This window comes from Spea bombifrons, chromosome 3, assembly GCF_027358695.1.
Source record: "Spea bombifrons isolate aSpeBom1 chromosome 3, aSpeBom1.2.pri, whole genome shotgun sequence".
NCBI classification, from domain to species: Eukaryota; Metazoa; Chordata; class Amphibia; order Anura; family Pelobatidae; genus Spea; species Spea bombifrons.
In genome coordinates, this window is record NC_071089.1 from 76,976,604 (window position 1) to 77,033,534 (window position 56,931).

Here is a 56,931-nt window from a genome sequence, read left to right on the forward strand (position 1 = left end):
TAGACATCCCAGGGTATTTTAACTAATGGTATTTAAACCCTTTTAATGCACTTATTCTACCACCAGCCCTTGTCAAAGTTTATGGTAGTCATTTTTGTGTGCTTTTTAACACACATTGTACTTCAGGTATGAATTTATACGTCCTGGTAGGTGGAACTGCCAAACAAACACCAAAATATGTGTTCAGCAATATCTCCTGAATACTATGATACCATAGGTTTGTTGGATGGTTTGTGGGGGGCTAAAAGTCCACATTTGGGAGGTATGCATTTTTTTTTCCTTTTCATTTTGACATCTGGTCCGTCTGTGCTACCCTAACCACCAGATGTAGTATATGTGCTGCACAGCCCTAACCCACAAAGTCCCCATCTCTGACTGCTTTCACTATGTCTGCTGCCCCATCAGTCAAGACCAGTCCCATTTCTACTGCTGTGCCTGCCTGCAATATACTGCACAAGCATCTTCCTTAGAGCTGACAAAATCAAAGCTGATGTGTGTTGCTCATCCGTAACATCAACATGGATTATAAAAATCTATAACCTTGCTGTCCTTCTGCTGCAGTTCCGCCCCTTCTGTCACCCTGTCTGTACTCCATCTACAGCTGTACCATTGTCCAAATATTTGGCGTCAGCGAAATATACACTAGTGGTGCTCCATATGTCGGAGGCGAAGTGGATGGTTTCTCCAGCTGCCTTTTCACAATGAGGTGATGAAGGTGTTGTGACAGAGGATGGGGTAGTGGAGGGTGAGAGACTCTAGCAGCTGCTTAAAGGGCTCCCCCTCAATCATGAAGATTGAGGAACAAGCAGTCATGTCAGTTTATTTGACAGCTGCTTTGACATATCCACAGGATGGAACCAGTCCCATTCTTAAAGAAGTCTGAGGCCTCACCATTTGCTCTGGCTGCTGCGGGTGGCTGCTGTGAGTTTATTGTTGGTACCATTGGTGCCAGTTCCACCTGAAGAAAAGCTGCATTGTGGTGTGTACATAGGTGTTTGTTCATACCAGAATTACCCCAGCTCACTGCCTTACAACACAACTTGTACCTTGCATTGTCTCCTACTCCCACACTGTTTAAATCATCCAACACTTTAATATGGCGTTGTCCACCAGGCAACATAGCAATGGTGTTATTGTTGTTTTTACATGACAATATCAGTGATGGTGGTGATAATGGTGGTGGTAGTGGTGCCAATGCATGTAGGGGAACCAGTGGAAAAGCTAAGCTGCTGCTTCTTCTGCAGGGTGGGAGGAACTACACACCTAACAAAGAAATTACTGGAAGATGTGTTGCTTGACTCCTCCTCCTCCTCTAGCTCATAAGGTCATTGTCCAGGTCATTGTCATTATCAATTTTGTTGATGACCATATACTTTTCCACTTGGGCACGAGGCCAACTCCTGTTGCAAAAGTAGACTTTCCCTCTTCTTCCTCACTTTCTTCAGGACCAAAAATAGATCTGCTGTTATAAGCCCATCTTTGCTCTGGGGAGTGCTGGCAGTGCTCAGGGTAGTAGTGATACCAGTGGCAGTTGTGGTTTACTCAGTGCTGCACTGCAGTGGTGTCATAACACCTATATAGCTAATGCTTGTCTCTTTGCCTTGTAAATACTGATTGGCAAGAGTGAAAAAAACTAAGAAAAACCCACTGGTTGTTGGACTGTTAGCCATAACCAGCTATGAGACAATTTTTTGGCAACTTCTACAGTCATTTAGATGTACCCTTCTACATGTTTATGTGTGGGGGTTTTATGGGGAACCCTCCTCATTATCGGAGATTTGTATGAATGCACAAATTTGGCAAAGTTTGTTAAAAATAAAGTTCGTACGAATCCGAATGCAGTATATACAGTATATGTACTATTTTTTTCGAAACCAAATCTGTCAACCGTGAGTACTGGGGACTTGACTTAAAAACTCTAACATACAAATATCTGATAACCAGCATATTGCTGTCTTACTCTCTCTCTCATACTCTCTTGTAGAATGTCATGTATGTAGATTACACTTGTTGCCTTTTATAGTAAAAATCAGAGTTATTCTAATTTTGTCAAACTCTAGAAGATGTGTACTAATTTTCTTTTATGATCAATGTATATATATATTGTGTTATATTGTAAAGCTGGCAGACTTGCCTGCTTTTGGGCAGATCTCCCTGCAGCTGCTTGTATCTGGAACAAACTTTTATACATTCAAAGAAGTCTGATGGTCATCACAATTTTTGATTTCCACAACACTCTCATGCTTTCTCACGCTCTCTCTCAATGTCTTCCTACCCTCTCCACCAACTGCTTCCATTTTGCCTCTTCTGTCTTATGTATTATTTGTTCTCACTTCCACAAAGGGGTGAAGCCATGATGCACTCCACACAGCAGATAGTGGGGAGAAGCAGACCAACAGAGAAAGAAAAGAAAATACAGAACACAGAAGAACAAGAAGAAGGAAGAGAAGAAGTGGAGCTGGGAAAAGGGAGATGGGGGCATGGAAACTGTTGGCGGAGAAGGTAGGAACACATTAAGAGCGAGTGTGAGAGAGGAAATGAGGGTGAGTGGCAACAAATTTCGTTTCTGAAAGGAAAAATCCCGCCACATTTACATGACACCACTGCCTAGCAGCAAAATATAATACATAATACAGTAAGTTTAGAAAAAATACTAATTACAGTTGAAGAATATTTTAATATGTTTGCATTGTAATATTATAAATTATAGTTAATATATGGCTTGAGAGTGTGCACAAGGCTTTTGTGTTGTGACTTCACTGTATGCCATATTCCTCATTCAAAGTTGCAGTTACTTAACTCTGAAAGAGCAAAGGATCATGAATAATCTGGCAAAGAAAGTCACTCATAATAATTCCTAGTACAACTCTTGATAGCTTTCTAGGCTCTGACATACAGTTGAAACAGAAATGGGAATTGATGGTAGCTCAAAATGATACTCCTGAGTCCATATCAGTGCCTTTTAGATACCGTTCTTAGGCATTACAAAATAACCTATATTTTTATATACATTATGTCAATCATTTAGCTCAACAACAATATTCTCAAGAAAATCAATAGACAATATAATCTGTTGAAGAAAATCAATAAAACATACCTTACCTCGAAGGAAATAAAAACTGTATAAAGTTTGACATGTATATGATTTGACCAATTTAAAGTAAAAATAACATAATTATGAAATTGTCTATCGCCTGGGATGGTGATGCTTTCCGGCACCCATAAATTAACACATTCATATATGAGTATGATTATCCAATATTTAATGTGTTTTTACCCTTAGTGGGAATTTACCCTGTAAATGTCCACATGACCATAACACCTTTATTAAAGACATGAAAATTTGCTATTGTTTTTCTGCTTTCCTATTGCTATTGTTGCTCGCTGTGTCAGTGTTTTCTATGGCTTCTTGTCATACAACATAATTGCTACCTCCTCCATTGTTTGGACCCTTGGGAGTAGGGCGCAGCTGGGCAGACAAGGGCCATGTGTGAGTGTGGGGGAAGTAGAGAATTGGGAGGAGGTGGCTAGTGGTGTGATAGTGAGGAGGGGAGGAGTCCAGTCTAGTAGCACATATAGAGGTGTCACCTCCCCTCACCCTTCCCTCAGCCACTTTGAAATGAATGGCTTGGTAACAGCTTCCCACCCCCCACCCCTCTTATTACTTGGTTTATTTTGTATGCTAATGATATTTGATTGTCACAGCTGGCGGGGGTGTCCCTGCCAATCGGGGTGGTTCAGGAGTTGATGGGGCTATCCCAACCCTAGCCTCTGGTAATGGTACTGGATAATGGCCGTGCCCACTGAGCTACAAGCCGGCTAGTGGTTGGCACTGATTGGTGTTAAGGCCAGGATTGGAGGCCGATTGGTTGGTGGGTGAGGGGGGAGGGGATGCACCTGAATACTTCTTTTATGTTATTGTTAATGATGGTTGGCAAGGACGAGTTATTCAGGGTTATTATATATTAATATGGTTTATGTCACAGTGAACAAAATGTTATTATTGGTGAATTAATAAACGCTGTGGCCTGTTTTCACCATAGAATTTGTGTGTCTCTGTTATTTAAGGATTGGTTGGCATTTTTGGTGTTATCAGAGTCTCTATACACTGTACCCACTACCTTCACACATGACAAATTTAAAGCAGGCCTTTATAGATCGGTTATAGAACAGATGACACACATGACTGGTGAGACCCTTGTGGTGATGCAATAAATGAGCTCCCACATGCAGAATAAGTCTAATAACAATGTTTCTATATGTATCATTTGTACAAGCATTATCTAACACAGTCACAGTAAAATGTCAAGGTTAGTGTGTACTCAAATCTCCAATTGCAAGTACAAGAGAAGCCTGGAGGTTAACCTTCAAGGGAGCATCATGTAATTATCTTCAATAAGCATTCTTGATAATCCAGTTTTACGGTGACGTGTGTGTGTGTGTGTGTGTGTGTGTGAAAGAGTCTTGAGATTTTTTTGGAGTTTTTAAATTTATCATTTAGTGAACTTACTTTTATGCAAAAAAAAAAAAACAGTTCCTGTAGTGGTACAGTTCAAAAAGTAAATGTATTTCATGTGTGTCATTTTGATAACATAAGCATTGTTAATTGCGTATTTACAGAATTCCCTATCAACATATTGGATTGATGGATCATTTACATTTGTCGTATAGTGTAAAGTGGATATTATATCATCATAAACCTAAAATTACTTTTATAATAATTCTTGATCCAAAATTCTGTAGTAAGTCTTTACAATAAAAGGAGCAATGAATGAATGTTGCTTGGCCAAGTTGGTTGGCCAACCCTTTCAATATTATGAAGTGTTAAAAAGGTACTATATCAGTGACATTGATGAGTAGCAGTGGATGGGAAGGGAGTGAATCGTACTCCAATTTCCTGTGCAGACATGCAATGACATGTGGACATAAGCAGACCCTTAGTAGTGTGAACACACATTGAGAAAGTGATCAAAACTTGTAGTTCACTAAAATAACAAGAAATGAAACAGAGCAATATAGAGTATATTTCATTTTAAGATTTTTGGTATAATAGAGACTTGTCAGATAAAAAGAAAATATTAAGACATACTGCCCAAACAATACTATAGTGGGGAAAAAACCATAACAAAAAGCAAAAATAAATAAACACACCCAATTCCTTTCCTTATCTAGCAAATTTCATATCAAGTTGTCTTAAATTTGAATTAATTAAAAATGCAAGCCTGTAATATTATGTATGTATGTATGTATATATACCAGTATATATGTAACAGTATATATAGTTCATTTCTAATTTCGTTCATTTATTTTAGTAATTTTATTTACTTTAATTTTAGCAGTTTTTAAGTACTTTTATTGATATAATGTCAAGACATTTTTCCGATATATATAACAAGTGATGCAGACAATAACAAAATTTAAAAAACACATTAGTAGCACTGGTCATTAGAATACCAGTGTAAGCAACCTAATGTTTTTATATTTGTGGGGGGGTTTTTTAGACTTATGAATGAAACGTAATTATATTTCTAATATAATATAACTAATAAACTCCACTTAAAACTTTGCATCAAAGCAATTTTTCATACATAAGCATTTATCTCTAACAAAAAAAATTAAATCGTAAAAGTGGTTAAAAAAAGGGTTAAAATATTTTTTCTCATTATCAGATCATATCCACTACCAATAACAATTGGAGTCCATTTAGCATATGGATTTTCCTGCAAGAAAATCATTCTTGCATTCTTGAGTTATATGAGTTCATCTAAAGGCAACTAGCCTTTACTGAAACGGTGCTTCTTGTACATGTGCAGCGGAATGCTTGTTCTAGTCAATAAAATCAATAGAGATTGCTCGAGCCAATCATATGTGTGCTGTATGAACATAGATGTATGCTAGCATTTATGCAGAGCTGGACTGTCTTACATAGATACAGGAAATTTCCCTGTGGACTGCCTGCCTTCGGGCAGGTCTCAAAGCTTCCTTTACATAGCTGACTGCCACATAGATCTATAGATGGTCGTTAGGTCATATAACATAACGTTACCCTACATGTCTGGAGCAGCAGCGTCCTGAGAGGAGTGATTATTTTGCTATAATCAATTATTAATAGGCATTGTCTTTTAAACCTTTACTACATATAAAGTGCAGGACAATACAACAGCTGCTGCAGAATGTCTCTATATCAAATATATATTTAAATAGTTACATATGCTGAAAAAAGACATGCGTCCATCAAGTTCAGCCTTTCCCACATCTGTTAATTGCTGTTGCTGTTGATCCAAAATAAGGCAAAAAAAATCCAGTTTGTAACAAACTAGGAAACAAAAATTGACCCCAGAATGGCAGTCAGATCTCTCCTTGGAGCAAGAAGCCATTTCCCCACGGACCATGCATGATGTCTAGTGGTAGTTTTACCTCAAAAATCATAATATTTACCTTCCTGGCTCAACTGTGGAAAAACCTGAAACCACTTTGTACGTGATTTGGGGGTTCTTGTGGCACCATAAATATATGGTACCTATGTGCTAAAGAGAAGTGGGAGATTGGTTTTTGTGTGTTTTATTTTTGTTCTGGAATGCAATATCTATCTCAAACTTTTTATGGGAATTAGTTTTGCTTTTCCCACGGGCCACATAGAAAGCAAAGTGAGGGTTGTTAAGGTCCTCAGGTCATGCGTTTTCAGGGAATGTGTAGTTTATTGTGATTACTTTGATGTTTAGGGGTAGGTTTACCCCCAAAATCGTGATGTGTGCCATCCTCGTTCAAGTGTAAAAACAAGGCGAAACATCTTTGCTCTCTCATTACTTTGGGGTCTCTTGTGACCGTTTAATGCTAAAATGCCTCATATATGTGGTTCCTATGTGTTTTGAAGAAGTGAGAAATGTATTTTTTGTGTTTTCTTTCTTGTTCTAAGTAGCACAGTGTGAAGCATGCATCCCAAAACGTGCCTGATGTGAAAAGATAGAAAAAAATGTCAAATTCCTCTGTTCCCATGGGTGAGAATATATAGTATTATGGGGTTATGTTGAAATATGAGGCCTACTGTACCTCAAAAAGACATATACCCAGTAAAATGATCGGTCAAAATTCTGTTTTAAAACAAAAATTAACATTAACATTAACAAGTTTGACCCATTGATGTATGAAAAACATGAAATCCCCATGCATGTGGGATACTGCTGTATTCAGGGGTTGTTGTTGAATACAAATCAAGAATTGTTTCTACCCTTGCATATATCCTGAAAACGAAATATACTGAAATACTGCATTGTGCGTGTCAAGAATGGGAATTTAAATATTGCTGCAATGTTTGGTACCGACTGGTGGCAAAATAGTTGAATAAAAAGTGTTAAAATACCGCTAGTAAAATCTAGTAAAGCATATTTTGTTTGGATTTAAAATCGGAGGGAAGTTTACATTGTCACTTACCCTTATTCACTCTCTCATGCTCTTTCACACTCTCACTCACTGACTACTTCAGTGTCATGAAATGCTCTTCATAATATACATTTTATAAGCTTGTTTTAAAAACAGAATTGCATATTAAAGCTGAGGTTGGGACAAGGGCTTTCAATAATGAAAGCTTTTGCTGCTTCAGACTGATTTAGCTGTAGAATATACTGTTGACTAACAATTCCGTATTCATTGTCTGATAAATATTCTTTTATCAAGAATTCATTAAATAATACATCACAGATTTCCTTCTCAATGAAATGTGTGATGTATGCTGTGATGAGTAGAAATATTGATTGTCTGCAGAAGATGTTAGACATTTCCTATTTTAAATATTAGATGCTGTAAACAATTCACATGTTTATCTTCATATGACATGTGACCAGTATACATTATATTACTTGGAACTTGGAATCTTAGTAATTAGGTCTCACGTGGAAAACCACATAGCTACCTCAAATAACTTTCAGTATATATATATATAGCTTCCATGATAAATAACCTTCCAGATATGCTTCTCGGTGACTCAGGACACAGGACACAGGAGGTAGGGCTAGCTGATTTTGATGGAGCATTGCAAATAGGTATGAAGTGAACACAATTGGGTGGAGCAATGATATGTGTTACTGTAAATGTGAAATTGTGAGATATAGTCAAGTTTATGTGAGATGGCTTTTAACTCATAAAAAGATGAGGAAGCCAGGTAAAATTTGGAACATAGTTGAAAAGTGTCTTAAAGCTGCTTAGACTGTAACCTCAATGGTTCAGAAACCTCCTTTCCTAATGCATTCATACCTGTTGTCAGGGCCGGCCTTTGGGGTGTGCCACCTGTGCGACCGCACAGGGCGCCATACTCCAGGGGGCGCCGCCGCGGGGTGCGCCGCCACCGTAGCGTACCGCTGCCGCCAATAGCGTACCTAGCGGGGGGGGTTCGAGGTGGGTGGTGGGGTAGGTCCACACCGGGTACCGCTCATCAGGGGGGCACCCGGCACCCCTCCAGAGACGGACAGTAATGTCCGCCGCTGGAGGAGCAGGCTCGCAAGGGAGCGGTATCGGAGGTCTTTAACAGACCTCCGGCTCCCTTGAGTGATTTTAAGCCGGTTCAAGGATCTCCCTTGAACCCGGCTTAAAATCACTCAAGGGAGCCGGAGGTCTGTTAAAGACCTCCGATACCGCTCCCTTGTGATCCGCGCGGCAACAGCTGCTGTGCGCCGGGGTTTGTTGTTAGATCCCAGAGCACAACACTGTAGCCGCGCCCACCGCTGTCCGTGCCCTCTGACCCGGAAGAACTAAAGAAGAGGTGCGAAGAGAAGAAGAAGGAGCTGTAAGGAGAAAAGAGGAAAGGTAGGAAAGCATTCAGTGAGAGTGGATTGGTGTATGTGTGGATTGGTATGTGTGTGGATTGGTATGTGTGTGGATTGGTATGTGTGTGGATTGGTATGTGTGTAGATTGGTATATATGTGTGGATTGGTATATATGTGTGGATTAGTGTATATGTGTGGATTAGTGTATATGCGTGGATTAGTGTATATGTGTGGATTGGTATATACGTGCGGATTGGTATATACGTGTGGATTGGTATACGTGTGGATTAGTAAGTGTGTGAGAGTGATGGGTGTTATGTTGTACCATTTCCAATGTCTTTTTCATGATCTAATTATGCTCTAAAAGTACATCATAACTCCCATCACTCTGCCACTGTTCCATACAGTGGCAGAGCTGGGAGGCAGAGGCCTTGCACCCCCACCGCAGGACTCCTGAAAGGGAAGTGAACTTCAAAGAGGGAAAGGGTAGATAGTTAGATGGGAGTAGATAGGGAGAAGGGAGTGAGAAGGGGTAGATAGGGCAATCATACTCCTATCATGCCAAGTCTGCGAGTACATCCTGGAATCTGGGTATGCCTGGGCATGATAGGAATGTGATTGCTGTTAATTATATATATATATATATATATATATATATATTATTGTTATTTAATTGTTTGTCCTATTTTGGTGTTTTACTTACTTTAAATAAAAGATTTTTTTATGGTGTGGGGGGGTGTCATATTCGGTTTATGGCCAGGTAAATGCTGCACTTTCGGTTTCAGTCCAGAATTCGTTTCGGTGCATCTCTACTACTAAGCCAGACAATGAAGTGGTACGCCTACACCACATCAATGTTTGGCTTAGTATATAGTGATTGGGGTTTTGTTACAAGTTTTGTTACAAGTTTTTATTCCTTTCTTTTTTTGGGATGGGGGGCGCCAGAGGAGTAGTCCGCACAGGGCGCCAGAACACCTAAGGCCGGCTCTGCCTGTTGTCAATCAAAAGGTCTTTAGACTACTGTAGTTATTATTATTATGTATTGTTTTATATATCACCATCAAACACACATATATATATTGCGGCAGGATAGCCCGGTTACAAACAAGAAACTCCAAAACACCAGCAGGATAAAAGCAAAATGTGGTTTATTGTAGCTTTCTTTCAGGTCCACAGTGTTGTGCTTCACAGTGTAAATACAAAACAAAACAAAATCCTACTCCATCTTGGAGACTACCTATACAAAATGATTCTCTCTCCCTAACCAACTGGCCAGCTAATCCAGTCCCAGTCATAAAGTAGTAACAGCGCAACACTAGTTTGTGTGGACCTTTCTCATAAAGTCTTAGGGCCTCTGGCTTGACTGCCTCTCTCCCTGTTTTTTCAGACAACTAATACCTCTAACGGCCGCCCTTTAAACATCTCAGTGCAGGTTAATTGGATCCATCTGCTGACTTCCAGAAATTAACCCCTCATGCTGGGAATATTGAGCGTTCCAACCTGCCACTGATATAGACAGACTCCGTTACCTTGCCAGAATATATATATTCCAGATGTATACATAACATAAGTTACTACTTAATTACAAATAGTATACTTTCCTTTTTATACTGTAAACTGTAGAATTCTAAATTAATGTTAGTTCCTTATAAATTCCTAGGTTGCTGTTGTTTTCAACTCTGTACGTGAGTTGGCCATAGGAAATATGTACTTCAATTGGCAACTCTCATTTGATCTATGTTTAGTGAATAGGCATAAATTATTTTATAGAAATTTTTAACACATTCTTAATAAGTAAGTACATAACAATGATGCTTCTAATTTATGTACTCCTATTTCCACGTGACAGAGAACTCTATGTATCTAATTAGTGTTTATTATGAACTTGTTATGGATAGTGTCATATGTTATTTACATCAGACGCTCTGGAATATATATATATATATATATATATATATATATATATATATATATATATATGGAATATATACCTGTATATTCCTTGTTTTATTTTTGGCGATTTGTTACTTTCTAGTTTTTTTGGTGATTGTTTTAGCTACTGGAGTATTATTGTTCAGATCAAATTGTGAAGTGTGATGAAGTTGAAGAACACCAAAATCAAGATGAAATAGGGTAACACCTTTAGCTTTCTTATTTCATTCCTAGAATATGTGGCAATTGTGTAAAAAGGTAATGCATCTCATTGTCATTCTAAAGATGTTTTTCCAGTTGTATAATTAAACAATAAGGGTACTTGTGGGCACAATGCAGACTTCATTGTAAATGCCCTGAGCTGTTTTCCAGTTGTTCACTTAGTTTTATCTTTTAAATCTCCAAAACTCAATTTTGTTGTAATTTTACTCATTTAGTTATTGTTATTGCTACAGAAATCAGGTGCAAGGTATGATGTCATGACATGAGAAGTGTGATGCCCCTTGCCACAAATTACAATAATTTACAAATACATTTTAGTATATAAATATGATATTTAAAGGTCAAAAATTTTCAGCACAAGTCACAAAGTATTGGAGAATAGATTGGAACACAGCCGACTCCAATAATGAAAATAGTAAACACATGAGACAGAGAAAGGATGAGTGGTTGAGAGATTAATGTTTCATCTCGCCAGTATTTGTTTTTTCCTAGATTTTGAATTTAGGAATGGTGGATTTGGCCTTTGCCAAAGAATATTTTTTTTTCCAGAGAATTTGCTTTGGGAGTAGATACCAATTACTTGACTCCACCCCTGTAGGCACTTATTTATCTGATTGCTGGGTCTGTATACCTACTTCACCCAGATTCACTCATTTCTGATTAAGCATTCCAAGTCTATTTGCAGTCTCCAGCCTAGTCTGCAGCATTGTCTACAGATAATTTCTCCACTAATTGACCTTAGTAGGTATTTAACTCCTGCACTGTTCCCGATTCATTCTTCTACTTGTCTTGCTCATGATTTCAGTTCCAGGTATGCTTACCAGTTCATGACTACTGTTCCTGGTACACTTCTGAACTTCTGTGTACGACTGTGTCTAGTTCCTGGCATCACTCAAGTCTGTTGCCTTCTTCTCCTTGAGAGTTATTTCCTGTTATCTTGGGGCTGCACAAATCTGAGGGTTTATGCTCATGGAACTGAGGTTTCTCGTGACACTGGTCCTCCCTATCTCTTGGGTTTGGACACAAGTTGTAACAATCACAAACAAAAACCCTTGTGTATCATCTAACCATCTTGGAGAAGGAAAGAAATAGGATATAACAGTGCAAATAAATTAAGAATAATAAAATTAAGAATTAAGAGTACAAAAGACACGGGGTCAGTCTCAAAGCAGAAGTGGGCCAGATGTAAGAACCACGAAGACGAAATATGCAAGGACAGACAGCCAAAGAATTGATTGCAAGCACATTTTTAAATATAAATAAATATTCCACGGCCATGTACTGTGCCTCTGGCAACAGTTGGTCAAGTGGACACCAGCTAACATATCTGAAGTTCTACAACTGTCAAGACCTTGGTCTGATAGGTATCATCTGCCATACATTAAATACATTTAGTCAATAAATATATTTATATTGCAGTTTTACCAGTTCAAAATACAGTATATACTGTGTCATCAGTTGAATTTTATTTTAAGCAGAATAAATGAAATTTAAAAGCAGCAGGAATAAGGTTTTTAATTTAAAACAGTAATGAATAATGTGCTAAGCCGTTTTCACTTTACATATTGCCAGGGGTTCAAAAATACTAAATTGACTAGTTATGAGTATCCATATATTCTACAAAGAGATCAAATTAAAATTACTGCCAAAGGGTAAAGAAAACCATGACCACATGTGTTGCACCGTTACTTCAAGTAACACAATACACTTACATAAACTGCTTCAAGGTATTTTTAAGGCATCAGTAAAAATCACTTGTATTGCAATTGTAATATATTTCAAGAATTGAATTTAATTGAATGTAATAACTAAGCCCAACTAACAACGTCATGGTCATACTGCCTATTACATGTTTAGATGTCATGTTTCATTGAAATATTAATTGTACATTGTGAGTTATTTTTTCTACAACTTTTGCCATCCTCTTTGATAGGAGGGAAATGTTAGAACAAGCATTCATAATGCAAACTTGAGGGTCAGATGTTTAAATCTAATGCAAAGAAATGTTACTTTACTGAGAGGGTGGTAGATAAGTGGGACAGCCTCTAAGCTAAAATGATTGGGGTTAATGTGCTTGCAACTGTTCTCAAGGTCAACACTCAAGTTCTCCGGGGCCCCACTCCCCGCCCATTTCCTCTTTAAATTGTGGTGTCTCTCGCGATGTCAGTGGAAACACCCACTGACATCAGCGGGGATGCCCACTGACATCAGCAGGAACGCCCACTCATATAATGCCAACTGACATCAGTGAGAAAATCCAATGATGTCAGCGAGAGTACCCCAATGTCAGTGGGACCACCTACCGATGTCAGTGGGACCACCCACTTGCATTATCGGGACCGCCCACTAACATCAGTGGTCAGTCCTGGCTGCTAATTTGAAGTAGACTTTCCCTTCAGGTTCCAGGGTTTGGGTGAAAAGACAGGAAATGTTTGAGCCAACTCTGCTATGGCTTGTGCGGCTCCTTTTGTGACAAGTCAAGCCTGCTGGTCAGAACTTCATGTTTGCCTTCATAAGCTCAACTTAATCTATTTTAATATAAATATGCATTAGCATTCCGTCTTGTAAAAAAAATATCCTTTATATATAGTGGTTACCTCTATATGTTTTATGTCTTCATATATATATATATATATATATAACAGTATTGTTGTTTTTGGTTTGGTGACTGTCTGTAATGGAAGCATTGTTAAAAAAAGCAATAGGCCTTTAGGCCTTTTACAATATCACCAACCGTGCTCGCTGTTTGTTTTTGCATTATGAGATTTATTGATAGTTAGTTGTACTATGGTCTCTTACACCCACACTTCCTTAACATCCTTTTTGTTGGATATAGTGAGGCTTTTATTTTCTGGCAATACATTATGCATGTATGCACATACTGACATAACCTTTTAGACATACATATAATGCCATTAGAATTGAGCCCACTTCATACATCCCAGTTTAGAATTTAGCTACCACGCAACTATTAATGCTGACACAATCATATATCATTAGGCGTTTTTAAGTGTAGCACCTGTCTAACCTGATTTGCTTCTTTATGTAGGAGTGTGAAGGGAGAGGTTAATGGCTACAATCTGTGCAATATTCATTTCTGAATAAGTTTTAATATCAACTATGCGAAATAAAAATGTGGATAGTTTAGAGGTATTAAAGTTTCTCCTGATTGAGTTCTTCTGACGTAACAAGTGATAGAAAGTTCTAGGAAGCACCACATTCCGGCCTAGTGTTTGCAGACATAAATTGTGAAAGCAACCCTTAAAGCTACAATCGTGTGTCTTGTTTATAAGTATTATATGATTACCTGATTATCTTATTATCGAATTATGTTCAAGATTAGGACTGATAACAACCCCCTTACATACATTCTAACAATAACAAAATTGCACTGTATAACTTCTTCTTGAAGTACAAGCAAGGCCTCAAGAATGTAGGAACTGATGCAATGTCACAACTCGCTGGCCTACTTACTGCAGTGTAGGAAACAAAAATAACATAAATATCTGAGAACTGAGGTTCATTAATTCAGTAGTATGTGTTCATAAGGCCATACTGATGACTATGTATCTGTTAGTGTAGACTCCCCAATGTTATCAGCTTGAAAGAGAAACAAGAAGCTTAGACTCAAAACCCTGTGGTAAGGCAATCTCTGAAGACTAGTAATCAGATTCTGAAGGCTCCCAGCTGGCTTACAAACAAATCCTCGGGGAGAATGGAATCCATGTAGAAGACGGACTGTTGTACTGAGAAGTTCAGTATCATGACAATCCTAGTCAGAAGCAGTTGGTACTCCCAAAGAAGTATGGGGAAATCATCCTCAGATGCTGACACAATCATTATGGACACCTAGGAATAGATAACTACACCTCTGAAGGAGTGCTGTGGTACCTTGCACCAAGATATTAGCAGAAGATATTAGCAAAGTTGCAAGGTGGGTCCTCCATGGATGCATCCTGGTGCCATGTGTTCTCCAGGCATGTGATGCATGCGCACCCAGCCATCCACGTGATGTAAAAGGAAACGTGATTCACCTCTGAAAGTGTGCTGCAGTATCTGGCACCAAGACAATAGCAGAAGATCGTTTAAGTCCTGTAAGTTGCGAGGTGGAGCTTCCATGGATGCAACCTGGTGCCATGTGTTCTCCAGGTAAGCGACGCACACACAACCGGCCATCCACGTGTTGTCCATTTCATTTTTGGACCACAAATTCTGTTTCCTGCCCTTTTGGTTCGGACCAAGTTGAGGGAGTTTTTTCAATTCTGAAACAAATTCCTTGTCACTCACTCTAACTTTCATACTCTCTCACACTGTCTCTTGATGTCTCCCTATCTTCTCTGCCACCCGCTTCTGTGTCCCCATGTCCTTTAATGCAACTTCGCTTGTGTTGCCTATTCTTGTTCTACGCTTCTTCTGTCACTTGTATATATATATATATATATATATTATACACATACACTTCTAAAAAAGGTTACATACATATACCTTTATTATTGTCTCCTATAAAACAGAATTTCAGTTCTGTTTTCAGTTATTAAAAACCCTCATGTAAAACTGAACAGAAGTAAGGAAAAAAAATCTCCAGAGTGCTTTTTTCCATGAAATCATAGAAATTAAATGTGCAGTGCTGTAGACACATGTACAACACATACTGTCATGCTTGATTTAATTACATCTGTCCATTCATTCTGACTGATATGCAGTATGTAGCTTAGTCTGAACTTGCAGTCTGGTTGCCTCCCTAACTTTTACTCTGATTTAAATGCTAACTAATTGACAAAGCCAAATACAGTATGTTGGGTAACAAGTATGCATTTTTAATATTTATTTATTCACTGTTATCTCACTGTCTGGTAATGTAAGGTCTGTCACAATCATATTCAATAAGAATTGATATTTAATGATGATTTTATTGTAAAAGTTTAACAAAATACTACCACTATCATATAATTATTTAGAATACAAAAAATTATGCAAATGTGCACATTGTACCTATTAAAATAAGTTAAAAGAAAGTGTCTAGGATTCCAGTAAAAGGCTGAGTAGGCAGCAGATTGGTCAACTGATTATCACATTTTCAACTTTATAATTGCCAATTTTGTTCCAATGCTAACCAAACACATCTGCATTCTATCACTTTCAAACATCCACACCAATATTAGGACACACTTTTATTACAAGGATAGCTCCCTAATAATTCATCTTTATAGTGACAGTATATATCAGTTGGCACTCTATAAATGGTCTGAATTTCAAGAAAATGTTTCTTAAAAGTCTTTTCGTAAAATCCAGTTACCATTGACTGAAACTCTGTAACCTTGAATACAACAAAATGTATTTGATTCACTTTGTTTCATACTAGGAGCAATCTAATGGCCTCATGGTGTTTCACATTTCAAGTACAACTTGACATTTTTTTTTTACATTTTTTATTTTTTCCGAATTTTAATAGTGGACTTTAAAATTTTCAACCAGATACAGATAAAGTTAACCAGACTCATTTAAGTGCACAACAATTTTACTTTTGTTTGTCCCCATATAAATGTTTAGTTGATAAGTATTTTAATATGCATTCATTATGCCATCCAATTATATATATATATATATATATATAGGGCCGGCCGAAGACTTAACGCCGCCTGGGTCGAAGTTTAAAACCCCGCCCCACCATCCCCACCCGCCGATGCCGGGGGGGGCGGCATTTTAAACTTCGCCGACGCCATAATCTACGATCCCCCCCCCCGGTACTTACCTTTAAACAGTCCTGCGGCGAGTCTCCCTGCTCTGCCACGGTGCCGGCTTGTAATGCTGAGCGCCGGAAATTGACGTCACTTCCGGCGCTCTGCATTACAAGCCGGCACTGGGACCGAACTGGGAGACTCGCCGCAGAGGAGAGAGAGAGAGGGGGCCGAGCGGGTAAGCGAAAACCACTCGGTGCCCCTCTCTCTCCTCCGCTTCAAAAAAAAAAACAAAAAAAAAGCGCTTGGGGCGGCAAAGTGCCGCCCCTTCTAAAGTGCCGCCTGGGGCAATTGCCCCAGTCTGCCCCATTATAGGGCCGGCCCTGTATATATATATATATATATATATATATATAACTAGTGCAATGCCTCCAGCACCAGAGCCATGGCAGTATACCACATGACAGGAAATGTACCTGCACAGCAATTGGAGTATTATCTGCCTCATCATACATATAAATGGAGCTCTATAGTAGATGTCCAAGTCAGACCATATTATGGTCCCACCATGTTCCTATCAGGGTTTATATAAATGACCTGCCACCTCTCATGAGAATGAACATAACTTATCACACCCCTAACTCAAAAACCTATTCAGGAAAAAATATTGCCACACAGGTGACCCCTAGACAGCCCTTTGATGTACATACAGAAGTTTTTAGAGATCTTTTCATTAAAAAACACACGAGTATAATAGGGAAGCTAAGCTTTAATTCATCTGAACAACAAGCAGGGGTAAGCCTAGGGTTACTGGGGCCTGAGATAAGTTTTCTCAGACATACACACAAACCTACATACACTTTATACCTGTACGTACTCAGGCTAACACATACACACTCACTTTAACACCATATTCTAATACAGACACACACGCTGATTCGTCCATCTTGCACTGAATCGATGTCTTAGCACTAATGAGGAGCACCAAGACTAACATGTTTAGCAAGTAAAGCTGTAAACTGGTTTAAACAATATAAGGGGAGAATTAATTATTTTAGGTAGAACATAAACAGTAAACCCTTGAGCCACAGTTTTAAGGGAACACAGCAAACACAGTAACTCACAGCAAAATAAACTGAAACAAAGAAAATGAGGTAAAATAACACACCACCACTCAATGCTAGAAGAGATTGTTATATGCAGTTTTTAGTCCATCTTAAGGATAACCGATGTTGATTCTTACCAATTTCCCCAATCAAATAGTATTTGTTGCACATATTTCTAGTACTTTCTACAAATTGTGGTTAACCAATCGCATATAGTCTGTACTTTACATGACACCTCTTATAGAATAAACTTTGTAAAAAAATAAACTGTTAAATAAAATGTTTACAGTACCACTTATGTGCTGAGGACATTTAGATCAACCCCTTTTTTAGGCTGATCTCCCTTTTTCACTAATTGCCTCACCTCTAGAAGCACGACCAATTCCTAAGACTCAGTCACTCTAAAATTGAACTTCCCACAGTGTTTCCCAAAATATCTTTTTTAAGCTTTCATTCGTCTATATTCATGTCTAGTGATATAATTTATAAAAAAAATATTTGTGCTGGAATAAAATTCTGTGAGTAGTACACCCAATATGTTTGCATTTTTCACCTCTCCTGTAATATAACATTGCTTCTTTCTAGTTTATACGCTAGCAAAGCCCTCCTCAACTTTTTTTTTAATTGCAAAGTGTTATTTGATGTATTATGTTATGTCCTCATTATGTACAGAGCTGCAGAATATGATTGCACTACATAAACATATTAATATTAAGAAAAAAATATGGTGGTTTTTTTGGTATTTCTGAAATAAAATATTTCCTAGAATTTCCTAAAATAGCTATGTTTTGCTGTGGTGATAATAGGTACCAGCTATAAATGTCACTGCTCTTTTGTGAAATGCTTTAAATAGTTTTGAATGCGTTGAATAGGAACAGTTTGCAGTATAGTTTTTGCTTCTAGCTTATCGTCAGCAAAGTTTTCTATCTGGCAACCAAGCCAACAGGTTGACTATTCAGCATGAAATAAAACATTTATTTAAAAAAAAATAATAAATAACCTTGCAAAAATTGCTTGGATTTTACGACTATATTTAAGATATGTTGCCGGAATGCATTAACAAGTTAAAACCTGTATTTTATTATACAGCTTTAGAAATATACAATGTAGAAATGTGTTAGAATCACCTGTTTTCTTAAACATGTATACTCAGTTGAACTTGTAACACTTTAATAACAAATGGAAATAACATTTTGACATGTACTAATGTTTAATTTTAAATAATACATTCAGCACTATTTTAGTGTAACATTTTTTTTTGAAGCATACAAACATTAAGGTGTGGGAGTACTATAAAATTAGCAAGTATAGCAAGATTTTCATCTTGTTTTTTTTTTTTTTTTAAAAGCAATTTTTATTTTGTCAATAGAAAAGATGACTTCCAGAGAGCTCAAATACAGACAATACACGACATCGTAGATACAGTGTACATATCAGGACAACCGAGATAATCACATTATAGGGGGCGATGTGAATAAGCTGTAACACAATAACAGACCCGTGCCGTGACGCCCGATTAACCAGGGCCCAGAAAGGCGTACATTAAGCTCACAGAATGTCAGCGTTGGTGAGTCTGGAGCAGGTGTAAGCCTCGAAAATCATCTCCAGAAAGAAGTCCAGAGAAAAGAAGAAAGATCAAGTCAGGAGACAAAAGAGAAGTACCGAAAAAAGAAGAGGGGGAAAAAAAAAAAAAAAAGAAAGAAACAAGATAGGGGACAGTCGAGAACCTCAGAGCCTCAGCAGCCATAGGTCAGATCCACGGGAGTGATGCAGGCGACATCCCAAACTTCTCCATCCATGGTCCCCAGGTGAGAAGAAAAATATGGGACTGGTCATGCAAGTAAGCCGTAATTTTTTCCATCTTCAGCATATGCCAAATTTTAGCTTCAATAACGTGCAGCTCAGGAGTGCCAGATTTCCACACTTGGGCAATAGCAAGACGGACCGCCGTACAAACACGAAATATAAGACGTTGTGCTGGTTTAGCCAAAGCGTCCGAGGGATAGCCTCTACAAAGAAGGGCCGACCAGGGCTCGGGTTGGAGGGATTCCCCAAGTGCATCGCTCAGCAGGCTGAAGAAATGGGCCCATATCGGCACAAGCTTAGGACAGGTCCACCAAATATGTAGTGGGGTCCCGGCCTCGTCACAGCCACGGAAACATAGAGGTGAATGCGTCGGGAACATACGGTGCAGGCGTGAAGGAGTAAGATGCCAGCGAGACAACACCTTAAAGCAATTCTCCTGGACAAGGGTGCAGGCGGTGACTTTCCAAACGTTCTCATAAATTTCCCCCCAATCGGAGGAATCGAGGGTTTGATCCAGGTCGGTCTCCCATTGGCTTTCAAAAGAGGGTGAGGACGGGTATTTCACCCCCAGGATATGGTTGTACAGTAGGGAAATCGATCCACCAATTTTATGGGAGCGTACACATACATATTCATAAAAGGTAGGAACATAATCCGGGTAGCGCTTGAGAAACAGAAGGAGAAAATGAGAAATCTGGTGGTACCGAAAAGTTTCAGACGCAGGGATGTTGTGCAATGATGTCAGTTGCTGGAACGAGTAGGGTCGGTTGTTCAGGAGCAGGTCTCCCACTGTAACGAGTCCCCTGTCGACCCACCACTGGAACGGGCGAACCTGAAGACCTGCTGGGAAATCACGGTTTTGGAACACCGGTGTCAATCGAGACCCATTGTCCATAAGCTTATATTTGCGACGAATCCAGTACCAGAGAGAAAAGGAATGTAGGAGGGTAGGGCTGTCGGAGAGCCTGCGTTTATCCAGGGTAGGAAGCCACATAAGCCATCGGAGATTCGCCCCAGAAGTGAGATCAGACTCCAGCTGAACCCAGCGCGCAGGTGATGGGCGCACCGAGAGGGATAGAAGCCAATTGAGCCGCAACATAGTATTCATAAAGGAGGGGAGCGGAAAGTCCCCCAGCCTTCTTCGACCTATAAAGGGTCGATCTAGCAAACCTACTCCTTCGGCCCTGCCAAACAAACCTCTCAATAGCCCCCTGAAGGCCCGCAATATCTTTCCGATGGATCGGCAAGGAGATAGAACGAAAAAGATATAACAACTTGGGCAACAGAGTCATTTTGATTTTCATCTTGTTTTAACCTAAGGCAAAGAGTTTCAATCATGCCCTCATGTAGTTCCACCAAACGATTAAATTGTTAGTATTTGACACGATTATATGTTGCAGTTTACCTTACCCTGTCAATAGAAAAACATATATTAATTACCCATGCAGAATAATACTGGAGCAGGAAGTTCATTTTTGGAAGCTTTAATTCAATCTATACACAGAAGACCAAGAACATATTAAGTCAGGGCTAGTACAAGGATTTTTGTCGCCTTAGGCTGTTTTGCTACCCCCTGTATAATGACCCTGAAGGTGGGGTCATATAAGGGCATCATACACATGACTTACCCACGGCGATGAGAGCGCCCACATTGCAGGCATAGCTCACAGACCAGCACCAGCACCTATTTTGCACACATAGGACTGACCTCAGAACCCTGATTGCACACATAAGAACTTGCCCCAGGAACCAGTCAGGGATCCTCTCAGTCTGGCTCAAGTACACCATTTATTCATTCTATACCCTTTAGGTCCAAAACAGTAACAATAATGGACAGATGGTCAGAATACATACATATAGGAGCATAGGACTTATCCTTTCATCAACGACGACAGACATATATAGTAATCCCATACGGCAGCTACATGGCCGGGCCGCCCATCCGCATTTCCGTGGTCTCTTTGATTTTTAAACCATATTATAAATCATCTTAAGTATGCTAAGATATTAAAATCCAACTTTTCGATGAATTTTTTTGCAAGGAAGTTATGTTATATGTTGATATGTAATTGTAAATTTGTAATAATAAAAAAAAATACATACATTTACACTACCATTGCATTCACACACTTGCATGCCTTTAGACGTACTTGCCCTCACATACACTCTCAACTACCTAATCACCTCTCCCCTGGAGCCTGGGCCTCTATAGAATCTGTATAGTTGTGTACCCGTATCTAAACTCTACCAGAGCCTTTCAGTTGATAGACTAAGGTCTGATACTTTCCTGATAATAGGGAAGGTAGTTGAATATAAATTAAAATTGTATAGTGTATTTTAAAACTCATAGTCCTTGTTTAGAGGTCCTTGTTTAGCCACACAATCTGAAACATTACTTTCATGAAATCTCCACCCTGATTGTAAAATCCCTAATGTATAGGAGGCCCATAAGCATGTCATTAGAGTCCTTTTTTTTCAGAAGGCTACTCATTTTTTAAAAAAGATCCGCACCCAAGAAAGTATGATGCTCTTTCAATTGATTGCAGATTAGAGAGGATGCACAAACAATCACTGTCAAAAGGAGGATTATGGGGGATTGGTTGTTCATCTGATCTGTTGAACAAGCTGATTCCATGTTCTTTCCTTAAGACTAAGGGGCTATTTTATGTACATGGCAACAAATTTGGGATGCTGTTAGCCAGGCTCTCCCTTAAGAAACAACTGCAATTATGCAATTAAAACCCAAACTGGTCCTATCACTTTTAGACCAGATGAAATGTCAGACACTTTCTGCATATGCTATTCTTGTCTATACAATATTTAATCAAACACTTGCTCCAACATTGCACAAAGGCTTTGAATTCATTCTCCGGAGTCTTTTTATCTGGGATAACATGTTCCCAAGTGCATCGTAAAATCATGGCATATGTAGAGGACCTGCTCTTCGTGGTCTCTGACCCGCCATTTCTTTAAGATTAGTGGGACAAATCAGAAATCCTCAACCTTTCTGCCCCCAGTCATTGGTAAACAGGAAAAATGAAAGTACTTGGTATGTGTGGGAGTAATCTCACTTATCTATCTATTATCTCTGATAATTTTGCCTCATTTGGCCTCATAGAGCAGTGCTTCACTTATTTACACCTCTATTTCTCTCTGCTACCTCCCCCTTTGCTCTCCCCCCCTTTTTTCTTTCCCCTCTCTCTGGAGAAAGGGAGTGGCATGGGCAGTTAGAAGATTTAGTATCTTTATCCCTTTCGATGGGGACCGCTTGCCACACAATCTCTGAGAGCATCAGTGGCATCTCTAGCTTTCATATTTAGGGGGGCACATGGGGGGACAGGGACCAAAGTAGTATATTATATATAGATATATGCGTTAGACATCCATTTTTAACTACATAATATGCACTTATCTCTTTGAAGGAAAGGCCTTGATTGAAATATGATTTCAAAATAACAGTTGAACTGGCAGTTATTTTTCATTCTTTAATATTAGACTCTGCTGCCAATATATATAAAAATATTAGATAACTATTGGACCCTACCCAAGCATTTCCTTGGGCCTCGTTTCACGCTCCCTAGCATGCAATCACTCTCTCTGCTACGACACCAAGAAAAAAAATATGTGCCACACTGACTGCAGATTTGGGGAACACTGTGAGAGTCAGTAGTCTTCCCTCCTTCTGACTGCACTGTTTGACTTTGAGAAGTCCCTTTGTACTACTCCCTGTAGTTTGGGTATAGATCAAATAAATAACACATGGAAACAGCACATGCAACTGAATAAGACATAAAAACCCTGTATTTACAGGTATACATAAATAATGTATGGAAACATAGCATTGCAGGTATAGATCAACAGAACACACAAACCCAGCATTGCAAGTATAGATCAACTGGAAATCACATGTAAACTCAGCACTGAAGGTATAGATCAAATAAACAACACATGACAACAGCACTCCAGGTATTGATCAACTGAATACAAATCCTGTATTTGCAGGTAAACATAAATAATGTATGGAAACATAGCATAGCAGATAAAGATTTACACAAAATAACAGCTTTGCAGGTATAGATAAATTGGAATTCACATAAAAACTCAGCATTAAAGTTATAGATAAAATCCTCTAAATTACAGGCATAGATCACAGGTTGCACATCCCAAAGCCAGCCCTGGCATCCGCACTGCCCACATAGAACCTGAACAGCATCCAAATCACACACACATAGGACATGCCATCTTTGTCCCAAAACAGCCCAGACTTTTACAATCACTCACTAATTCACTTTCATTGACATGATCATTTATTCTTTCACTCTTTTACACAAATTATTTACACATATTCATTAATGCATTCTCACAAATTCATTACTCACTCATTCACACAATTCATCCACACATGAATTCATTTATTCTCTCACTCATTCTGACTCTTTATTTCAATATTTTTTGTTAACCTCCTTTCTCGCTATCTATCCCCTCTACCTATCTACCCCACCTCCCTCCCTTCTGCCCTATCTACCCCGTCTCCCTCCTTTCTGCCTTATCTACCTCTTCTCCTTCCCTTCTGCCCGATCTTCTCCTTCTCACTCCCTTCTGCCCTATCTTCCCCTTTCTCACTCCCTTCTGCCCTATCTACCTCTTCTCACTCCCTTCTGCCTATCTACTCCCTTCTGCCTATCTACCCCTTCCTCACTATCTACTCTCTCCCCCATCTCCCTATCTACCAATTCCTCACTATCTACCCTCCTACCCATCTCCCTATCTACCCCTTCCTCACTATCTACCCTCTCCCTCCCCCATCTCCCTATCTACCCTCCCCCCGCATCTCCCTATCTACCCACTCCCCTGATTGAAGTTCACTTACCTTGTAGAAGTCCTGCGGTGGGATCGCGAGGCCTCTGTGTCCCTGCTCTGCCACGGTGCGTGCTGCTTCACTGCTGAGCGCCGGATTATGACATCATATTCCGGTGCTCAGGATGAAATACCGTCTCTGAGACCGAGACAGAGGCGAGTGAGAGGCGCCGAGCGGTTGCTGAAAACTTATTCCTGAGCAACCGCTCAACGCCTCTCACTCGCTCCACTCCGGCTGCGCAAAAAAAAAAGGCGTTTCAATTGGGGGCACACAGGGGGGACAGCATTATGTAGGGGGGCCATGGCCCCCTCTGGCCCCCCTTGACGACACCACTGGAGAGAGTAGGCTGAAAAAATTCCTGTATGTGCTAGCATTTCTCATATAATTTGTACAGCTCACCCCCTCTAGTTTCTGTTTATTCCTGTGAAAACCTTTAAAAAAACCAGATTGAGCAAAAAAAAGAAAAAGCTGTCAGAGATTTAAGAACAGAACATTTGTATTTTCATGCAGTTCGTGCTAAGTAGTACAAATATAGTACAATTCAGTTCGAATTATGCATATACTGCTGATTCCATATACGGCTGATGAGAAATGAGCATACAAATCATTAAACATAGTAGTGAATACTGTGTGTATGTTCCCTTAGCACCCCCTGCTGGATCAATTGTTTCACGATACCATATAGACAAGGCAGAAGTGACATTACAAAAGGACAACCCCAGTGGGTATCTCCAGCAAAATTTGTTAAAATAACTATTTTCCTCTGTTCAATCAGTGAGATAACATTAGGAAAATCTCACTGGTTGTTTTTTGTTTTTTTTTGCATGAAAAGCTCACTCAGTTTAGCTTCATACTACACGGCCAAGTAAATTATTTGCAACTGTGTCACTCCTGCAAACCATCACATTAGTAAACAATAGAATATCATAACATGAACCAGGTTGCCGGATGGTTTCTGGCATTTGTTACCTGCAGCTATTGATGAGTAGTCGTACCAGTTCTCTATGTAAAAAAGTTTCTGCAGAGAAATTTTACAGTGTAACTGGGACCAGGTTATTGAAGCGGTACTCAGAATACCTTCAGCCATCTGGCCTTGATGCTTTACTTTTACAGCTCTCCTCAGGTGATCAGAACACCACCTCATGTCAAAGACCAACAGAGCAAAGTAGTATAGCTGTAGCAATGAGAAAAGCTTAGGCTCCCAAGCAAAGCATCCTTCTAAGAATACAGCCAAAACTTGTATTGTGAACTACTCTTTATTGGAACTAGGCATGGATCATAAAGCAACATTGCAAGAGGAAAGGGAGGTCACATGCTCGTCGTCATTTAGAATAATGTTCTGTACATTGTTTCCTTCTAAATTATTGAAAATGTTTCTCGACATAACAATACAAAGTATGTTATAAAACTTCCCTTTCCCTAGACAATAGGAGATGTCTAGTCCATCATCCCTAGAAATGTGCCTAATAATAAGGGCTGACTCCCATGGCAGGTCAGGAACATTTGTCTATTTTGCTCATTCAATATATTGCCCAGGTATCTTACTCAAATTCACCAGCCGGTGTTACACTGCCCCAAGCAGCTATTATCAGGTCTTCAATTCCACATTCATTTTCTCCACGCAGTATTCTGAAATATCCATTCTCCCCCCACTTTCTTCCCCATGAATTAGCTGCAATCTACAAAAAGAACACAAAGGAAACTTATATTTGAATTCCTTTACTAAGTTATATCAACATATATAATAATGAATAATTCAAACCCATCCACATGACTCATGACACATTACAGTACAAAATGTATATGCTGACCAACACAGAAGCTATGTTGACCTACACAGAAGCTATATTCAAGCAAGCCGCAAATAAATTGTAGTTTGAGGTGATTCACTATTTTAAAATTATAACTAAAAAAAAACATGTCATTAACCTAAATTAACTCACCCAGAATTTGTGTCTTCTATCTGTACCACCAGTAGCACCCCACCTAAAAATAGCCATAGAAACATAGGTTATTGTAGTATAATAATATTATGCAAGAAGAAAAATGTTGTGTATTCATTGCAATGGTATGTTTATTGAGATTACTTGAAATGCAATTTCCCTTTCATGGTCAAATTCATAAAATTTTAATCATGTCTTAATTATAAAATAGCTATGGAAAAGATACGGTTAAGTATGTCATGTTGGCAGCTCATGTGGCTACATTATGTTCTTCCCTCTTGACAGCCATATTCCAGGTGTAGTAATTGTAGCTATTTTGTGAAAAACATGTTACTGATCTGTGTAATGGCTATTTAATAAAAAAATATATTTCTGCTACGGTTATTGTTCAATAGCATTGGAATATAACATGAATTATCAAGCGGTTTCTATCTAGTGCAAGCCATTTGTTCAAATTCTATATAATGTTTTGAAAAGAAGAATATTTTTTGGAAAGCTTAACTTAGTTTTCTAATGGTCTCTCTAAAACCCCTTAAAAGTGAAAGCCCTGTCATTTATGAATTCAGTTGCCTGAATAATGATCATGCAGTTTTGTCATGCCCTTTTTAATGCCTCAGACTTTCTTACACTATTTTAGCCAACCTATTCTGCTTTACTGCTTTCATGCATTTTTACTTGATAGCACCTGAGGACACATTGTTTTATTTTCCTGTCCTGTTTCCATTAATTACCATGTTAAAGCCTGGAAAAAGATATTTTAAAACATAAATGTACAAAGGAAAACACTATATCTGAATGGCTCCAGAAAATCTTAGGAGACCTGGCTAGAAATGAATCTTTATTTTCAAGAATTTATAAGTTGTAAAATAAAGGCTAACAATGTGAAAATTCTACAGGCACGTACCTATTTTCTTTATCAATTTAGTAAACGAATAAAACTAATAAAGTTATTTATCCATTATTTGAAGTAAGATCTTTACAGAGATGAAAATATCAAGGAGACACATGAGATCACATTTGTTGTATATTATATTAACACTGGGAAAAAATGAACAACTTGTAATTTCAATATCTCAATTTCAAGACTTAATTGTTTTAAAATATCTTTTATCCTTGTAAAAATCACTGACAACAAAAACATCTGTTAACCATATGGCATTCTTCAAATGGCAAGATATACTTATCTTTTCATTAGTTTGAACTAATGATGTTCTGCATTGCTGATTGTGATATTGTCTCATAATGACAGAACATATAATCAAAATTTTTGCAAGAAACCAAGGTCCTGCCCTTGAAACGTCTATCACAACTGCAATAACTGTATGAGGAGTTTAGTCACCAAACTAATTTAACTTTATTATTATGGAAATTTTGATAAAGATACACTCAATCTTTGCTGGATGTCTATGTGTCCTGGATATTTTTCCTCCAAAATTCATTTGTTGGGTCTGCTCACTAAAAAGTTCAGTGGTCAGTTCAGTTACTATTTATATACATGAAATAAAACATTTTACTTTAAGACCCTATTAAAAAATGAGGGCTGAGAATGCCCCCTACTCTCTGAACTTGAGAGGGTGATTTACTTTGGAACGGGATAGAGCCATCTCCAACTCCCTCCATCTCTGTTATGTGTTGGTTGGTGGTGGTAATGGTTTAATGGGAAGACACACATTTTTTTTTTAATTTTAACATAAGAAATACTGTGTAGGCATTGTTAATGTTTTAAATAACTGTTGTAGCTGGAAATGGCTGATCTTTAATGGAATATTAGGTAATTTTTCAGAAATGGAGGTCATTTATCAGCAAACATCACTCCTGTGTTCCAATGGCAGGTTGTGTTCACTAATCCTTTAAATTCAAAAGGCTAATTTATTAGTGGAAACACTTGTGCAATTATGTTACACAACTAGAAATGTCCTTGTATGTGTAATATATATATTTAGATAGATAGATAGATAGATAGATAGATCACCTCCAGTACCCCAGGTAGAATGGAGTAAGGTCCATTAAAGCTCCCTTTTTGCAATATTACACCAAATTACAAGTTGCGGTATATCTTTATCATAATACAGAAAACTGAAACATAAATATTTACTCACCCAACAATTTTGACAGAATGGGTGCCATTCTTTTGATGTCTTTCTGATTTATTTTGTGCCGCACCGGTGTGTTTGTAGATCCCAGTTTTATAAAGGAAAAAATCTTCATGAACTGTCATCACCGCTGAAAATGTATGCAAAAATGTGACAAGTTACAATTTTCTTCTTGTCTAATTTCTTCAAAGTTAAAGTTTCTTTTCAATACTATAAGGGGAAAATGTAGTAAAACAAAGCAAATTACTAATTCGGTATGGTCCAATAGCAATCTAACTATTCTCAACTTGAATAACCTTGAAAGGTGCTAACCAGTTTCCGAAATCCCTAGTTGTCTGTTATGTTGGTTTTCACTTGAATACAATTTTGTAGTAAGATACTGTAGTGGAACACCTTTCCAGAAAACATAGTATCATGGACTTTAAATATGCATGGTATAGGCATATGACTTTCCTGACTCTAAAATGACTGATTTAGGATTAAGTCTTTAGATCTGGAAATATGGGCAGACTAGATGGGCCAAATGGTCCTTATCTGCTGTCAAATTCTATGCCCCTATGTATGTAATTGGAATTCTTGTTTAAGTAATATTTATGTACATATGACCTCTTGGGAGATGCCCCATAATCTCTGTTCTGTTGCCTCCAGTCAACAAAAAAATAAAGAAATCCAGGTCTCATACTGCTTCAAATTGCCAGTTTTGTTAGCGGTCAGTTTCCTAAACCTCTTTGTCTACTTCCTTTTCTTTTTCAAAAATACATTTTCCCTAATTTTTGTAAGAGGTTTATTTATTCTGTCAGCTGATAGTTCGATCAAGTATCTAGCTGTCATATATTCTCAGTCCAAGTACCATACCAAATAGTATTAGCTTCTTGAAGTGCCCCTAGTTCTTATTTATGCAATAAACCTGAATAGGTTTTGCATACATTAGTCTCAGGGTAACAAACACAGCAGTAGTCAATTTCATTAAAGAAAAGAAATTTGAATAAATATTTAAATACATAAATGATATTTTTGCAACTGTTTTATTTCCTCCAGTTGTTTATATCCAGCAACGCCGGTTGTTGGTCCCCAGATTATATAAAATGAAAGGGACTACTCTTAGTGCGATTCGATTTAAATTCAACTTGCGATACATATTTGTCTTTGTGTGGCAAAATAATTAGAATGCAGCTCAGCATGGTGATAAAAAGAATAAAAGCTGTAATAATAATAACTTTGTTTTCAATTGAATCTCAGAGGTGGGAAGGGATAGACTTTATGGTATCTCATAAAATAGTTTGAATCAGTATCCATTTTGTTACATAAATATCCAATACAGACCTGTTTTAACATCATTCATCTTTTTTAGTTTATGTATTAAAAATGCTGTAATGTTTGGCAGCATTTTTTTTCAAGTTGGTCCATATGTAATAATTTTGGCGTATATTAAAAGATCAGTGACAGGTCGCACTTAGATGAGCATAAAAACCTAATGTGCAGCTGCACCTGCCCATTTATGTCATCAGCCACGTAATCACCAGTCTGGACATCACGCTAAAAAACTCTTTGTTGTTGCATAATATCATAATAGCTTTTATAGTAGGATCTGGTGAAGTTTGTGTTGCATGATTGCCCCGGGGTTCTAATCTTACTGATAGTATACCGATCTGAGTAATCTATTCAGGTAAATAAATCAATTTCCAGACATGAGAAATTAAACTAAACTTTCTAAACTTACCTCTTGTATTTGACTACATTTGGCAATCTAGATTAAGAGCTGTAGAGTAGTGTAAGCATTTAATCACTACACAAAAATGAACACAGCACAATGATGCATGTTGTTTTGTATCAATGTATATAGTGACATGTGGTAATTTTGTGACAGCCTTTCATCTATCTGTTTTGTAAAAGGGTTACCTGTTGACATTACATGTTCTGTTCACTTCATGGGTCATTTTTAACCCCTTAATGACAACGCCTGTACAATGGGACTGCCCATTGTGCTTAAGGGGTTAAACAGCCTGGCAGTTATATTCTAGCCAATCTCCTATGCATATATAGCCATACCATATCAGTGTAGTAATATAAGCCTTGTGGAACAATTGATTTAGTTTTGAGAAGAAGATCGCTACAAAAATGGCTTCGTAAATAACTTGGCTCTGGCTAGTATTTTTGATATTTTTTAATGTGACCTTTGTGATGAACTGGAACGCCATTTGCAAGCCAGGCCTTATTGTCCAATATCAGTGCCTGACACACTTAACTCCACAACTTATTTTGGAAGTACTTTAAAGCCATTCAGGAATGATTGTCAAGTACAAGCAGGCAAATTCTGTTTATAAGTCCAAATAAGAAATAATGGAAAAAAAAAAAAAATGCTCAAACATACCTTACAAAAACAAGTAAAAAGCCAATTAATGTTGTTTTTTCCAACCTAATCACACATTCAATGACTATAAGGTTTGTTAGCATTCACATCAAGTTAAACATTAATGGATACCCAATGGGTTTCTGATTTAATAATATATGATTAAAGTAGTATTAAGTAAGATCGAAAAACAGCTAACAACCACCCAAGGCTCAAATCTGTAATTGGCTTGAAAAACACAATTTTATTGAGCAAATCACCTTTGTTACCCCTAACAGTTTTCTTTCATACATTAGTATAAATATTTTATCAGTGCTGGAGCTTCTTTTAATATACATATACAATGAAAACAATCTATGCAAACCAAATCCATGTACTACTTTTATTATGTTTATTAGGAATAAAAAGACAAAAAAGTGTCATCATATATTTACCTTGCACAGGGCCATTTTCCATAATTTCCTTCATTATTTCCCTTTCCTACCAAGAAAGTAAAGATTTGTAAAACATACAAAATACTTAACATGCTAAGTACTTTATATACTCATGATGGAAGAACAACCATTGTGTAAAAATATATGTGTGTAAGGAAGAATACTTACACTGGAAGGTACTCTGTAAGGGGGGCTGCACTGATAGATGTAATTTGAATCTTCTAACCGATTAGGACATTTTGCTGTTGGGTGACTTTTTCCACGCTTGTCAGAAATGCTTGACATGTTGCAAGGAACATATGCATCATTCTTATCCATTACATATGGGTAACATGAATGTGATACCAGCCTGTGAAAAATAAAACAAATTCAGTTCATTATAAATATGTAACTATAAGATACTGTACTACACTGATCATGCAAAATTAACAAATATTTGGAGTGTACCACAAATGTGGTAACGATAAGAGTTTTGGGGAGATGTAACTTCATCTAAACTACAATGAAAATATTGTTAGAAAGAAAATAATACTTTATTTATTGGGATAATGATGAATAGCAGCAATTATGTCATGTACTGTATCTTGCGTGTATTTACCCACGTTTTCTCAGGAACCACCAAGCGCTATCTATGTTTCCTCCATGGCATCCATTATGATTGTGAGTGTCACAGGAAATCAAATTTTGTGGAGACAGGTTGGATGTAAAATGTCCCTGTGAGTGAATTGCTATTCGGTCCGCAGCAACACCTGTTATCAAGAAGATCGTTTAATTGGTTGCTTAAGTTTACTAAAAACAAAAACTATCTGCAATAAAGCTGGCAACAAATATATAAACATAATATAAACGAGAGGTTTTGGTTATATGAATTGGCCAAAGCATAATTAAGCTCACCCGCCACGTCAAGACACACTCTCAATAGGGTGAGAACCTACTCTCACCTCCTACATAGTGGGCCCACAGAGCAGTTTATACTGCTACCAAAACCTTATTAATGTGTTGGGGAGGTGCAGGTAAGCCTCCTCCCAGTATTTGCAGCATGCTCACACCTGTTTGGTAGGCTTCATTTTACACATTTGTTTTATTTGAGCCTGAAACTAGCTTAGCACACTGATATTTTTCTTTTCCCTAATGTTTACTAAAACCTGCTTAGTCTTTACAACATTAAATCAATTTAAAGTAATTTATGTTGGAAAATTCTATGTATGAATAATAGCATTGATTTAATTTTAGTTTTATCTATAACTGTAATCACGCTTGCTTAGCTGATGACACAATAGGGACATTGAACTCAGCATTGAAATGGATGTTTGCAAACAATATCCTCAGATTTTTTATGTATAACAGAATACTCAGGGTCATAAAAAGATGAAGGAAAATACAGGCCCACAATTACTTTTGCTAACCTTGAATTAACTAACATTTCACAACTAATAGACAAAATGACATAATATGTGCACTTATATCAGTTATCATTACATCTTACTTGCAGTTGAAAATGCCCACGATGCTGCACAATTCTTCTGATCCAATGGTCCATGTATGTACTGTGGCCATTTATATGATGCAATAAAAAACAATGGCAATTCCTCATCAAATGAGACTCGACCCTGAACAGATAAAATACTGTTTATAAATGATTTGGCAATGTGAAAAAGCTTTCTTTTAACACTGACAAAATCTCATAATAACTCTCATTAAAATCACAAACATCTGAACACACACTTAATCTCAAAAATATTTTTTACAAATATTTTCTTGATTTTTAATTACTCAAAGAGTGGAATTACTTTAGTAAACAGATCAGGGAAAAAACATACAACATTGAGGTGGAATGTACTAAATTAAACCACAGAGGAAAAAAAATCTGAAAAAAAAAAATTAAGTAAATATATATACAGTATATACAACCAAAATGGCTGAACAAATATCCACTTCTCTTTTAAATTAACATAAATGCAATGGTTAATTTTGCAAAAATAGTACATTAAGATGCAACATTTTTTAAATATAATGGAGTTGATAAGGCATCTGACTCTGTGTGTTAAAGGTGTATGGTTTTCAATTCAACTATATAAAAAAATTCAGTCATTCAAATTTAAAATGCCAAAAAAAAGGATACTATGCATTCTAATTCTTGGCAAAAAACAGTGTTCTTTTTTTTGACCTGGGCTTGAACCAATTAAGATTAATACATTTCTGGCCTTAAATCCAACCTACTATTAGCAAGCAGTTCCATTTAATAACTTTTATGTGGTTAATTTAATTGAGAAATAATACTTTCCTGGCAGAAAGCCCAGAAGTGTATCAAATATTTATCAATTAACAAAATGAATCATAAATAGTAAAATATGTCATAAAATGTAACCCTTTGAATGCTGGTACAATTAAAATAAATACAAATCATGCAAGACCTGCACTATATAAATCTTGCTAATTAGTGTAAATATACTTTAAGAATTAAAAAAATATTTGTATAATCACTGGCAATTTTTTTTATAAGAATAATCTCCACTCATATTGGCAGTTTATTTATATTAATTAATAATTCATAATTTAATAATTAAGTCCGATTTTTTTTAAATAGAGCACGATGTCTTTTTAGAATTAAGTCAGCATTTGGGATTAGTTACTGATCTACTGAATCATAAAATCACCAGTTATATGAAAAATAAAAAATCTCACAGCCATTTCATTCATGCTTAGTAAAGCAGGGGATGGAGGGAAAGTGCCAAGTCGATCTTCAAATCCTTTGTCTAAAGTCATGCCCCAAAAATCACTATGGTTCCCTGCCTTCCATCTGAAAGAGCAAAAAAAAATATTTATGACTGGTAATATGCGACATCTGTGTTTGTGGCAGGGACAAGGTCCATTAAGCCCATAAGCACATATGTGGAAAGCGCCCCCCATTAATTTTAATAAGAGAACTTTCCTTTAGCAAGAAAAGTTGGACCATGGAGGCAGACGGCATCTAGAAGAATTCACATTAAAGTACTCACAGACTACTTTAATGTGCATTCCTCTATAGTGGGGATGTCAGGGACACTAAACTAAGTTTATTAGTAACAGTTTGCAATTAATCACAACTAAAGTAACATAATACCTGTAGTGGGCTAATGCCTGCCCTTTGTACATGAGATTTAATAATTACGATAGAATAATATTATAAATTAAAATGTTTAAGAAATAAAAGCATATCAGATGCATTGCATTTGATGGTACATTTAACAAGGTCATCATTAGGGGTTGTTTCTAGCTATAGTGCTCTTAAAGTAAATTAAATAAGTATTTCTGTAAGATAATAACATGAGACAATGGTTAAATGGAGTTCCCAATAACATTTTATGTTGCTGTTATCTGAAAATAATTGCCAAATTCTTGTTTACAGCTAGAGTTGGTACTGTATATATATCACTGGCAGTGTGATATTTATTGAACAAAATATCAATAGTGTCGGGAGATTTTCTGTTGTAAACGCAAGAGAAAGGTCTTTATTTCAGTATGTGCTGGGCTGAGAAACTGTGAGCTTATTCCTTGAATAAATTGCATTGAATTTATATGGTCATTGTTGTTAAGATCTTGATCACTGCATGCAATCTCTACAATCACTGGTCTTTTCCCTATCCAAGAAAATGTTATAAAGTAGACCATATGCATCCAAACAACACCTAATATCACGAGCAGCAAGTTCTTAAATAACTTGAGAACAACTTCTTATCTAGTCTTAAAATGTATGTGGTCATGAGAGAATTACAAGGATTAGCATAATGATTAATACAAAGACATTGGGGTAAAAACTTCTAAAACAGAATGGTCAACTGACCAACTTCAGTTTTAAGTTAAAAATTACAAGGCAACTGGTATATTATCTCAGTGCAGTATACACTATATTATCAAATGTATGCAGAAACTCATACTAATTATTGTGTTTTGTTGTTTAAGCCACATTCATTGCTAACAGGTGTATAAAATGTCCCTAGGCATACCATATCTATAGACAAACATTGGTAGTAGTATGGACTATACTGAGAAGGTCAGTGACTTTAAATGTAGTACTTACATAGGATGCCACTGTTGCCCCAAGCCATTTCATGACAAATATGCCCTTCTAGATCTGCCCCAGTACTACTAATGACAGTGTAAGTGCTATTATTGTAAAGCAGAAGCATCTGGGAGTAAGAACAGCTCAGCCATGAAGCGGTAGACCACACACTCACAGAGAACACTACATATCGGAATGCAAAATGCCTACTGGAAAGTTAGATAGAGGAGAGATAATGATCTGGGGCAGAGGCGCAATTTCCCTCCAGGATGCTCCAAAATGCTATTTTTTTCTGCGATGTGCCTGCTCTAACAGTGTGTGCGGGGAGCAAGAAAGAAGGCAAAAGGAGTGAGTGGAGGAAGAGAGGGAGAGGTGACAGAAGGAGTGAGAGAGGATTATGGAGTAAGGCACGCATTGAGTGTGTGGATGTTAGAGTGAGTATGTATTTGTAAGTATGTATGTGTGTGTTTTAGAGAGAGTGTGTATTACCATGATTGTGTGTTGGGATGAGTGTGTAAGTGTTTGTGTGTTAGAAAGAGTGTGTATGTGTAAGAGTATGGGGGACAAGGGGCCAATGTGCCAGCCTTCCCCTGGTCTAGGGCTTTTTTAATGGTTTTGGCTAGGTGCCTTAGTTCCAGTGAATGGTAATGTTAATGTTATGACATGCAAAGAAAGATTAAACAATTGTATGCTTTTAACTTTGTGGCAACAAACTGTCTAGACCTAGCTTTAGGCAACACCATTCCCAGCATGCCAGTGCCCCTGCGCACAAAGCTAGGTCTGTTAAGACAAGGTTTGACAAGTTTGGTGTGTAGCCCACACAAAGCAACAACAGGAAAAGGATGGAGTATCTTGCAGTAAATTGCTGATATAATGAGGTATAATGTGTATTAATTACATTGCCATATTTAACTTACCCAAAATCTCCTGCATTGATATCTTCAATTAGGTCTGTCTGAACAAGACAGATATATTGAGTGCATTTCCACTGACCACCAAGACAGGTACTGAAACCAAAAAAAGGTACAAAAGTAAATAAATATGGTGGTATGCTAGAGGCTACCCTAGGCCTCGAGGTGCTCGAGGAATTCTGCTCATCCGGTGGCAGAGGGACTGTTACCCCCTGCACTTGTCATCCTAGGTCAAAATATGCAAGTAGGTATACGCTGTTAAAATCTCAGGCGAGTAATCTTTATCGTGTGCTTGATCACCGAATTACATGAATGGGAACTAACAAAGACCAGCATGTGTTGTGAATATCAAGTAATTCACAGACCTCTTGGTCCCAAAGCAAATTAATCCTAGAAAAGGTAGATGAGCATTGTGTTTGTCAAGTAATTAACTCTAAGTCACAAAACATGACAATACATTTAGAGTTTAAAATTGTATATTTGTTTTAGAAAATGGTATCTGAATAAAATGAACACATGACTTTATTTTGGGAAACAGTATAACTGAAGCATGCTGATGCAAAATACATAGAGTTTTAGCTTCATTATAAACATTATAATTAGTACTACCTTTTTGACGGCTTTCCTGACATAGAGTTGTATTGTAGTTACTGTGTTTAAGCAGAACTAGTCAGTAATTTGATGGATAATTACAGTCATCCCATACTGATTGGAACATCGCAAGGAAGTGTTATTTCATTCTGGACTGTCAAATATGTTCATATAATAAGGCTTTGAATAGCATCCTATAGGTAGCTTGTATAGGGCGGCTGGGAGACTTGCTGTGCAGGGAGTGATGAGCGACAGATATATTAATTTCTGACCAGGATTTGTTCTGTGCGCATGCAGCTTAATCAACATTTTTTAATGAATGCTATGTGAAGTCGCCATGAATGGGCAATTCACTTGTCAGAATTTAGAAAGTCAAAAGTATTCATGCCATAGCTTTAAATGGGGATATTTATGACAGCAGTTATCTCTGCAGTATGAGTAATTAAGCTTGAATTTGTGCCTTCTTCCTACATTTAGCAAGCGTGTTAATTACCACAATTATACATGTAACACAAACCTAGAAGGTGAGCTTTGCAAAGCTGAGTTATGAAGCTGAGTTAGAAAAACACAATTGAATACAACTCAAAGTTTTTACAGTTCTACAGACATTAGATAGTAATAGTAATAACTAGTTTGGCTGTTGATTTTGTTTAATGAAAACAATGTGTTTCCCCAAACTAAATAGTAGTAGTAACTAAAACTAAATAATCTCCTTAAAAACACCCAACGCCTTAGTAAATGTATTATTTATATGTAGTGGTAAATATATATATATATATATATATATATATATATATATATCATGGTAGGAAATCCCATTGAATGTTATTCTGAGAATAATGTCTACTGTACATCATTGACAAAGCATAGGATGGTCAAAATATATATTTTGGTATAACCTTTGCAGTGGCAGGGGTGAGGACACATTTTCTCCTGTGGGAGGCTGGAATAAATTTTCGCAAGAAACCTATTTTCTTTTTCCGAACAAGTTAATCTGTTCAGGAATACTTGGTTTATGCAAAATTGAACACTACATTGAACGCTCCCCTCAGGCTAGGTTTCCACATGGGTTTTTGTCCGGCGTTTTTTTCTTGATGAAAAACGCCAGGAAAAACACCAAGAAAACTGCCACTGCATTTACCTGCGTTTTGGCGTTTTTTCTGGAGTTTTTTCTGGCGTTTTAGCCTTTCTGTGGAAATTGCTTTTTTTGACCTTAGGCAGTTTTTCCAGCCTTTACAAGTTAGAAGTTTCACCCAGCTAAAAGGGTTTAGGATAAATGGCAAGTATCTGCCCTCTCCTGATGTCATTTACTTGGTAGACCCTTTTGTCTCTTTTCTGTGGTTTGTAAGGCATGCTTTATTTCGAATGTCTGCTCCTCTGGGAAGATTGGCCCCAAATGATGGTGCAAATTGTTTGCTGTTGCTTTTGGCACGCAGGATCCAGTTGATGCGTCGGGTATGTTTGTTTGTAATGGTATGTTTGTTCCAAATGGTGTAAAATTCAATATGAACCAGTCCAGGACTTTGTTTTGTGTGAAACTGTTTGTTTTCAGCCTATTTCTCGTAGGACACACAGATACTGGGTCCATCCTCTGCATTGTAACTGTGGAAAAAACGCCATAAAAAACGCCAAGGCAATAAACCCACATGGCTTTTTCATGGCGTTTTTTCCTCTCCCATAGACTTCTATTGGAGAAAAACGCCAAGATTTCTTGCAAAAAACGCCAGAGTGTCAACATGCTGCGATTTTGAAAAACTGCCACAGAGCCCAAAAAAGCAGAAAAACGCCAAAGAGGACTGAAAAAACGCCAAACAGAAAAACGCCAAATGGAAATGGCATTTTGCGATTTCCTATTGAAGAACAGCTAACATCTGGCTGCAGCCGTTTTTCACAAAAAGGTGGCGCTATTGGGGTTTTTATGGGCGTTTTTAGCAAAAAAAAAAACAAGTGGAAATCTAGCCTCATTCTTTCTCTGCATATACCACACTACTAAAAGTAACTAAACAAAAACACTGACCTCCCCTAGTGAATCTGTCCTTTTTTATATAGGGGTAAATACATGTAGATTGCACACAAAGCGGATGTAGGTAATACTACATGGTAAGCATGCTTAAGAATGTGTTAAATTTGATAATTATACTAAAAGAAAAACACAATATAGGTAGAAAATACACATTTTCCTAAGTTTGTCAAACTTTTTGCACTTTTTTGGGGTATCTCCTTTCGAGTGCCACAACACCCTCATTGTCGTTCTGGCCCACTGGCACAGTTTTTGCATTTCAAAATACACAAAAAAAAATGTATGTGTCACGACCACTGACACGATAGCGCACACCGCAGGAGTTATTCTGCCCGGGACCCTATCACCAAAGGAAACCCTTAGTGACCGGGAGCAGGGACTTAGATGATCCCAACAGTGAGGAGGCTAGGTGAAAGCGGATAATAAAGGAACGAGTTGGGTACAAGGAAGAATAGCAGACACGGAAGGGAGTCCAAACAGCTATGCCAAACAAAACACGTACAATTAACAAGGGAAACCGGGTAGTCCAACAGGCCGGGTCAGCAACGGAGCGGGTAGTCCAACAAGCCGGGTCAGCAACGGAGCGGGTAGTCCAACAAGCCGGGTCAGCAACGGAGCGGGTAGTCCAACAAGCCGGGTCAGCAACGGAGCGGGTAGTCCAACAAGCCGGGTCAGCAACGGAGCGGATACGGTACAAAATCGGAAGGCAAAAGGGTGGTCAGACGAGCCAAAGGGTCAAAAAACCAGAGATATCAAATAGAATAAGCGAAAGGGATCACACAGCAACAAGGACCACAACAGGGTACCAAACTAAGAATATCCTGGGTATTTAAAACCGGCGCCAAAATCACAAGCTCCGCCCCCCAGCCCGAGACCCAATAGTACGGGAGGATCTCCCAGAACCCCGCCTTTGAGGCAGACTGGCCATTCCCCCTACAGGACAAGCAGGAGGAAAGGCTGAAGAGCGAGCCCGGGTAAGTACTAGATGCTGGGAGTCACTGCTTCGCCGGACCATAGGGTGTCCGGCAGAAGCGAGACTCCCAGCTCCAGAACTCCGTCCCCGATGCCGGTGGTCGGATATTCGACCACCCGCATCGGTGGGGTTAATAGGTTCCCCGGAAGACCGCCGCGCGAGTCTTCTGCTCGCGCGCGTGCGGCAGCGAACGGGTAAGTGTGACATTACCCCCCTCTCGAGGGCCGGCCATAGGCCGAACAATCCTGGGTTTATGAGGGAATTTAGAATAGAACTTACGGAGCAAGGCAGGAGCATGAAGATTCCTATGAGAAACCCAAGACCTCTCCTCCGGGCCATAACCTTTCCAATGGACTAGGAAATGAGTTACGAATTCTTTTAGCATCGAGAATAGATTGAACCTCATATTCGTCTTGAGAATCCACCAAAATAGCACGAGGGCGAGGGGTATACTTAGCGAACTTATTACAGACAAGAGGTTTGAGGAGAGAAACATGAAACGTACGGGGGACTCTAAGAGACGGAGGGAGAAGCAAGCGGTAAGTAACAGGATTTATCTTGCGAACGATACGAAACGGACCAATATATCTAGGAGCCAACTTCATAGAAGGCACTTTGAGCTTGAAATTCTTAGTAGACAGCCAGACTCTATCGCCCACCGAATACGAAGGAGCCAGACGACGATGACGATTAGCCTGGAGTCTATAAGTATCGGCGGCTTTAGACAGGGCCAAATGTACGGATTTCCATAAGGAGGGCAATTGCTTGACATAATGATCAACAGCCGGGACGGGAGAAATAGCAAACGACTCAGGCAATACTTCAGGGTGAAAACCGTAAGTACAAAAGAACAGGGAAACTTTGGAGGCTTCATGAACAGAATTATTCCTGGCAAATTCAGCCCAGGGTAAAAGTTGGGACCAATCATCTTGATGATCCCCTACAAACAGTCTAAGAAATTGCTCAAGAGACTGATTGGTTCTCTCAGAAATACCATTAGATTGAGGGTGGTATGCAGAGGAAAAGGCTAAATCTATATTTAGGGATTTACAAAAGGTTCTCCAAAATAAGGCTGTAAACTGAACCCCCCTATCAGATACAATTTGCTGAGGAAGCCCATGAAGACGAATGATTTCCCTGACAAAAATAGGTACCAGGTCAGGAGCAGAAGGTAGTTTAGCGAGCGGCACAAAATGAGCCATTTTGGAGAAGCGATCAACGACAACGAAAATGACGGTATTGCCTGCGGACGGAGGTAACTCTACAATAAAATCCATCGCCAAGTGAGACCATGGACGTGATGGAACAGCTAAGGGAAGCAGGAGGCCCATAGGCTTAGAATGGGAACTCTTGGCCGTAACACAAGGAATACAAGCGGCGACAAATTGCTTACAATCTTTATCTACAGTAGGCCACCAAAATTTCCTCTGAATAATTTCCTTGGTGCGTTGAGCACAAGGATGACCCGAAGATAAGGACGCATGGGCCCAACGTAAAACCTCTTCCCTATAAGCCTCGGGGACGAATAAGGTGTCAACTGGCCACTTGCTGTGAACTGGAACCCTAGATTGTACCTTAAGAAGACGGGTAAGTAGTGTAGACGTGACGCGAGTGGAAACAGAAGCAATGATTTGAGAAGGAGCCACAATAGGTTCAGGGAGGGTAGCAGTATTAGTGACAGTATCAAATTGTCTAGACAGAGCGTCAGCTTTGATATTCTTAGAACCAGGACGATAAGAAATAACAAACTGAAACCTAGAGAGAAAAAGTGACCATCTAGCTTGCCGAGGATTGAGGCGTTTGGCCCTGCTTAAATATTCCAAATTTTTATGATCAGTTAATATAGTAATAGGATTCCTGGCCCCTTCGAGAAGATGTCTCCACTCTTGGAGGGCCATAATGATACCCAAAAGCTCACGATTCCCTACATCATAATTCGATTCTGCCAGAGAGAATTTCTTGGAAAAAAAAGCACAGGGATGAAGTTTATCACGAAACTCCCTTCTTTGGGACAATACTGCTCCAACCCCTATTTCAGAGGCGTCTACTTCAATCACAAAAGGCTTAGAAACATCAGGATGTCTTAAAACGGGAGCAGCGGAAAAAGCAAGTTTTAACTGAGAAAATGCACTAACCGCTTCTTGTGACCAATTGCGACAATCAACTCCCTTCTTGGTCATACAGGTGAGGGGTGCAACAATCTTAGAAAAATTATGAATGAATTTTCTGTAGTAATTGGCGAACCCCAAAAATCTCTGGAGAGGCTTAAGGGCCTGAGGTTGAGGCCAGTCAGAGATCGCGGATAGTTTTTGTGGGTCCATCTCGAACCCAGAGGCCGATATAACGTAACCCAAAAACGACACTTTAGGAACTTCAAATACACATTTTTCTAATTTAGCATATAGACGATTTTGACGAAGGCGCTGGAGTACAATGCGAACATGTCTACGATGTGAGGACAAATCGGAAGAGTGGATTAATATATCGTCTAAATATACTATGACAAATTGCAAGGAGATGTCTCTGAAAATATCATTAATAAATTCTTGAAAGACAGCAGGCGCGTTACAAAGCCCAAAAGGCATTACAGTGTATTCATAATGCCCCATGCGGGTGTTAAACGCAGTCTTCCATTCGTCTCCCTCACGTATGCGAATAAGATTATAGGCTCCCCTAAGATCTAATTTAGTGAAGACAATAGAACCACGGAGTCTATCAAACAGTTCAGGGATGAGGGGTAACGGATACTTATTTTTTATTGTGATTAGATTCAGTCCGCGATAGTCAATACATGGTCTTAAACCACCGTCTTTTTTGGTTACGAAAAAAAAACCCGCCCCTGCTGGAGAGGTAGATTTCCTAATAAAACCTTTCATTAGGTTCTCTTTAATGTAATCCTCCAATGCACGAGATTCCGGCAGAGATAAAGGGTAAGTACGTCCCCTAGGAGGAATGGTGCCAGGAAGAAGTTCAATGGGACAGTCGTAGGAACGATGAGGAGGTAAAACCTCCGCTTGTTTTTCATCAAATACATCCGTATAGGAGTGGTAGGCCCAAGGTACGATGGAGGAGGCAATAGTAGAAACAGACGTATCTTTAATCGTGATGTTGGAGAGGCATGAATTAACACAATTAGGGCCCCAAGCCAGGATATCACCAGTCTGCCAGCTAATTGACGGACAGTGAGTACGAAGCCAGGGCAAACCCAGCACTACAGGATACTTAGGAGAAGAAATCACATGAAAGCGCATCGATTCTTGATGTAGTACTCCCACGGAGAACAAAAGGGGACAGGTTTGTTGAGTAATGCATGAAGGATGTAGAGGTTTACCGCCAATCGCTGTAATGGCAATAGGGGGAAATACTTGAAGAAGCGGAATCTGGTGCAGACGAACAAAATTTAGATCAATGAAAGATCCGGCAGCCCCTGAATCAATCATGGCCGAGGTAGAAATTTTCTTTTTATTCCACTCCAAGGAAACAGGAACTAGCAAACAGTCTTTTGAAGGAGCTGAACAAACCTCACCCAGACAAGGCTCCTCTACTTGAGCTGGGTGCGGAAGTTTTCCGGTCTCCTAGGACAGTTACGAACAAAGTGACCCTTTAATCCGCAGTACAAACAAAGTCCTTCGGTTCTGCGGCGAAATTTTTCAGCAGCCGTCAGTTTAGTGGCTCCCAGTTGCATTGGCTCTTCAGTAGATGAACTCGCAGTATTATAACTTGAGGGGAGATCGACAGGTGGAGAGCGAAAGTAGACACGTTCAACTCTTTTGGTTTTCTGAGATTGTCGCTCCCTGATCCTGATGTCCAATTTAAGGGCTAAGGACACAAAATCTTCAAGGTCACTGGGATGGTCTCTGGTAGCCAGTTCATCTTTCAGTCTTTCAGACAGACCATCATAGAAGGCAGCAATTAAGGCCTCATCAGACCAGTTAACCTCAGCAGCAATCGTTTTAAATTCAATACCATACTCTGCTACTGAACGGAGTCCTTGAGAAACATGGAGGAGCGAAAGGGAGGCTGTAGAAGCTTTGCCCGGCACATCAAAGGTCTTACGGAAGGCTGACATAAAGGAACTGCAATTGTAAATGAGATGAGAGTCCCTCTCCCATAGAGGAGAAGCCCAGGCTAAGGCTTTTCCAGTCAACAGGGAAATCAAGTAGCCAACTTTCGCCTTTTCCAAAGTGAACATATGGGGAACTAATTCAAATTGAATGAGACACTGGTTCAAAAAACCCCTGCAGGCATCAGGATCTCCGGAATATCTGTTGGGAGCCGGCAATTTAACCGGTGCAGAAGTGGCTCCAGAAGCAGACGCAGAATGAGAGGCCTCGGTCGAAGCAGAAGAGGTAGGCGTAGAAGCTGAACCCTCGGTAGCTGGATCCGAGCGACGAACTAACACTTGCATAGCATGAGCCATCTGATCCAGGGTTTCTTGAATACACTTGAATCGGGATTCATGAGACTCCAAAAGTTGTTCATGCGCAGACAGAACCTTGCCCAACTCGGAGGGATCCATGACCCTGTTGTAATGTCACGACCACTGACACGATAGCGCACACCGCAGGAGTTATTCTGCCCGGGACCCTATCACCAAAGGAAACCCTTAGTGACCGGGAGCAGGGACTTAGATGATCCCAACAGTGAGGAGGCTAGGTGAAAGCGGCTAATAAAGGAACGAGTTGGGTACAAGGAAGAATAGCAGACACGGAAGGGAGTCCAAACAGCTATGCCAAACAAAACACGTACAATTAACAAGGGAAACCGGGTAGTCCAACAAGCCGGGTCAGCAACGGAGCGGGTAGTCCAACAAGCCGGGTCAGCAACGGAGCGGGTAGTCCAACAAGCGGGGTCAGCAACGGAGCGGGTAGTCCAACAAGCCGGGTCAGCAACGGAGCGGATACGGTACAAAATCGGAAGGCAAAAGGGTGGTCAGACGAGCCAAAGGGTCAAAAAACCAGAGATATCAAATAGAATAAGCGAAAGGGATCACACAGCAACAAGGACCACAACAGGGTACCAAACTAAGCATATCCTGGGTATTTAAAACCGGCGCCAAAATCACAAGCTCCGCCCCCCAGCCCGAGATCCAATAGTATGGGAGAATCTCCCAGAACCCCGCCTTTGAGGCAGACTGGCCATTCCCCCTACAGGACAAGCAGGAGGAATGGCTGAAGAGCGAGCCCGGGTAAGTACTAGATGCTGGGAGTCACTGCTTCGCCGGACCATAGGGTGTCCGGCAGAAGCGAGACTCCCAGCTCCAGAACTCCGTCCCCGATGCCGGTGGTCAGATATTCGACCACCCGCATCGGTGGGGTTAATAGGTTCCCCGGAAGACCGCCGCGCGCGAGCAGTTCTCTGCACGCGTGTGCGGCACCGAAGGGGTATCGGAAGGCTGCCGCCGCGCGCGAGCAGACTTCTGTTCGCGTGCGTGCGGCAACGAAGGGGTGTACCGAAGCTGCTGCCGCACGCGAGCAGTCTTCTGCTCGCGCGCGTGCGGCAGCGAACGGGTAAGTGTGACAGTATGTGTGTATTGTGTGTAATGTGTGTTTTTATTGAGGGAAAGTGAATGGGCAGGGCACTTTTCACATTGCAATCACTGAATCATGTGTGTTAGCAGAGATCAGACTTTTGCTTAACAGCATGCTAGCCAGTCAAAATAAGCTGCCTGCTCCATGGTTCCAATTAAAGGCAAAAATATGTTAATTTTGATTCCATGATCCCTTGCCGTGGGGGTAGCACTACAAGATTTCTGTGGGAAAAGCAGGTCTTCTGGCTTGCTTGGTGGATGTGGATCAGGGGCGTACCTAGAGTATTTGGCACCTGGGGCGGATCCTGTATGTGGCACCCCCACACACACACACACACACTTTAAAACTGCATAGCTTCTATCGTTATATGCTGGCACAGACATTGAAGGTGGTACAGCATAACACCTATCACTATATACTGAGGCAGACATTGACGGGGGTACAGCATTAAACCTATCATTATATACTGAGGCAGACATTCATGAGGGTACAGCATAACACCTATCACTATATACTGAGGCAGACATTGACGGGTACAGTATTACACCTATCACTATACACTGAGGCAGACATTCACGGGGTAGAGCATAACACCTATCACTATATACTGAGGCAGACAATGACAGTGGTACAGCATAACACCTATCACTATATACTGAGGCAGACATTGACAGTGGTACAGCGTAATCCCTATCACTATACTCTGAGCCAGACATTGACAATAGTGCAGCATAACCCCTATCTCTATATTCTAAGCCAAACATTGATGTGGTATAGGCTTACCACTTCAGTGTCTGGCTTAGTAGGGATGCACCAAAATGAAAATTCGAGACCAAAACCAAAAATTCAGCATTTACTTGGCCAAAACCGAAAATGACCCCCCCACACCATAAAAAAATCTCACACTTTTATTAAAAGTAAGTAACACATCAAAATTGGACAAAAAAATAAAACAGCAATCACGCCCAGGTTCTAGCATGTACTGGTTGCCTGGGCATGATAGGAGTGTGACTGCTGTTAGCAATTATATATATATATATATATATATATATATATAAATATTGTTATTATTATTGTTCACATGTGAACTCAGCACTGGAGGCATAGAATCAGACATACAAATCCCGTATTTGCAGGTATACAATAATAATGTACGGAAAGCATCGCAGGTATAGATCAACTAGAAATCACATAAAAACTCAGCAATAAAGGTAGGTTGTACACCCCAAAGCCAGCGTCCAAATTGCCCAAATAGAACCTGACCAGCACCCAAATTACACACACACATAGGACGTGCCATCTTTGCCCCCAAACAGCCCAGCATGAGTCAGCATTGTTCCCAAACAGCCGAGTGTACGCCATCTTTGTCCCATAAACACGCTACATGTGCCAACTTTGTCCCATAAACACCCCGCCTGTGCCATTTTTGCCCCACAAACACCCTGCTTATACCATATTTGTCTTTTTGACAAATCAATTATACACCTATGATTAACACAAACACTTTTACAGTCACTCACTAATTCACTTTCATTCACACAATTCATTCACACAATAATTTATTCTTTCACACAAATTATTTATACATATTAATTGATGCATTCTCACAAATTCATTAATTCTCTCACTCATTCACACAATCTACCCCCTTCTCACCCCCTTCTGCCCTATCTACCCCCTCCTAACTATCTACCCTCTCCCCCCTTTGAAGTTCACTTACCTTTCAGGAGTCCTGCAGTGGGGGTGCAAGGCCTCTGTCTCCCAGCTCTGCCACTGTATGGAACAGTATAGAGTGATGGGAGTTATGATGTACTTTTAGAGCATAATTATATAATGAAAAAGACATTGGAAATGGTACAGCATAACACCCATCACTCTCACACATATACCAATCCACACATATACCAATCCACACATATACCAATCCACGCATATACCAATCCACGCATATACCAATCCACGCATATACCAATCCACGCATATACCAATCCACACATATACCAATCCACTCTCACCGTCACTCTCACTGAATGCTTTTCTACCTTTCCTCTTTTCTCCTTACAGCAGTCAGCTCCTTTTCCTGCTCTTCGCTCCTCTTCTTCTTCTGTCTTCTTCCGGTTCGGTGGGCGCAGCTTCAGTGTTGTGCGCCGGGATCTGACAACAAACCCCGGCGCACAGCAGCAGTTGCTGCGCGGATCGCAAAGGAGTGGTATCGGAGGTCTGATAAAGACCTCCGATACCGCTCCCTTGCGAGCCTGCTCCTCCAGCGGAGGACATTACTGTCCGTCTCTGGAGGGGTGCCGGGTGCTGGAAAGTTGGCACCCCCCTGATGAGCGGCACCCGGTGCGGACCGCAACCCCCGCCCCCCGCTAGGTACGCTACTGATGTGGATGATGCCTCTGCTACCCCTTAACTAGACTTATGCATTAAGATTCACAGGAATTGCAATTTTAACAAAACGTGCTAATTTCACCATCACACAAGTGAAAATGGAGCAAACAACATCTTTATTTAAATTTCACTGGCGCTTTCATTCTCACTCACGCACTCACCCACTCTGTCTTTCACAATCTCACACTCTTATTCACTCATTCTCACACTCTCTTTCCCTACCAGTCATGGGAAAGGCTACTGAGAAACACCCTCATTTTGCAGAAGTTCACGGGAGGTGAGAGAGTGAATAAGGATGAATTTATTGTAAATGTAAAAAATTAATCAACTGTAAATTGAATTGATTCGAAAAGGAATGGACCAAAAATGAAACAAAAATTAATTTGAATCATTTTTGGTCCATTTGCACAAGTCTATTGATAACTATTCCACCAAATCACTTAATTTTTGCAGGGCAACTATTGTGCATGTAGACTGGGATGGATTGTTTTCAGGACACAACAGAAGACAAAATTACACATATGAATGCATTCCTTTTGGAAACAAATATAAAGGAAGCAAATTAAAACCAATGTGGCTTAAGATGAAATTAAAAGCAAGAAATTGACACTTAAACATTATAAAAGCGATCAGCATCATCATTTATAGAGTACAAAGGAGAGTACAAAGAAGCCAACAAAGTCTTCAAAAAAGGCTAATAAAATGGCTAAATTGCAAAATGTGTTAAGTGTAAAACAAATCACAAAAAAATGTTAAGTATGTAAATGAAAAAAGGTAAAAACAGAAAATCTTTGTCCATTGTTATCCGAAATGGGAAATTTGGTTGTCAAGGACAGAAACAAGCAGATATTTTAAATAACTTTTTCTTCTTCTGCTTATACCAAGGAAGAACCAATGGCTGAGCTCCTGCTGGCTGATTTTAAGGAACCGTTACAACAAACGTGGAATTGGCTGACACACTTGCTTAAGCAAGGTAGACAAGGCCCCAGGGCCAGATGACATACTATACACCCAGCGGCACTTAAAGAGCTGAGCCTAAACTGGCCAGACCATTATTTTGAATCTATAGGGATTCTTTCAGTTCAGGTACAGTGCCAATGTACTGGCGCAAGACAGATGTGGTGCCCATATTTAAAAAGAGATCAAAGTCGCCTGGCAATTACAAGCAAATGAGCTTGACATCTGTAGTGGGGAAATTTCCCACCCTGGTTCTAAGGCAATTTGGAGCATTTTGCTGCAGCTCACGTTTAAACGCGTTTAGAAGTAAATTTCTTGGGAATAAACTATACAAACCATAAATTGTTTTTTTCAGCACGCCCAGCAGATTCCAAATATACCATTTTTATATGTGTATGTCTCATTAGGTTTCCAAAATAAAGCCAAAATTGGGGAAAAAAGTGTATATAACATTGGCTACCACAGTGATCATTTAACTAGAATACTTAAACTTTTTTTTTTTTAAGTTAAACTAGTTTATTTTTAGATAATTTAATGTGGGGGTCTCTAGGCAATTTTGATCTTTATTTATCTGCCTTTAGAGGCCCCAAATATTTTTTTTTAACTTTTTTTACATTTTTTTATTTTTTAACTTAATATTTTTTATTGGAAAGGTGAGGCAATTACCTTTCCAATGGTATATGTTGGGGGTCTGTAGCTGCTTAGATGCCTGAGATACAAGCAGCATGCCCCCATACGAAGACGTCAATGCTGGAGGACGGAGCCCCGGCGATGCCTGTGAGGATACAGGCCAGATCACCGGGGCAGAAGGTGGTGGAGGTCCACATATCTCCACCGAGGTAAGTCACTGCTGAGAACGTAGTGGTTACGTCCTTAGCACCTGAAGCCCACTTGTGAGGATGTAACCACTACGTCCTTAGCAGCAAAAGGGTTAATCAGCGGGCAAAGTGGGCATTTACCCAGGGCCCGCTAACCTTCAGGGGCCCACTGGCAGTCATACTGACGGTTTGGGGCTAGGGTGACCACATGACCCGGATTGCCTGGGACAGTCCCGCAATGGAGGTGGTCTCAGCCAATCAGGAGAGACTTCTCAACTCTCCACATTGCCTAAGAGTTCAGAAGCCTCTCCTGGTAGGCTGAGTTCCTCCTTCACACCAACTGAGAGTAAGCTGGAGCCAGCACCAGGTATGTTTGACTCTGTGTGTGACTGTGTTTGTCAGTTTGTCACAGTGTTTGTGTGACTGTGTTTGTTTGTGTGACTGTGTTTGTGTCTGTGTTTGTGTCTGTGTTTGTTTGTCTCTGTGTTTGTTTGTCACTGTGTTTGTCTGTTTGTGTGACTTTGTGTGTAATGTCTGGTAATAGAGGAGTTAATTCTCTGAATCTACTGCCTGGTATTAGAGGGGTTAACATTCTATATCTGCTCATGTCTGTAATGAGTGTATGGGAGCCCAGGGAGCGGCGGACTGCGGTCCGCAGTAGTGGAATTTGAAGATGGCCGCGCGTCCAGCGGCCATCATCGAATATTTTTTTTAAGCCCTGTCCTCCACCTACAGCCGCTGTACTCCTCACTACAGCACCTGCCCCCAGTACAGGATGGGAGGGGTCCACTAATATATTGTTTGCCCAAGGCCCACCAGAGCCTTGAATCGGCCCTGGTCTTGTCAAACTAACTTAATAGCATTCTTTAACAAAGTCAGTGAAAATACAGATCTGGGTGTAGCAGTGGATAATCTATTTGGATTTTGATAAGACATTTGATATGGTTCCAAACAAAAGGTTACTGTACAAGTTATCAGAAATAGGCTTTGAGGCAAATGTATGTATCCGTTCTGAAAACTGACTAAAAGAGAGAATGTAAAGAATTGTAAATGAAAAAAAATTCAAACTGAACCAAGGTATTAAGTGGAGTACCTCATGGGTCTCTCCTTGGTTGTCTTCCTTTTAATTTGTTTGTTAAAATTAAATTAATTAAGATACATAAATTACACTGCAGCAAGTAAGCAGCAAATGGAGACCCCTTACCACCTCGGGCTATTACCCCCATTTCATCATTTTTAACTAAATGATGCATGTGCAGGTGTTGGCTGGCTGTGGGTGGCAACATGGTACATTTTTATACTCTTTCAGCGTACAGCCATGTGTATCCAGCGTGAATGGCAAACTTAGTAAATATAGGGTGCTATAAGCCATCATCCTACTTATACCATGGCAGGCTTAATACTGTGTAGGGTAAGCATGGCTTTATAACTTACTCGAGTATGAATCTATATAGTTTTGTATTTATGTTCACAAAATATTCTGCACTCGTAGAAAAGAGGACACCACAGAAAAAAAGGGACAGAATAATGCGAGTACCAAAGAGAGAATCCTTTCTAAATGGAGCCATTTAGGAGATATGTTATTTTGAGCAAAGGGATCTGATGTCATATCCCAGAACGATGTATGTGTGTTGCCAAGTCAGGTCACGATGGAGCCTATGCTGGATAGCCATAGTACCCTATAATGTATTTGGGGTGATTACAAGGGGGTCTTCGATCTCCCCAACCAGCCCAAGGGTACCTGGTTATGTGGTAGAGGGACTGCCCACCAATGTTCCATCTAATTTTTCTTAGTTGGCATGCACAGAAAATTTCTCTTGTGCAAAAAGTTTCACAGAGCAAAAATTTTGTGCGCACAATATCCGCGCCGCATAAAGTTTAAAAAAATATATATTTTTTTCTTTTTTTGGGAAAAAATGTTGTGCGCACAATTTTTGAACTTGTGCACTCTCTAAAAAAGCTAGGTGCACGCGCACAAGCGCACAGCTTAGGGGGAACACTGCTGCCCACTCCCTGTAACTGCCACCCTGTACCTAGTCAGCCTAGGTGAGAATTTGCAACTGCCCAGAGGAAATGTTTCCAGGTATGAAAGCATGGGATGATTATGCAGGTGACAGGAGCAATGTTATGTTACCCTCAGCTTATAGTGTGAAAAGAAGAAGAATGGAAGAAGGCTCTGGTGAAGGTAAGTGATGATGAGGTGATAAAGTGAGTGTTAATGTGTAAGTGTGTATTAGCATGACTTTGTGTGTGCAAGTGTGTGTTAAAGTGAGTGCATCTATGTGTGAGCATGCAAGTGTGTTTTTGTTAACATACATGTGGGTTATTATATGTGTTAGGGTGTATGTGTGCATGAGTGTGTGTTGGCATGATTGTGTAAGTAGGTGTGTATTAGCATGAGTGTGTACGTGTATTTGTTTTAGCATCAATAAGTTTGTGTGTTAGTATGAGCGTACGTGTGTTTGCATGTAAGAGTCAGTGTGTTAATGTGTGAGCTAGCGTGTATGTTACAGAGGGGGTTAATGGGACTGGTGGGTCACTCTACTTTCCAGCCCCCCAGGCCAGAAGGTGCCAGTCCCCACCTGGTAAGTTTAATTAATGAATACAAAAAAAAACAAAAAAAAACTACTTTATAAAATTGCATGTTTCAGCGATTCCCATATCAGTAATATTAGTAACCTTACCACCAAACATAATGAAGCTGCTGAACTGAAAAATGTTTGAACCATGTGGCTGCTAGTGCAGTGTGACAGCATTTATACGTACTGTTGCTGAATTACAACATTAATATTAGACTTGTGCATTTGTATTCTGGCGAACATGAAAACGGACACAAAGGGTGCGTTTTCATTGTTCAGCCCGAATACTGAACATACGAACATGGTGGCGGCAAAACGTATACGAAGACGAAGACACACAACACGAAGAATCTTTGTCTTCGTCTACTAATCTCCCTGGTCCCTTCCCCATCTAGCCTACCTTATCTACGCAGCATCGCAAGGGAAGTGGTCTCCAATTGGTTGATGCCAGAGGAGGCCCCTGCAGGTGACCAATAGAGTCCCTTTAACTCCCCTCTACAAGAGTTAAAGGTTAAAGGTCTTTAACTCCTGACGGCGAACCTACGGAAGCAGAAATCCGTAGGTTTGTCTTCAGGAGTTAACCCCTTAAGGACAATGGGCGGTCCCTAAACCCATTGAAAACAATGCATTTTGAGCCCGTACATGTACGGCCTTTGTCATTAAGGGGTTAAAGGGCCATAAGAACGACTCAATTTGTTGGTGGCAGGGCCCCTGCATGGCCCTTTAACAACTCGGCCTGTTCCGAGAGTTAAAGGTCTATACGAGCGACTCTATTGGTCGCCAGCAGGGTGCCGGAACTTGGCTCCAAGAGTTAAAGGTCCGTACGAACGACCAATAAAGTGCGAGTGAGCCTATTGGTCGTCTGCAGGGGAGGCCCCTGCTGGCGACCAATAAAGTTGCTTGTACGGACATTTAAAATCCTGGCGCCAAAGCTGCTGTGTAGTGAGTACCGCGTTAACCCCATATTAACCCCTTATACAAAAAACAGCGAAAAACAAAGAAAAAAACGAACACAAGAATGTACATGAATATCTGTGGAATATGAATATTTGTTTCTCCCACTAAGAGTTGGCCAGTGCCCAAGACTAATTAATATTGTGCGGATGCATCTTTTGTTTTCTGTGATAATAGTGATTGGTATAGCATGTTGCCTTATAGGCCACTAAATAGCATGTTCCCCCAGATTAAAAACTGCCAATTATGCAGACATTGATGATTCTGTCAATAAGCTACCTACTTATTTATTTGCAAAGTCCTGTGATTGCATGACTATTTTGGACTGATAGCTATTGACCTCACTGCACCCAGGCTGCTGAACAAATGTAGAGCTTTTGAATCAATATATATATATCTATATGTACACTATATATACTGCATATATATATAATATAACTACATATACTTCTGCTATATACTATACTATACTGTAAAAGGTATTTATGAAAGATGAGCAGAATAAATCATTTGGCACAAATGCTTTCCTATGTGTTCTAAACAGTTACATGAAAGCAATGCTTTTTCTCTTTTTAGCTTTATCTTGACATACAGAGTAATCGAACAATGAACACTTTACCAGTAATTGCAGTTTTCCCTTATAATGGCTTTATCTTCATAGTAGGTTCCATCAGCAGTGCATCCTATCAATAAAATTAATATAGTTAATGCAGTGTGTGAATAATAATAATAATAAAATCTAATTATATATTTTTTTCATTCTTGTACATGTGCACGCCTATTCCTCATATAAGGAATAGGAAACAAAGCACGTATTACCCTATAAATGTGCACCAAGTAAATCCATCATTGCTTGGTTATACCAGCTCCTCAGTGAGTGTGCCCTGCCGTCTTATGTTCCCCTTTGCCTATTATGCAGAAGTAGGATTATAATTAAGGTCTTTTATTGGTGTCCCTTATAAATCCCAAACATATCACATTAATAATACTGTCTTTTTCTTAATACTTGAGTAATAATGTAGGCATGACTGCTGTTATTATTATGCTTGAGTTATGCTTTTGGTAAATGCCAGAGCTGCAAATATAAATAACTCTGAAATAGGAAAATATAAATAGATAATAACAAAGAAAGTGCCAGGTGTTTTTCAAAGCTCCAACTGGCGTTTTCTTTGCACCTACACAATGGGCCTGATTCAACAACCCAACTAAAATATCCACTAATGACAGAAAAAACACTAAAGCCATACTCATAAGTAAGCAATTTAACCCACAGCACATAGTCAAGTAACAAGTACAAGGCACATGTTCATCACGCGTAATTTATTCATTAATAACGTTACCATCAGTTTATTATTACCTTTTGTCTAAGCAGATCAAATCAATCCCCATGGGCACGCAATTTATTCAAGAAGTGGGTCTTTTTGAGGCATGGGTTAGCGCATTCCAAAGGATAGTGGCAGCCGCTAATACATGAGCAGTAGAGATCATAGGACAGGTGTGTATTTGGACATGAGAGAGGAAATATAGGTACAGATACCGCTTTGTAAGTGAGAGTTAGGATTTTAGATTGAATCCGTTAGAGTACAGGCAGCCAATGATGAGATCAACAGAGGGTAGCTCTAGTAGAGCAAGGAAAATCGGTTAAGCAAAATAATCTCACAATAATTATGGTTTGTATGAAGTAAGTACAGGCTTGAGCGAGACCAGTGAATACTTGAGTTAAGTAGTCAAAATGATAATGAGTGGATGAAAATGAGCTTTAGTTGCACGTTATGTTAGGAAGGAGGTGAATAAGGTATTAATGTTTAGGCAACAGGTTTTTGGAAACAGGGTGAATGTGAAGGTTCCCCTACCTACATTTCATCAATAATCTCTAAATACACTCCACACCGGTCGCTCGGCTCATTCAATGATCTCCTTCTATCCTCTCCTTTGATTTCTAGCTCTCATGCACACTTACAAGATTTCTCAATGGCTGCCCCTATCCTCTGGAATGCTCTCCCCTGGCCAATCCATCTTTCTCTGTGCCTTTATTCCTTCAAAAAAGATCCATTTCTTTAAGGACGCTTACAACATTGCACATTAATGCCCTCCCATATTCCTTTGGCTCATCTTTCCTAGTCCCTCTCCTGCAATACTTTTACTAGTGTGGCTGGTCCATCCCTAACGACAGCACTTTTACCTATTGTGTAAATACACCCTAAACCCTTCTAGATTGTAAACTCTTTGGAGCAGGGCCCTCCTCACCTGTTGTTTCTGTAAGTCAAATTGCTATGTTACATACTACTTGTTTTGTCCTGTCCACCCATTGTACAGCGCTACAGAATTTGATGGCGCTATATAAAATAATAAATAATAATAATAAAAATAATAAATAATAATAATTCCTTTTTATTATGTTCATGTCGATTATTGTTTGCTTTTTTTTAATATTGTTTACTTTTATTTAATCTGTAGGTACAATCTATTCTGTACTTGGCTCCAGAAAATGAGAGAAATTTTAATGTGTTCTCCCTGGTAAACCACTTTAAATAAGTAAACAAATACAATATTAGCTATTCCTTTGATTAATTTAATTATTTTTTTTAATAAAACCTTTTTTTTTTTAATTCATTTTAAATTATAAAAGTTATTGTCAAGGACATATGGAATGTAGGTCAATATCTTTTTTAATTAAACGGCAACTTACAAAATTTAAAGCTACACGTACTCATACCTGTTCACTAGTAACTCATATATTAGTGATAGAATGCAAGTGCATTGCATGTCAGACCAGTAAACTTTACTTTACTTGACTCACCCCTTGACTTTTCATAAGTTATCCTCACTGCATTAGCTAGAAGTGGCATTTTTTTACATTTTATTAAAACATAAGCATTGTTACATATCTTAATTTCTTGATTATCAAATCTTAACCCAATATCTACATTTAACCAATAAAATACATGAATGTAGATGCTTAAGGTTTTGTTTTATGTATGAAATGAGTGCTTCAGGAAAAGATAGAACAGAAGGATTCCTTTGTTCTGTAAATATGCACCGCAGAATAATTAGCTTGAAAAGTTTCAAGGACATCAAGATAAAATGCAAGAGCTATCAGGATCGGAGTCCATTGTGTAGATTGTGTGCACATATATTATCTAACGATTCTAGTTCTTGTCTCCACAGTAACAAGCAGGTGTGTGAATTTTAGAACATTTATAGTGATTTAAACTGCTCCCTGTGTGATGAATAAGTAATTTACAGATGCTTTTTAAAATCAATTTGAAATCGGATAGAAATATGGCCTAAGACAAGTATATATTTAGTGAAAATTACAATTATTCACTTACCATTTTCTAAAGATGGAGTGTTTGGTGTTGGAGGATTTTGTAAATTCATGTCACTGCAAACCAGCCAAAAGTCTGGACAACAATCTGCATGTCCTACTGGTTCCTGATCACAGAATTTATCACAGTAGCATGTTGAATTTTTTTGGAAGTACCAGACACTGCAGTCATCATTCCTGTTCTGACAACAGCCACGTTTCTCACAGTAGCTGCCTATATCCAATGCTCTTTTTGCTCTGCTACCTCTGAAAAGGTTACGTTCTTCTGCAGAATATAAATGTGTCCCTAAATTCCTCCCAGAAACAAAATATTCAGTGAAAGTAAAGCACAGAAGTATACCGTAGCCAAAGAACACCATCATTCTTTTGCAACTATTAAAAAAAAATGTGTGGTTTTCTCCTGAAGACATTAATGGTCAGCCAGATGAAGAATACCTAAGTCTTAGACAGAAACAAGTTTCTCCACTCATTTTGATTAAAAATTAACCAGAGCTATTGAATGATTAGCTTGACATTTTGCTGAGCTATAAAAACATAAAACAAATTCTCATAGTAAACTATTATAACTTGCAATACATATGAAACATTTTCAACATGCCAATAAAAATATTATATGCACATTGCATGTAACTGAAGAGGACGAGTGAAAACTTG

General features: G+C 39.2%; 1 protein-coding gene across 1 annotated transcript; it reads right to left on the reverse strand.

The window, feature by feature from the left end:
- Window positions 1-25,888: 25,888 nt before the first annotated feature.
- On the reverse strand, window positions 25,889-56,693 carry TINAG (tubulointerstitial nephritis antigen). The gene is made up of 11 exons (XM_053460358.1): window positions 56,282-56,693; window positions 53,569-53,632; window positions 36,142-36,231; window positions 33,868-33,982; window positions 32,669-32,792; window positions 31,781-31,931; window positions 31,351-31,531; window positions 31,183-31,228; window positions 28,405-28,528; window positions 26,306-26,348; window positions 25,889-26,041 (listed from the first exon to the last, which is right to left on the reverse strand). Exons 1-11 carry the CDS (start codon window positions 56,685-56,687, stop codon window positions 25,904-25,906), a joined length of 1,482 nt encoding a protein of 493 aa, XP_053316333.1. The 5' UTR covers window positions 56,688-56,693; the 3' UTR covers window positions 25,889-25,903.
- Between the last annotated feature and the right edge of the window lie 238 nt (window positions 56,694-56,931).

Excerpts from the sequence above, each read along its gene's own strand:
- TINAG (XM_053460358.1), bottom strand. The coding sequence starts at position 56,687 with ATGTCTTCAGGAGAAAACCACACATTTTTTTTTAATAGTTGCAAAAGA. Across the intron at positions 53,633-56,281 it reads CACTCCATCTTTAGAAAATG|GATGCACTGCTGATGGAACC; the intron begins GTAAGTGAATAA and ends TTTTATTGATAG. Across the intron at positions 33,983-36,141 it reads ATCAATGCAGGAGATTTTGG|ATGGAAGGCAGGGAACCATA; the intron begins GTAAGTTAAATA and ends TTGCTCTTTCAG.